Source organism: Dioscorea cayenensis, chromosome 9 (genome assembly GCF_009730915.1).
Source record: "Dioscorea cayenensis subsp. rotundata cultivar TDr96_F1 chromosome 9, TDr96_F1_v2_PseudoChromosome.rev07_lg8_w22 25.fasta, whole genome shotgun sequence".
Classification (NCBI taxonomy): domain Eukaryota; kingdom Viridiplantae; phylum Streptophyta; class Magnoliopsida; order Dioscoreales; family Dioscoreaceae; genus Dioscorea; species Dioscorea cayenensis.
In genome coordinates, this window is record NC_052479.1 from 4,785,201 (window position 1) to 4,851,037 (window position 65,837).

A 65,837-nucleotide genomic window follows, 5' to 3' on the forward strand; every position below is an offset into this window, starting at 1 on the left:
GCCCTTCAGTTTTAATTTAAATTCCCTTTTACCCCCTCCTGGTCACTTCAATTGGGTTAAGTTTATGAATTTCCAGTTTTGCCCTTGCAAATGGTGGGAAAAAAACCGCCCAATCACATCATCTTTTGCACTTTACGCAGTTTTTTTTCCTTCCTGTTTGTTTTTTTCCAGGCAAAGTTTAGAAGGCCGCGCACATCTTCTTCTTCTCATTTGGTTTGTTCGATTTGAGTTCTGCTGGTTTCACAATAAGGTGAGAATTTCTTCATTGCTCTCTCTCTTTGATCATTCTGCGGGAGGGAGAGAGTAACACAATTTATAAAAATGTGAGCGATGGGGTCTCGATGTTTCCCGTGTCAGGGTGAAGTTTATTACATTTGATGAATATAAAACGGTTTATCCAATAGAAAACGAGGTTGACTTCCAGCGGATGTGCCATTGTCGAATCCTACTAAAAACTAGTTCCTTTTGTTGAAAAGCTCTTCTCTTTTATGTTTATCTAGTTGTATAAGTTAATTATTGTTTAATTGTGCACGTCTTCGTTTAAATATATTACATTTCCATTTAAGTATTGTCTTCTCCATTTAATTTGTTTCGTCTCTGTTTAAATATTTGTCTTAACGTTTAAATATTTGACATAACGTTTAAATTTTTAATTTATCATTTAAACGCTTTATGTCTCTGCTTAAAATATTGATCTTTTTCGTTTAAACTAAAGTGTTGGCAGGAATTCGAATTCTGCGAGCACTCCGGTCCATCCCATGGCGACCCTGACGGTGTGGAATGCCTTCTTTCCTCGTCAGATCAATCCGAAGTGTTGTCGTTGGATTTCAGAAGATCAAGGACCGCCTCTTGTACAAGGCCACAGATGGCAAGTTAATGGTATCCCGTGTACAACAATTAATGACGCCATTAAATTTTCTAAAATTTAACATAAATATCGGAAGACCTCTTCCTCATTATCAGTCAAGCTCAATCCCCCATGTGTTTCCCTTTTTTTCTCGGATCTGAAGCGTCAACCGGCTTGTGGACTTCACACCATAAATGAGAAGGAAGACCCCTCCTCCTCCTCCTCCTCCTCCTCCTCCTCCTCTGCTTCTTCTCAGATAAGTTTCTTCTTCATGTGTCCAGGATATTCGCTTCAGTCAGACCACATTTTTGAGATCAACTCTATATTAAAGGATGTGTCATGATCATCCTCTTCTTGAGAATCAATCAGTCGCAATCACGCAACAAGTTAAAATATCTTGTCTTGTTCAAATCGGAAAGCCCGCGTAATTGCCTGAATGTGGAGGATTCTCCAGCGGACAATGACGGGCAAGCAATTAAGTGGTCATTTCGACTTGGTTAGGAAAAGAAAGTTTTCACTTATTGCTTGATTGCGGAGGATTCTCCAGAGGAGGATGACCATGACACATCCTTTAAAACAGAGCTGATATTTATCACTTTAGAATTGTTCTTATCCTTTAAAAACTGTTCTTTACTATGCAAACATCATTGTTTGTGTTTAACTGTCTGGCTCTTCATTTAATTTCTAATCTTACCGTTTAAATATAAATTTTTCTATTTAAGTGTTTGTGTTCTACATTGTACAGGTTCAAGTTGATGCACATGTTATGCAACCGCCGTGAGCAAGCAAACAAATGGGAGGCCTACTTATCCCCGGACATACATTCAAAGGTAGAGATACTTGTTGAGGAAAGCCAAAATTTTCATGTTGGTCATTGTTGGTCGTTGTGTTGATGATCTTAATAGACGAAAGAAGATCGAGTCGCAAGTGTCCGAGGTCCGACTAGGCATTGTAAATGAATAAATATTTTAAAAGAAACAAACTTATTTGAGTGTCAACTTTTGATATTTAAACAGAGACAAAAACGACATTGTAAATAAACAAAAAGTTAAACAAAAATGCTTAGTATTTAAACAGAGAAAATGGTATTTAAACCAAAAACAATGATATTTAAACAGTGAGACAATGTTGTTTAAACAGAGAAACTTAAAAATTAAACTACAAAAATGATATTTAAACAAAATCAGTTATATTTAAATGAGTTACAATGTTATTTACATGGTAATTCTATTTTACATAATTACACATTAATCTTTATTCACCCCGGTCGAGGAATCTCCTTTCTCAGTGATGTCGGCTGCACTCCATTCCTTAAGTATGCGGGTAACATATTTTAAGCGCCAGTAAGGGACGTCTGCTTGCGGTGGTCGTAGCTTTTCACCGTTGAGTAGTTGTTCGATAAACCGCATGACATAGACGGCGCAGTCGACACTTCCTCGTTTTTGCCTTGGGGTATCAGTGTCGTGAATAAAGGGGATGTTGCCGTCGGGAGCGGGGGTGTCATTAAGTGAACGGCGTCGAGGGTGCATTCAATTTAAACAATAACAAATAGTTTTAAAAAGTTAACTCAAATTTTAAATGGTTTACATATGTGTTTAAATGATATTTAAAATATTTAAACAGTGAACCTATAATTTAAATACTAAATCACATTTTTTAAACATAAAAGTTTGAAATTTAAACAGAAACTCATGATTTATTCCCTCCTTTCCTTTGAGGGATGACAATATGGCTTCTATCGTCGCTTGCTTTCTTCCCAGCGCATCTCGCTTGCACTCTAGCGGCCGCTTGTGAGACGTTCTCTATCAGCCACTTGTGCATCACTTGAGCCCATGCATATCGTCCCATGCTTATCGTTAAATCAGTTTGAAAATCTCTTTTTCTAACATAATCGTTTATAAAAAAAAATCATAAACACAACTTCTTCAGCGGTCCCACCTCGGCTCAATACCTCACACTGCAAGCGATGAAATCTGCCGAGATACTTGAGCCGGAATTCTTCTTGAGACAATGGTGGAAAGCGAAGAAGAACTTCGAGACGGGATGCCCAGGCGAAAAGAAAAGTCGAAAAAGGCGAAAAAGAGAAAAAGTATAACCGGCACCCGATAATGGTTGTCTCTAGGGATTACCAAAAATAACCCCACTTCCTCTCAAGCAGAAACATGATTGCACCTGTCAAACTTCCCAAAGCAAAGGGCAATTTTGTTCATAAAATTCAAAAATTAACTACGTTACTTGCCGGTTATAACCTTTAGGGAGTTTGAAAAATCATTGAGTTTAAAAAGAATGTGTTTTTAGGGATATTGCAAAGTTAGGGGTGTTTTTGTGCATATTGCAAAGTTAGGGGGTTTTTTGATAATTTTCACTATTTATAAACATATATTATTTGACATGCTTTTTACAAATTAGTATATAAAAATATTATATTTAAAAAAATATTTGTTAAAATTTATTGTTTTTGCCCTTCACTTTTTATTAGAGTTTCCTAAAATTTCCAAAATCAACTGGAATAGATTTATTTATTTATTTATTTATCTATTTATTAGATTTTGAATAAAATTTTATAGCGGTAACTTATTTGCTAATGAATATTGGAATAGGTTTTTTTTATAATTAATAAAAAGTTGAAATGAAATGAAAAAAATCTTTATTTATTGATGTTTGGTTTAAAAAAAGGAAAATACACTTTAGGTTAGGATTTATTTCACAAATTTTAAATTTTAATAACTGTTGTAATTTCTTTATTTTTTCTTTTTAAGTTATAGGTTTTAATTATTAAAAGCTAGAGATAATTTGATTAAATAAATTAAAAAATCTTGGTATTTCAGTAAATTTCTATTTTTGGAAATTATTTTAGAGCAAATGATGGGCAAATGACATGTTGTATAAAATTTTTTTAAATATGTCTTAAGTTTTTTTTATAGGCAATCGTGTTTTAATCACAATTTAAAATTTTTTTAAATTTCAATTTAGTTTTCATTTGATATTTTTATGTTTTTGGCGTTTTGTAAATGGTTCATATTTTCGTTTATTTTCTTATAATTGTTAGAAGGCCCTAATGTGGTTTGCTCAATCAATATATTCCAACTTAAATTGAATAATATATATTTTTTGGAATAAAGTAGATAAATCACAAATTTATTAAAAAGATGCGATGTAGACAAAAGTACACCAACAAAAAGCACAAGAAAAGCGAAATAAAAGCATACAAACAAGAGGCTAGACCCACTCACTAGGGAGTGAAGCATGCCTCAACAATAAACAACTAACAAACACTTAAAAACATAAACACAATAAAGGCAATTTGAAAGATTAAGTCCACCCTCACGGTATCGAGACCTCCTCGAGCTAACGGAGGAGTCGATCACTCTGGCGGTGTGTGGGGTCGAAGACTTGGTCTAGTTATCCGATCATCGCTCACGGAAAAACAAGGGAGGCGGACGAGGCTTACGTAATGGAATCACCCTGAGGAAGCAGACTAGGGGTCTCTGAGTGTGGAAATCCAAACAAGTAGCATATAAATAATTTTAGCAATACATGAATGAGGGCGAGAGCAGAGTGAATTGAGAATACTATTGTTTCTTTCAAACCCATAAATTCAGGAAAAATTGCTCTAGAGAGGAGGTTCCACAATAGTCGGTGTTGTTCATGTAAGGATGGGATCTAAAAGGTCCATACATCAAAAATGGATTGTGGTTGGGAATAGAGGCCTAAAATTTGTATGAAAAGTGCCAAATCATCGAGCAAAGTCACACTTGAGCAAGAGGTGATCCATGCAGTTATGAATTTCGTGACACGAGAACACAAGTATCCATTACCGATGAATATTACAACCTATCTTGGCTAGGTTGGTTGGGGTTAGAATTTTTGGGTTATCCCATGCAAGTTAGCAAAAGAGTTATTTTATTAGGACAACCCACTTTTCCAAAATTGAGGATAAAGGGATGAATAAATTCCTTCATCCACTATGAACCGATAAAATCTTTATCTTGAAAAAGGCGATGTTACTTTCTAGAGTCCAAATTCTCAAATTCTCTTGTTCACTAATTTAATTCGAATTACGCCAAAAAGGGGCATAATTAAATCAAGGGAAGCCGAGCAGAAAAGAGACTCTAGAGAATGAAGTTCGACTCTAGAGAATGAAGTTCAGATGAGAAGTTTCTTATAGATGTCCTGAGGATGATGTAGTCATTGTAAAGGTCAGGCCAGAGATCTTTAGAGGCTCTGCCATCTAGCCAGTTATCATGCCAAAGTAAGGTGTCTACATCATTCTTCATAATCTTAGAAGTCTGAAATTTGAATAGACGGAAGAAGTGGTGTAATACACGCTCGAGAAAAAGAATTTATTTCTAGGCGGTGTGTGGAACAAAGGTCCTAGAGTGCCTTCGAGTAAGTAATTGAAGTTGATGATTTTAAACCAACAACTATTAAATTCTAAGATAATTTTCGACCACCACTTGCCTAGAAGGCCTTATTAAATTCTTGGATGTTAAGGATACCCCATCCTCGAATATTGCGAGGTCTACAAATTCTTTTCTAGGCAATTAGGCGAATACCTTTGGCCCCTAATTCTGGTCTTTTCGAGGAGAAAAATCCCTATGAATCTTATCTATCTCGATTAGCAACCCAAAGCTGGAAGCTTGAACTCTATCATCCCATAAGTAGGAATTGAGGGATATAGCGAGTTTATAAGAGTGAGGACGGGAGGGCTGGTGAAAGGTAATTAGCTTTCAAGGAGGTAAGCTTAGAGCTGACCTTCAAAAAGATTCAACTCGGTCTTGTCATCTCGGTCGTCTCCACGAGAATGGGACCCCCGGTATGTAAGAGAGAAACAATCCACAGTGCGATTAAGGATAAGCAGATTGAATTTGTGTTAGGGCGAAAAACCATAATTGGTAGAATACAAACAACTTTTGGACTAGTTGATTGTAAGGCCAAAAAAACACATTCAAATAGTTACGGTGGAGGTGCAAGCGGGTCAACCTGGCCGGGCACATCAGCATGTGACGAGGCGGTCGAGCACTGCCCGGATCCCTAGGCTATGCTAGGCCAGGTATGCATGCTTTATTAGATTTTTAGAATTTTTTTAGAATTTTTTGAATGTGGCTCTACTAGATTTGATATAAATATTTTGTATATTTTTTTTATAATGAATAAACTTATATTTATAGTTATTTAGATTTTTTAGATTTTTTTCCTCAACTTTTAGTATTTTAAAGTATTTTTTGAATAATTAAATTTGAAATTTAAATTAAAAAAGAAAATGGGTCAGCCAACTTGGCACGACCCCAACCCAACTGCGTGAGCTATGCCCTGGGTTGGGGAGGCCCAATTTGCATCTCTAGGTACAGGGTCAACTTAATCACTTGAAAATCCTCGTCCTCTCACAGAAAAGATAATCAAATCATTTGCATATTGAGGATGACTAATGGTCCCTAATTAACCAAGTGGATACCCTAATAACACTCTAGAGCAAAAGTGCATGTGTGAACATCGCACTTAAGGTATCTACAGCTAGAGCAAAACCTAGGGGTAACATGGGGTCTCCTTGTTGTAGTCCGTGTTTCCAATGAATAAAACCATGTAAGACCTGTTAATTAACACACAGGCTTTGGCAGAGCTAAGAAGAGTTTAAACCCAAAATATACAATGGGAACCAAATCCCTAGCAGCTAAAATCTCCAGGAGAAAATTCTACTCAACAGAGTCAAAAGTTTTTGCGAAATTAACTAGGTAGTCAGAACCGGACCGGACCCGGGCACTAAGTCGGTCAGGTTCAGCTCAGAAAATCGGGCAATGGAAAACCGGCCATGAACCGGGCCGGTTCTCCCGGTTTTAAAACTTAATTAAAAAAATTAAAAAAACTTAAATAAACCAGCCTAATATGATATTAGTAATATGAATATCTTATATTTATATCTAATTATCTATAGTATTATGAATTAATGATAATCTAATTAATGATTATCTTATGATTTAATGATTATTGATTAATGATTCTTATCAACTTATTGATTATTAATCAAGCCTTCAAGCCTTCAAGCCTTGATGAGATTAATATTATTTAGTGTTTCATATCAATTTAGTTTAACTAAATGTTGTTAAATGTTGTGTTTTGAATATGGAATCAATACTTGTTTGTTTCATAGGTTGTGTATTTGATTTTAAAATTAATATAGGATGTGTATTTGATTTAAAAATTAATACAATATTTAATGTATTTTATTTTATATTTTTATTTATTAAATCCGGTTCGTCCCGGTTCAACCCCGGTTGGACCTCTTGACCCTTGAACCTTGGCCTCCTCCGGTTCGAAGGTCCGGGTCCGGGTTCGACTACCTAGAAATTAACCTTAAGACTAGACACGGTAGTTTGTGCTTTTTCAAGATTGAAGATGGCGCTTGTGGAGCAATTAAATTATCTACTATGCATCTTCCTTTAATGAAACAGATTGAAAATCATCTACTAAATCATTGATGACTCTACTCAATCTATTAGCCAACAATTTTAAAAAATGATTTTTGCAAGTAGAGTTAATGAGGGACTGATTGATTCGAAGTCTAAGACATTTTCTATGGCATCCTGCTTGGCAATTAAGACTATACTAACCCAGTTCAAGCGTTTAAGATTTTCTCTTCGTTCAAAGAAATCCAATCAAAGGTTGGTGAGATCATCTTGCACCAAGGACCAATGTTTCTAAAAGAAGAAGAATAGGAATCCATCTAGTCCTAGAGCCTTGTCTTCTCCTAAAGCAAATATTGCTTGTTTTATTTCTTCTAAGGTAAAAGTGTCTCGAGAGAGAGAGGTCCAATCTCTCTTTATGTGTGAACAAAGCTTGCCAATCAAGAAGGAAGTGATAAGGTCTAGGGGAACCAAGCGGAAAGGCGGAAATGGTCTATGAATATCTTTTCCCGACATTATGGTCCTCTTCAATCCATGACCCATTATGGCTAATATGAGATATGAAATTCTTGTTGCACCTACCATTAGCCACTAGGGTGAAAGAATTTAGTATTAGAATCTCCTTCTTTGAGCCACGTGATTCCGGAGGATTGTTTCCAATGTATTTCCTCTTGTTGTCGAGAGAAGACAACTCCAACCATAATTAGGAAAGAATTTGTAGCTCGGAAGTGGAGAGTGATCAACTCTCGCTAGTGGTATCTAGAGAGTATATTTCCAATAGTAAGGAGCTCTTCATTAGGGTTAAAGGAATGAAAAAAATTTTTAGAGGCCCACTTGAGTAGCCTTTTTAAGGTTGATGATTTTTAGAAGATGAAATCATCTCTTCCAATAGGTGTAATTTCCAACCACCAATCATGGATTAAGGTATCCACTTGAGAGTTCAAGTACCAAGATTTTGTAAAACGAAAAATCTTGGATCATGTGTGACGAGTGCCAAAATCTAGGCAAATAGGGTTGTGATCAGATCCAAGTCGCAGGCGAGAGAATTGCGCGCCCTAGGGAAAATAGAGTTCTAAGTATGGGAAAGAAGAAGAGCGATCTAAGTGTACCCACATCGGATCCAATTCACTATTGGTCCAAGTGAACCCTCTACCATGTAAAAGGCGTGTTTATAAGCTCAAGATCTTGGAGAAAAATTCTATGAAAGGAGGGCATCTCATAAGATAGGAATATCCTTATTTTTTTGTCTTCTGAAGAAAATACTGCATTAAAATCTCTACATAAAACCCAGGTAGAGGTGCACAAGACTCTTAAAAGGCGTAATTTAGACCAAAATTATTTTTTAAGTGGTCGTGCATTGGGCCCATAAACTGTAGTGCAATTCCAAACAGAGTTCTTAAATCGGTTAGAGAATTTCACCGATAGGGAGAAGGATCCCATATGTAAAAGGTAACCACTAACTTGAGTACTGTCTAAAGCCATAATTATACCTCCAACGGAACCCAAGGAGGGTATACAATTGAAAGAATCTAAAGAGAGATTGCCAATTGAACTCCAAAAAGATTGGTGTACATGTTGGAGTTTGGTCTCTTGCAAATAGACTATTACTACTCTAGTAGATTTTAGAAATTCTTTTACAAGGAAGCATTAGAAAGGTCTTTCTAGTCCTCTAATGTTCTAGGCTAGATTTTCATGGATCAAGATTAGGGGTCTAAGATGCAGAACTTAAGGAGGTTTCAGCTGGAACTGTGTATCAAGAAGCTCTACTAGCTTCTAGATTATGCATGGTTTAATTTTATGATTAGGGGATCCCAAGAATTTCACACCACAAGACATGCTATAATAAGGAATTTGAGCAACTGACCATGAATTAAAAATCGAAGGGTTTAAAGAAGTAATTTACTCGGCTCTTTTCGGAATTTTTTTCTTGGGTCGATCTTGGTGGCGAGTGGTATGAAGCTTGCATCTTTGTTCCAGCAGAGATGGAAGGTTTTTGGCTCTGTCACTTCTTCGAACTTTCGGGAGGTCGACCGCTTGTGGCATAGCTTGTGTCATGACCGAAGTCCGCTCCTCATAACCCCGATTCGACTTCAATAGGGATAGATTGTAAGTCTATAAAGAGTGGAGTGAGTTTGTCTGAACGACAAAGATCTTCCAGGACCTCTAAAGGTCTTTGAGGATAGTTATATCTTTTGCGAAATCTTCTATCATGAAGTCTTGGTCATGATCATCTCCCCAGTCTACTAACTCCTCATCAGAGGGGTCCTCAGGTATGGGATTGGGTAGAGTTAGTTCTAAAAGGTTGAATTTCTCTGAATTCACTTATGGGATAAGTGTCCCTCCCCCATGTAGAACTACCCATTTATAACCTTCAAGGATCTCCATAGGTGGAGGAAGATATTTCAGGTGATTAGGAAGTGGGTTCAAACTTTCAGAAGGTAATAGTATTCTCGGTGTTACTTTCACTTTGGGAATAAGGGTGATCACTGGACAAGAGTGATCATCTAATTGTGCTAATCTTGAGATAAAACAAGAATTTGATGAGAATTTGGGATTTCAGCATCAATTGAAACCATTTCACGAGATGAATAGGGAAAGTGTCATCAAAAGAATTAACCTGATCCCGAGGCATTTGAATTGGAATTCTATCCACAACTGTATCCTTATCTAGAGGCGATTTCAGAGAGCAATCAACAAAAGACTCCTTATCTCAAGACCCTTTATCTGAGCTAACATTGAACTGGCAGTGTTGATATCAAGGTAAGGAGACAGTTATTAAAGTGGATCCAGTTAATTCTCGTGCTGTGGTCGGATCTCTAGGACGATCAACAGCTGAAAAACTGTTCATTGAGACAACATTGTCTCTTGAGATCACATCTTGAGGTTGATCAATGGTCATTGAGTGGATCAAAGGGACAGTTTTATCTCGTGAAATCCAATCTCGAGATTGATCAATGGCCATTGTACTGAGGGGGCTCGTGATCACCGTGAATGTCACCCTCCTCGACATTTAACTAGTCAGCAGGTTACTCCAATCCTCCAGGTTACCAAAGCTTAAGCCCTTCACGATGATTGTTGATGGAGCAGTCGTCTCCAACCCGACCAAAGGTGTTGGAGCAACATTGATCTCTGCGATAGGCCAAAGTCGGAGTGGCGCTCACGGCCTTGCCGTAAATCTCGGCAGCAGGTGAGTGCGAGTCATTAGGGTCTTTTTCCTTCATCTCTCTGGGGATTTGATGAGCACCATGGGAGGTCGGGCCACCTAAAGGCACCTTCGAGGTACCGATATCACCAGAATAATCCTTCGAAGATGAGGCAGCGGGGGACTTAACCATCTGAGAGTGAAGCACCGGTATCCCAATCTTCAAGCAAGACAACGAAACTTCTCATTCTCACATCGACAACAATACTCATCAAAAAGTTGATAAGCTTTTTCATCCTCGCTAAAATCCTTGGGTATTTTAGTGAAGTAGCTTCATGTTTCTGTACATAGACCAGGACGGTGACTATTGAGTCCTAGTTCCAACAGTGGAGGGGCATATTGGACATCAAAATCCATGGTAATTTCCTATTGCCAGATCATACCATCCTATCTCTGGCGTCCAGTGCGAAAGACTCACCGAGCACCGCCATAATGAAGAGTCAAAGGAGACTAGGCTCTTCTTGATGGCAGCAAATATGGTTATCACCAATGGTAGTGGAATCAGAAAGATGTCATCAAACGGCCACAAGTTTTCCACATTGAGTAACTCCAGGAGAATGGACGTCAGTGACCTCACATTTGCATTGCCAGAGAGAACCTTAGCCATAATCATCTTCTTAAGCTCTTCCTTAGATTTTATGATCTCCTCCAAAATAGGGAAGGAAACCTACAACAAGGAAGTCTCCGAAGCAGCTGGCAAGAATCTTGAAGCAAAGAAGGTATATGAAGGAGAGCTTAGCTTTAGAAGAGAATCTCTTCGATCCGGCTTTCTTCCTCTCATTCTTATTGACATTGTGAGGTGGTGTTCTTAATGGCATTTAATTGCTATATAACCAGACACGATATACCTATCTTGTGTCTAGTTCTCGAGCAATGCTTGCAATTGTCTCCGGACTCGATGAGCGACATCATTTCGTGGGATGTTTCAACAATTTTCTTCTTAGCATATAAAGAAGCTAAAAACGCATGATTTGCCCACGGTTTGCCATTACGATGGATCATTTGAGGAGGACAGAGATGGTTTTCGGGATCCGATAGAAAGTGTTACAACCTAAATGTAAGTTGTGCCTTCCCGAATCGGTGAGTCAAGCATCTTCACATAGGGGATCAATAGACCTGCTAGTATGATGAAGGTCTATGAAGATGATGGGAAGTGGAGGAGTCTTCCTTGCTCGCCGCCATAAGCTCCGTCATAGCTACCACTTGCACCACTCAGGAACCTCATATGTTACTATTCATTTTTGAGTACAACTAACTGATTCATCACAAACTTTTGCGATAATGATCTTAAATTAAAATATTTCATCCCAAACTTATCAATTTATATAAATAAATTGATTGGACAATGATCTTAAATTAAAATTATTTGCTCTCTTTGCTTGTTAAATTTTTTTGAAAATTTAAAAGTATTTATTTTAATAAGAATTCAAATGAAATTTTACTATTAAAAAGCTAAAGTTTAAATTATTTAGGATTAAATTAGCAATCTAAACATGAAACTTTTATCTCAATAAAAAATTGAAACATAACACAAAAAACTAATAATTCAAAGATGGAAAATAAAATTTTGAATGTGTTCTTATTAATTGACATGTGGTGCATTCTTAGCAAAAGGTGTGGTGTCCTGCATGATCATTCTAAGGTTTTATTTCTCCGACTTTGTCTCCAATCTCCAAACCCTCATCTTCATATCTCTCTCAATAATTCCATAGTGAAGACTATACCGCTGTTGCCTTCCTCAAATACCTATCTCCAATCCAATCCCTGAATGGTGCCCTGATCACAATCTGCAAGTGGCAGCGCAAAACCAGTAACAACAAACCCTAACCCAAGCCCTCCCGATCCATCTTCATCCTCTAAGGAGGATGGCTGGAGCAAGGGCTGACCTCGACTCTCATCGATGCACGGGAGGCTGTTTTCTCAACCTTTCCCGCGGCAACCTTAAGCAAAAACACTGGCAAGACATCGCCGATGCCATGAGTTCCCACGATTACTATACCAAGACAGTGAGAACCAATGTTCAATGCAGAACCGGATCAATACTCTAAAAAGTACAAAATTTAGAAATCCAAGATCTCAAACTCACATGCATACCAATCTCCATGGCCCTTTTTCAATCACCTCGATCTACGCCTCCGTCTTACCCACAAGCTTATCATGCGAAAAGTCACCTCAGTAAAAAGACCCTCATCATCATCACCACTCGTAGCCCTCCACTAGTCTCCCAACAACTCGGGATCTCTATAATCTCTCGCTCTCCATCTTTGATCCAATGATTTTTGAAAAATATCGAGAAGGGGATTGACGGGAATGTAAAGCGGGGATCTAGTCATTGCTTGCCATGGCTTGCCCCTGCGATCATCGATCTTCTCCTTTATGTCGCCATGCTCGCCACCACGGCCTATGTCTATGGATTTTTTTTTATTGGTTGATTTGGTTTTTTTATTTAGGGTTTTTAAGAATTGATTGATTAGGTGGTGTAGATATGGCTTGTGAGTTTGTAAGAGAGAATGGGTTGGATGTGGTGGTGTGATCAACCCCTGCTGTGATGGGGCCGATCATCATTCACTTTGGAATCAATGCTAGCATGACTATGTTCCGTCGACTTCTTGAAGTTTTAAAGTTCGATTTATTTATTTATTTCCCCTTCTTGTGAATTTGGGTGTCATTGTGATGAGATGTTAATTCTTTTTAAGTTTATGGGCTTTTAAATCTCTTACATTCTTAAAAGTTTGTTCTGTTTTCTTCTTTTCTGAATTGAAGTGTGATGGTGATGAGATGATAATTATCTTTTTAACTACGGTAAATCTTTTTGTTCTTAATTTTTTTCCTTCTTCTGAATTTAAATGTGAACTTGATGGGATGCTATTTTTCCTTTTTTGAAGGTTTTAGCGTTGTCTCTTCTATTCTTACTTTTTCTTTCCTTACGAATTTAAGTGTAATGGTTATATGATGCTAATATTTTTTTAGGTCTACTCAGTTGTGCTTTTAAATCTTATCAAAAGAACTTGATTGGATAACCGGAAGGTATTTAGATTTTTCGTTATATTCATTTTGGTTTTGTTTGTTGGAAAATCTGAGATTCCAAATTTGAAATTTATTTGAATTGTTTGTTTTTTTATGGAACTGTATTTGAAGTTCAATTCATAGCCATTCTTTCATTGTATGAGTGTTGAATTCCTACTGGTTCAATGTACTGACGATTTGGGGAAAAATAGCGACCTTTTTGTATAATTTATTATTTAGGTTTTTAAGGGCGATGTATCTCCCGGATGGTTCATCCAAATATAATTGATTTGATTAATTCACATATTTCAAAGGTGTAAGACTAAGGAGAAAATACTACAAAGAAGAGTATTATTTTACTTCTTTATGTTCTTTTAAATTTTGAGTCAAAGTTCAAAAAATATCCACTTCAAAACAATTTTGGTATATATATATATATATATATATATATATATATATATATATATATATATATATATATATATATATATATATATATATATATATATATATACATATATAATCTTTAACAAATCCTTTACCCGGATTGACAACTAACACTACCATTGGCTGCTTGAAATTTAAAATATTATATTCTTATATAAAACAATTTACATAATTAGATTAAACTGATAACGTAAATTATAATAATTAGAAAAATTAATTTGAATTTTGAAATGTTAACAATGCCCCGATAAGAAAATGAAACTAAAATAAATGTATATATATACATATATTATAACCTAGATATATTAATAGTTTTAGTTTTTGTTAATTTTATTTTTCATACAATATTTATAAATATAGAGAATAATCAATAAAACTTCCAAAATACATGATAATAAAAAGCAGATTATGTGTACCGCCTTTCACATCCTTTTTAAAATACAACTAAAGTATTGTAATAATAAAACTAAAATAATAAATAGTTGTAATTAGATTAAAATTAATAACATAAATTATAATAATTGGTTAAATTAATTTCTGAATGTTGAAATGTTAAAAATGTCCAGTGGGAAAAAAAAACTAAATAAATAAATATATATATATATATATATATATATATATATATATATATATAATAAAAATATCATATATAAATGAAACACATAGAGCATGTTCATTATGATACAAATAATTATTTCTATATTGATAATTTAGTTTTTTAAATCATTACATAATTCATGGTTATTAATCTTATTATATTAGTATTTGATTGTCTATTAATAAAGATAGAAGCTATGTTTGATACATTTGTCTTCAAAAGGCATGATATGAAATGTCCATGAGCCCAATGTGACCTTTGCATAGACTAGTTTTAATTTTTTTTTTTTTAAGGTTGGTTGTAGAGAATGATATTTTCATTAAAAGTGCAATGAAGGTGGCACACAATTTTTAAAAATTAGAGTTAATTCATGTTAATGTATATTTGTTTTATTCACATGCTCTGATAGCCTTTTATTCCTTTATTTATTACTCTTTTCCATGTGCTCTGCTCTTTCTCAATGCAAGTAAGGACTTTCAGCTCAAATCAATGCTTTAGACTAGCTTTCGGCCATGCATTGTCACAATCTTGATTCACATGCAAATACTTTGAACAAAATATTGCAAAAATTTCAATGTCAATGCATTATACATCGATAAAGTTAATAAATGTGTTAGGGTGTCTTTAATATAGGTTTAGAAAGTCAAACCTATTTGAATCATTTTAACATAAACTTAAAACTGTGATAAAAGGCTTATTTTTTTTTTATTTAAAAATCTTTACTATTAAATCTTTTCTATACACATGCAACAACTTTAACATTAATAGAAAGGCGTATGTATAGATTCTTCGTTAGTTTTAAATGTTGCATTTATAATATCTATGTTATCTTTATTTTTAAATAAACACCAAACATGAACAACAAACTATTTATATGTATGTATATATATACAATTTTTAGTTAGTTTTATTTTAAAATAAAATCTAAGTTTATATTTGGATATTTTATCTGAGTTTATATTTGGAATTTTTTTTAGTAATAATTTGTTAATTTTTTAAAGCAAGTACTTTAAGTAAACATATTATCCTTTTTAATATGTAAAACCTAAAAAAAAAATCGCTTTATTATTCTTAGTTTTCATTTATATTTGTTTATAATATTATGATAATTGAATTTATTTGTAGGTAAAATTTTTAACAAATGAAAATCAAAACCCATTGTTGTTACCGCACAATTTAAAGTAATGATGGTTTTATTAATATAGGTATATGCATATCCATGGATGCATTTATGATAAAGTAATGATATATGCTGATTAATATGGATTAGGATGGCTTTATTAAGATAGGTATATGTAATGAAATTAACTAAAATTGGATGGTTTTATTAATGTATATAAGTAATGGAGTCAACAACTATTAAAATAGGATTCTGACTTTATCCGTGTAGATATGTAATAGAGACAATATCTATAAAAATAGGAATACTTTATTAATATAGGATGTCTTTATTATCATGCAAAGCATGGTACACATACATCAACATCAACATTATTATGACTATTTTAAATAATTTAATATAAAAGTATATATGTGACTTAACAGTGATGTTATTTTAAAAACAACAATCAAAAGTCTTTGAATCCATCTATATATATATATATATATAATTGTCATTCATCACTTTGCAAAATAATTGAAAATCAATATTAAAGGGTATGAATTTATTCTTATTTAGTTTAAAATTTACATTAATGCTTATCCTTATCAATAGTCTAATTTCTTTTGAAAAACTATTCCATTATATATCTTTATAAAACTCATAATTTGCATTGTGGTTCTTGCCTTACAGACATTAATAAGGAATGAATTGAATATTACCTTTTTATTTTCTAAAAATAATTATAAAAATTTATAATTATATATATATATATTATAAAGCGATACTAACTTTTAAACATTATATAGATTGATGAGAGTTAGTGTAATTATGAGTTAGGGTGCTATCTACTACTAGGTTACAAAGTCATGCACTTTCTTCTGAATAATTACAATATAAATTTACATGTGATTAATATTTGACTATTTGTATGGTCGACTTAGAGGAGATGTGTGACCATGGTTTATAATACTAACAAATTTTATTGAGCCATATTTACGTTGTTTGGCTGCCAAGACGATATGTTCCGGCTATGTTTGAGATTCTGCTTGTCTGATGAAGGATTTAAACCTAACCCTATTTATGCTATCCTATTAATCACTACCGTATATTTGCAAAGCAAATAAATGCATACTTTCACTCTACCTACATATTAAGATTACCTCTTATGCTTTTTATGATTTGGAGTGTTGGTACTCCACGCCTACCAGTAGCCAAAGCAATCTCAAGACGGAGAAGAACCCACCTCTTGATGGTCGAGGCGAATGAGAGGCTAGACCTACCGCATGAGCAGCAATTAGAGCTGACTTACATATCGCCGGGGGTGATTTGGAGTCTTTTGTCAATGCATTTTCTAGATGATGAAAATACAAAGGCCTGGCACCAATTGGCGTGGTGTCAAGCCGGACCACAGCATCGCGGGTTGGTGGACTCCTGCTGATCTGGGCCTCAGAGGCGCATAAAGGTTTGGAGACATGCCAAGAGAGAGAGAGACTATGAGCAGCCGGCGTGTGGAGGACTAAGACAGCGATACGCATCTGCCTACAAACATGATTATGCGGTCATCGCCGATGATGGATGACATTCGAATGGAGTCTTTCAGGTCGATGAGTAGAGGTCGATTCAAATTGCTGCCCTTACACGGTTGCTTACTAGCAAAAATAGAGTATGTTATAATTTGTTCATATATGAATAAATCCATAATGAAGCCGCCTATCTGGATTTTTATTATTCAAAATTACTTTTGTATTTGTCATAAACAATATGGAATTTTTAAAACCAAATGGAGAGAATATTTATTGCTATTTAAAAACGTTACCATACCAAAAGTGTTTAAGTGGAAAAGTACGAGGTGATGGATAAATGAAATGATATATATAGGTAGATACAGATATGCGTATGTGTATGTGTAGCGACATATATATACATAGATATACATATAAACTTCATCATCCTCTCATAGGTCTAACATGGTATATAATTCCTCAAATATTTAGCAAGGATTTTAATGCACCCAAACGGAATCGTTTTTGCTAGTTCTTTGCTAGGTGCAGTATTGTTGATTTTTCAGAAACAGTTTTTGCAATATGCGCCCTCATTTTCTTTGCAATTTTAAATAGTGTCACTTTCTCTTTATTATGTTTATTTCTCCCATTTAGTTTATGATATATATTAAACTTCAATTTGCAACTAATGCTTGATGACTTCAATAAGCCAGATGTGACATCTAATCATTAAATTATTTTAAATATAATAAATGACGAGTACCAATGCTTGATGCCTAATAAACCAACTATCTTTCGATAATCCACAAGAATCAATATTTAGAGAATAAAAATATTAATTTTTAGATTATACAATAATTTTAGTTTTCGATTCGCTGACCTAGTCATCCTCTAAATATAATGGATGGTGGACGAATTTTTATCAAAATAAAAAGGCGAAAAGAACAAAGTTAAACATATATGATACTATCACTGGCCAATTAAGATGCGGTGTCGATGAAACATATAAATAATTGTTTTATATATACATTAGAGGAACTAAAGATGGACAGGTCTATAATAATAATAGAGGAATCACATTGATTTTAGTTTTAAAATAAACCCACACAAATTTTTACAAATGTTTCTCTCCTAAGATCAATATAAGAGAGTTTATGATGGAAAATTATCAAAGGGCATCCCATAGATAAATAGATGGATCCAAATATTTTCATCTAGCTATGCCACATCTTTAGATGATCTTGCCTCTTCAATTCTTGAGATGCCTTTGGCGTGTGGTTCTCTTGAGGCGTCGTGTTCTCCCTACAGATCATATTCTATAACTTCCTAGATGTACACAGCGTGTACATCATACATGACCTCTTCTTCAATTATAACTTTGTTTGTGCAGGTCATATACATGAGGACGTAGGTCATAGTCCGTGTATTTCTCTAGATGCTCGACTTATTGATGCTCACAGAAGATGCACGAGTGGGTACATAGCGTGCACACCTTGCCTGTGGTTCTCATGTTTGATATTTTTAACCCCGTTTTGCTTCTGATTTCATTCCTTCAGCTCTAGTTGTGCTTATCATTACATGTGAGTATAAATGGAATAAACTAAAGCGCATATTATTCTCATAAAAACATTCATGAGAGACCACTTAGAGGTGCAAGATAATCCACCGAAAATAATATGTGTAATAAAGCACTCCATCATGGAGCTCGAGGAAGGAGATATGGAGTTCATGGGGATATGACAATGACATGTATGATGGTGCCAAGGCGACCTTGGCACACAATGCACGTGGAACATCGCCAACTATGAAGGTGTGGGAAACCAAAGACGAAGTTTTTGGGAGTTTGTATTTTAGTGTGCAAAGTGTGCATTTTGGGTGCCCATATTTATTCAGGAACAACATTATTGATAAATTACTAATTTTATTTGTAACGATAATAAACACATAGTACCGATCTCTAAACAAAATTAGTGGCCGAAGTCTCTGTCGGCCATAATAAAAATAATACTTTTGACAGATTGTTACTATTTTAAAATAATTTTAGTGATCCAGCGAGTGTTAATCACAATAAAATGAACTATTGTAACCACTTTATTAGGTCACTATTGTGTGTATTTTTGTGTCAACAAAATTATCACAAATAGTAAAAGTATTTGATGATAATATGAATTTCTATCCTATGATACCCAATAGTTTTAAGTGACTACAATGGTCAGACCACAAAATTATGAGTAATTAATTGTGCCCACATAGTTTCTCACAAACATTGAAGTAGTGATTAATAATTTGGTCACAAAATTTGCAATGTAATTATGAGGGTCAAAATTTCTTAAATAGTCACTATTCAGCTTATTTGCTATGGAAGTAATATTTGTAACAAAGGTGGCGACCTAAAAATTCAGCCACTAATAATAATAGTGACAAAAATTTCTATGTTTAATAAACGACTTTGATTATCACTAAAATATAATTTATTGTAATGCCTTCGGCTTTGAGCTCATTCTTTTAATATAGCTACGCCAAAAACCACAGAGGAGGTTAGTTTGGCCTTGGCTACTCCTACCCCTTGTCCCCGGAATACTCCATTTTGTACAGAATTTTTAGTAATTTACCAGGTGAAGTAAGTATTATTAAATGGATTATGATAAAATTTGTTTTCGCATTGTTTACATAATCCACTTGCTCAGCTGGGACCAACACTTAATTCGAGTGGTGGACACATTGTACTTGCCGCCCATCTCCTATAAGTTTCATAACTCATAACTGGAAGCTTGTTATTGTAGGTAATGTGCATTCTATCCAAGTGATTTGTTAATCACTTCCGTCTTGCATGGCTAAAGTCTCCAGGGCATCAACTTCATAGGTATGGCTGCCTGAGTTTTGCTTGTTTTCTCTTGGAAACTCCAATTGATAGCCATTTGCAAACATTTCTCTCAATCAAAACTTGGGAGCGTTAGGAATGTCGCTTTAAGCAAAGAACCTCGTGCCTCTACATCCGATAGTTTGCTTAGTTTTACGACATTGCGTCCACGGTTGAAAATGTGCACTCGTCCAATCAACAATGTCATGTTATGCGTATTTCCACAGCTCCTTTGTATCTTTCCCACGTACAAAGGTCTTGATGTCCTAGTAAAAGAAGAGAGGTTGCAAAACAATTTAGCGATCTTTGCTAGCGCTCAAAAAGTACTCCATCAAGAACTTCCCTAGGGCTAGTTGGAGTACCTCCAATTCATGATGGACAACGCGCAAATGAGTTTAGCCCACTGGTTTGGCCTCCTCGATTGCTCAAAAATGGGAAAAAGATGATGGCGGATTACATTTGCGAGGAAACTCCAGTAGCCTTGAGAAGTTAGCCTTGAAAGTATCCACCAAATCTCCAAGAAATTTGCTCAAACATGAGGTGCGTGAGCTCGTCACATCAAGCTGGCACATCTCCATCCAGACCATCGAGACAAAGTAGGCTTCAACTTAGTTAGCGCTCCTTTAATCAATCGTTAACACAATACGAGGTAGTGTGCCTCAATTATGTCTCTCTGCTTGCAGTAACTCAACGATAATGCTGGTGCAGCTGATTATCACCACGCACCTCTTCTAGTTGAGGTAAATATGCGGCTCACTCGTAGTGAAAACACATTTTAACTGAAAAACTAACACACCTAAAAGACTAAATCAGACTTACAGGGCACAATACCAATTTTACATAGTTACAGGGTTCAAATACACGTATACAATTTTCCACGTTACATCCAACATGTTGATACTGACCGCTCATACAATCATGACACTAGCAGGAAAGAAAATGGATCCACTATAACTCAACCCGCCTTGCCTCGTCTGCATATACTCGCACGCGAGCACTTTCGTAGGGTTCCTGTTCCCCGCCAAGCTGCGGCACATCTGGGCTTGGTCGAAGTAGTGGCTCGATAATTCCAAAGAATAATTAAATATAGCGCGTGACATAAGTACACCAAAGGTCAATTTTCCAAATAACTTTCTTAAACTTTCCAGCTAAAGACGTGGAAATTTGACAAAATACTCACTTTAGAGCTTTTGGAGCATAAATTTACTGCAATCAACGTCAAAGTCCAATTTCTCGGAAAACACACATTTTTGCGGAGAAACTGCCCTCCTAAGAGCTGCACAAGCTGAGCTTCGCTCATATCACAATCCGGAAATAGCAGCAAATTTTGCTGAGAAAGCTCCCTAAGAGCGTAAGCACCGGGCTCTAACTCATCACAATGCACACATTCCCAGATACAAACGGTGGGAGAGTGCCCTCAGAGCGGCGCTAGGCAGCGGCCTCCTATCAAACCAAAATGATGATATCACTGCCTTCGCACTAGCGCGAGTAAAATCCAATCTCGAGTCACTGGCCCGAAAACACTCTTTCGACTTAGCCACGCTTGCACTAGGTTGAGCGCGTCGACAGGTGGCCCATAACCTTGATGTTGTCCCACTCTGAGATCCGTGGTAGGTGACCCCGGGTTTCATCCATAAAAGAACTCTGCGGTGGCTCCGTGCGGCCTCTTCAACCGGGTAAACTTAGCTGATTATGCACGCTCGCCAGGGCCCGATCATCGGGACGCTGCAGTTGAGCGGACTTCACCAAAGTCTCATGTCACCATCAAAAATCCAGATGCCACGTATGCACCTCCTTTCTCGAATTCCAACTCGAGAATCATGGCGTACGATGTTTCGACATGCGGAAATGCCACATCAGACCATATTCCATTTGCATGCCAAATACATATACATACGTCAAGCATGCTTCTTCCAAGATAAATCAGTATGGGTATACTAAGAACTCATTTCTGCAAAATAACTCATTGCTCAAAATATCTATATATATATATATATATATATATATATATATATATCGATATTCTACCTAGAACTCGATCCGTCGTCAAATTTATAGTTTATAAAACACATAACTCTAATACTCTTTATTAAATCTATGCACTATAATAAATAAACCTCCTCTATAAAACGACGCTCCTCACACTTGAGGAGTCCCATACACGAGACATATCAATATCCAAAATATCCGCTATCATTTCAGGCCAATGACAGCCTTAACGTCCAAGCCGTAAATCAACATGACAACTTTCAAAATCAAGTAACGATCCGAAAATCCACCTCTCCACTTTGAACAATAATGCTTTTCAAGCATAGAAGCATACGTAAATAACCTCACTTTCGAAATCCAACAAAATCTTAAATGGCTGCGAATAAGAAACTAATAAAACTTTATATTAAGCAATATAGACAATCATAGAGCATTCTCTCTAGAAGGGTGTAAGCATAAATTTGAATTGTCAAAACCAAAATATACTCCTACTGATCACAAAAGCATATAGCCGAATCAGTAGCTGCAAATATAAGTAACCCTTTAACAATATAAATCATTAAATAATATAAAATGGAATAATTAAACAATTATCTCCAAATAGTAGCCATTAAATAATTCTTTTCCAAAAATAGTATCAATTAAATCCAATTCATCTAAAATATACACAGCCCACCTGCCTTCAACTCCAATAGTCTCCTCGCTTTCTAAGCCTAGGCTTCTGGAGACTTCACCTCCAAGCTCGAACAACACCCACTTGGGACAAATAAAAATAAATATGCAAATGCGACCATCGATGAGTCGACTCAGAAAATATAAAGAGTAACAACCGATTCTTTAATCGGGCCTACTTACTCCTAACCTTGATTGGGAAACGCGACTGCATAATCAAATCGGTCTCCACTACACTCAAAGCTCAACTCAATTTAGGCTCAAAACCATCCCGAACCAATCTCCAGATTCCAATGAACCAAGTTCCAATTGTATATGTAAAAGTCTCTTAAACGCTTTGGTTCAATTTCTGAATCCAATTCCTCCTTGAATCTCTGCGACCACAAAAGCATTAGCCCAAAAGTCTCAACAAAGTCCAAATCTAACCTCGAAACACTTAACATAGGCCAAAACAATTCAAAGCCCAACCATCAATTCATCTTGATTTGATCAAACCCTAGACCAAATCAATTCAATTAAACCAAATCACAACTAATTCTCATCCAATCCATCTTCAAATTCAACCAAATCCAATTAAACCATCCACTAATTTCCAACCAAGTTAGCTAGATTTGATCGAAACCAACTCAACCAAACCAATTTAACTCAACCAACAGCTTTTTCCAAAGCCATTATCATCACCATCTTAATAATTATCATCAACTTAATCACCCAAACAAAACCCTAATCTCGGTGCTACAATAATACTACAGTAAAAACCGAGAATTCATCCTCTATTCCATACAAAAATCCATCCCCAATACAAATATTTTTTCATAAAAATCATCTAATATCCATTCTTCATCCTCTCCACATCAACTTTTCTTCCAGAGCCCTCATCTTCTTCATCAACTAATGACACATACAAACATCTTCTTCTTCATCAATCATCTTCTCCTTCATCAGCCAACCAACAGCACTTACAAACATCTTCTTCTCTATCATACATCTTCTTCTCCATCAACCACATACAAACATACAAATCTACACCCACGCATCTCAAAACAAAATTATTTAAAATTCTTACCAATCAAACACCAAGTTCTTCTTCTCTCAAACCTCCAGAGCTCCTTCTTCTTTCTTCTTCCTTTTCTCTTTCTTTTTCATTCCTTCTTCTTCTTCTCCTCTCTCAGGATTCTGTGGCAACCATGAACAAAAGAAGAAAAAGCCACAAAAACTAGAAGATTCTAACATATCTCTTTATTTAAAAAGTCCTTGAAATTGAGTGCCATTCCTAAAAATAAAATTTCTTACAAAAAAGTCACTGAAAAGTCACCAATGGTTCCCGAATCATAGAAATAATATTTCAAAAAGGTCCTCACAAACTGTCTAACTGTCCCTAGATTATAACACAGTAATACAAAAATGTCCCTACTGCCTTCCCTTCTAGTCCTTGGTTTCTAAAAACATTTCATGTCAATCCTTTTTCATTACTCATGAATTCAAAATCTTCTAGAAATTTGTACACTTAGGCCCTTTATTCTTCTCATGGGGTTTTTCAACAAAATTGCTGCAGAAAATCTTACTGACTATGATAATACCCTGAATATAATTTCCTACAGGTATCCAAAGATTCATGATATTACAATGATCGTATGCCTGGGTGTGTGGCTTTCTGGCTCTTCATACAGTTGAAATCCCTTCTAAAAATCATACACTGGCTTGTACAAGTGCATATGATTACTCCTTGTGTCCCTTTTGCCATGTCAAAATGGCTCTTAAACTCCAGTGATGTACACATCCCATGTAGTTGTTACGACCCATTTTGTTTCCTCTGAGCTCCTAGAAGAACTTCAAAAATCCTTATACACCCCTATCTTTTGCTTCATTTCCTCTCAAATCACCTTCACATACCTTGATTGCACAAAAATACAAAATACATGATATAAGTGACAATGCTGAGTAAAAAAATCATGCTCAATACTACATAAAGTGATGTGCTAAAATATGTATAAACAATCATTTATTAGAGATATTCATATGTATTCAATGGAATATGCTATTTTTATAATTTGACTTTTCAATAAAAATGTGTGCATAATCTTGCACGTGTCTAGCATTTTTGGTGTCGAGATGTTGATTCTTTTTGTGGCAGGGATCATGTTGCATGAGACTGACTATTTTAATATTTCACATATATATATATATATATATATATATGTACTATATATATATATATATATATATATATATATATATATATATATATAATTAGTTCTTTCTCATGGATTAACTAAGGGATGTAATCTAGAGCGTAGCCAAGGCGAGCTTTGATATATTCAAACTTAGCTCAACACTATTTTTTAATCTAGCACAGGCCCAAGCCAGAGTTGAGCTTATTTCGGGCTACATTTTTCAAGCTTGAGATTGGCTTATTAAAAAAAATATAAATCTCGGGCTCGGCTTGCTAGCTACAATAACATGTTTACAGCAACATCGTTACAATAACTATAATGCACACATCTATAGTATAGATCATATATTTAAATTGCCACAAGATTGATGTGCTATAGTATTTAATTGTTCACAAGACTTAATGAACTGAGTTTAAAGGTGTTCAAACTCAACTCTTTTATCTTATAAACTTAGAAATTAAGCTCAAAATCATTTCTTTTAGCTTACTAAATGAGTCCACTCAAAACCCTTAATAAGCTAAAAGCTCTAGACTTTTAACGAACACATTGGTTCATTTATAGGCTTAGCATTATCTGAGAGAATAAAAATATATATGTAGTGTCTCTCTTTAGCTCTTTGACTTTTAATTCTCAACGTGCAAGTTAACTCAACAATAATAATACATTAATAAAAATTAAAAATGAAAAGACGTACATGGACCTTAATATGCATCCAATTAGCTTAACAAACATTGTAAGTTAAAGCCCTGTTAATCCATTATTTGTTATGTACAAGCTTGTATTATCTATATTATTTATAAAATAAAATAAAATTCATGTTTATTTAAGATTTCATAAAGAAATAAGAAACTTCATTAAAATAAGTTAAAAAACTTGATAATATCATCATCTTAAGAATTAGTAGTTCTGTTTATACAGAAAAACATTTGAAAAAAAATTAAGAATAAATAATCTAATTAAAAAGTTGCATCACAAAAGTACTTATTATAATAATTAGTTCCAGTGCAAAATAGATACCATAATCAACACCCTCTTCACCTGTTGATATCCAGGGTCCCTTTCTTAGTGGGTGACAGGGGATCGAATCCTTGTGTTCACAGGGTGAGGACACATGGAATATTTAAAAAACCTATGCACACCCTTGACAAATTCCACGTGGGATGTGATGTTCATTGTCCTATGGCCATGTGGAAAGATATAGCTTGTCACTTATATGTATATATATATATATATATATATCATATGCATACAAATCTTAACATAATTATGTTTATTAATTGAGGAACCGTTGGACTCATCACAAAGTGCGCAAGGGACAAGGATTCTAAACTTTGCTCCTATAATATTGTTTATCAGTATCATTCACGCATTGTACCCTAGGGCTTAGTACTATTTATCATTATTGTTTGGTAGTCTTGGTGTGGATTCCTTATGGGAGAAACAATGTTTTCTCCTATATGTGTTGTTTATCGATTATCTTTTTACTAAAATATCCTTATCTAATATGTGTCAAACATCAGCTGCTTTTCGGACCGGACCGGACTCGGGCGGGTCGGATCGGGTTGACCTGGACCCGACCTTAAAACCCGGTCCGGCTCATATATAAAAACCCGATTGATAAAACCGGTTGAACGGCAGCCAGGGCGATCGAGGCAGGATCTGCCGCGGGTCATCAACCCGTTGTACCAATTTTAATTTTATCTTTTATTTTTATAATATATTAATGTTTGGGGTTATAATGTAAAATTATAAAACTAAGGAAGGGAGAGACCAAGGGAATATTTTTATTTTTTTAATTTTTAATGAATTTTAGTTGTGTATTTCTTTGTGAATATTTTTTTATGCTTCTCAATTAATTTTTATATTAGTTTATTATTATGTTATTGGGTGTATTTTACATTTTTAATGTGGTGTACTTCAATATTTATTTATATAAAATACTCACTTAAATTTTTAAAATCATGTATATTTTTATTCTTCAATATTTAATTTTTTTAATTATATATAACTAAAAATTATATTATTTTTAATAAAAATTATTGACCCCGGTTCAACCCCGATTCAACCCGGTTGAACCCCTCAACCCCTGACCCCTACCCTTCTCCGGGTCGATGGTCGGTCCGGGTTTGAAAACCTTGGTCAAATATATCAAAATTTACAAACTTTAATGCAAAATATAAAATTTATTTAATAATAAATATTTTTTATTATTAAAAAAGTATATTTTTAATTTCAGGATATTCAATTTTTAGTAATATTAATTAAATAAACTTAATTATTTTGAATAAATATAATTTTTTTCCTCCAACTTTTGAAAAAAAATAATCTTAAGTGTTATTTTTTATTTACAACCATAATTTTCATAAATATATTTTTATATAAACGATATGTGTACAAAGAAAAAACATCAATTTTTTTTGTTTTTGAATTTTTTTAAGGTATAATATCTGAATTGGTCCCTCTATTTTTCTCTCTCTTCTCTCCGATCTCTCTCCGAACGCTCCCAAAGTAATCCACTCTACTTTGAAAAATGTGTTTACTTAGTCCCTTCTACCTAAAAATAAAGTCAATTATCGATCGTATTTTTCAAGAGTAGAGGATTAGATGGGAAGATTATGGGGTAGAGGGACTAAATCGAGTCATTTTAAAAAGTAGAGAGATTAGTCAGAATGCGTTTTGAGAAAACGAACCAAAAGAGAGAGAGAGAAAAGAGTAAATTCGAATAGTATTATACCTTTTTTTAAAGTTGATATTTACTTGATATTTTTTATTTGAAAAGTATAATAGGGGAAAAAATTCATATTCCTCCCGAAATATTACATTATTATCTAGTGAGTTAGTAATCACATTGCAAATATAGAAGTTCTCAAGTTATCAAATTCCAAAAATGTAATATTTCCCTTACAAACAACCAAACAAGGTAATCTTACATCATTTGATCCAAATTCCAATGGTAATATGCTATTACTCCCAACCAAACGTAGATTTGTCTTAATATTTATGCTTCAAATTTCATAATTGAGTAAATATCACAACATATCGACAAATCTCCAAACTAACTTAGTATTTAACATGTAAGAAAACTAAAATTATAGTGTATAGATAAGTTCTATTTTCAAGAAAGAACTTTGCAAGGGCATGTGGGCCTTGGGGCCAATATGACCAATATATAGAGGACAACCCAGGTGGAAAAGGCCCAAAAGATAAGCGGGTCGTCATGGACCTCAATTTCAACATTGGACCAAATAATTCATAACGTGTTTCTTTATTGCTAAATAAAAATACACTAAAAATATTAAATAAATTTAACCACTAAAAGTATGTTTTTATCTACTACAGACACTCATAGCACAATAAAAATTAACTCTCAATAACAGTTTTAAAAATTATCTCGAAGAAAAGTTAACCTTTAATAATTATCTAAGAAATAACTTAAAAACTACTCGAAAAGCCTAAACATAACCATTTAAAAAGAAATGATCATATTGAGAAATAACTCATTCTAAGCTCAAAAATTTTGTGTAAAAGAATTGGCCTTCCTCCTCAAGATGATGATCATTATCCTCTTTTTCTCTAGATGATCATTGGGATGTTAGGGGAATGTTGAAGATATCATTTGACAATATTGACTAACTTCTTAAGCTCGATCTTTTACATTCTTATTGACAACTAATCTAGAAACATATGATTGACTTAAATCTAAATATTAATATATAATATTGATGTAAATTCAATTAACATTAAAATGTGGTTATCATTAATTTTAACCCTCAAGTAAAACATGTAGGCCCTTTAACTAAACAAAATTTATTCATTTTAACACTTGAGTCAACATGACTATTAATTGATAATATGTTATACATTATATAGAGTTTGCATCAATTAATCAAAGAGACCATAATAAATATATCTAGTTCAAAAACTGAAATGAATATATTTTTATTTAAAAATTTCACATACCATAGGCAGGTTATAATCATCAAAATATATATCAGCAACTTAAACTCAATTTCAAATTAATTTTGAGCTAAACTCTACAAATATATAAATGTATTACTTTTAAAAATTTCACATACCATAGGCAGGTTATAATCATCAAAATATATATCAGCAACTTAAACTCAATTTCAAATTAATTTTGAGCTAAACTCTACAAATATATAAATATATTACTTTTATATATTTATAATAAATAATGTAATTATATAACATGTTATTATATTAAAAATATTATATCATTTTTATATTTTATCATTAATTACAAAAATCTAGCTTCAATTACAATTTTAGTTTTAATTTTAATGTTGAGCTTTCAAAGTATAAATTTAGTCAAACTTAGATTTTTTTTTTTTTTTTTTTAAATTTTGAGCAAGAAGTACTTAATTTCAAGTTTGGTTTGAGATTAGCTTTTTGGCTCAATTACAACCATAGAAAACAAATGGTTTTAAAACTGTGATTTAAGAATTTGTACGGTTGTAACTTTGCAAGGAATTTGGAATGGAAATTCCATCCTTATCAAGATGGGACCATGATCAATGAAGAATGGGGAGCATGACCAACCTCAAATATATTGATTAAGTCATTTGGTGAAGGAGTCCCAATCATGGTGGTGAGTTGGCTAGGGAATCAAAAATTAGAGGCCCATCCCTCCCAACTACCCCACCAAGGAATGACCAAACCTTTCTTCTTCTTCTTCTTCTTCTTCTTCCTACACTATTTTGGTTCATCAAGAAAGCAACATCTTTCACTTCATGGACCCCTCCTCCCCCTCTCTTGGCTTTGAAAAACCATGGCTTGGATCTCCCTTTTGGGTTGTCACTTTTTCCATTAATTAATTTGTACGACTTTTTCTCCATTTCAAGATCTAACTCTTCTGTCATATTTAGTTATTACTCTTGGAAATATATTTATATATATGATTGATTATTAATTTAATTTTTATAATTTGAAATTATCATGAGAAGCCAAAAGCTTTAGTTCTAAATCCTGTCCAATTGAACAACGTATTATTCTAACAAAAATAATCTACTAGCTTTATTTTATGCTTTTTGAAATTAGAAGTACTCACAATTGTATCTTTGACATTCAAGGTCTTATTAGTATCTGGATTGGCATAATATGGGAAAATCACTTTCATACCCCTCAGTGACATCAATTGTCTACTATGTAGAATACGTCAACTACGGACACTCGTAAAACATCCACAGTTGAACACAGTAACAATTATGTAGCTACAGTGAGTGCTAATTTGGGTTTAGTAGGGTTCATTAGTTTTAGTTTTTAGTTTTTTAAAATTTATGTAAGTCTAATAGAAATAGGGTTTAACTATTGAAAGTTATTCAGATATTGTGCTCAAATTGATTGAACAGGTCATGTCAAAATTTTTACATCTCATTTTTCATTGTACTTCTATTTATAAATATAGTGATATTGTTTGTTGCACAATATACAACCACTAAATTGAAATCCGACAGTTGATACAAATATCAATGGATAATGGATGCTCATATAAGTTAATATATTTTCAAATTAAATCAATTGCATTTGAGAGTTTTTAGATTTGTTTAAAAATTTCGAATTATAATTTTTAAAATAAAATATACTCATATTATTATTCTGTTATGAGTTGGTGGGTAAATGAAAAGTTATAACAGTAGTTTTTTTGAAGGAATTTTTTTTACGTCCATATAAAATAAATAACTATATAAATATTTATAAAAGTATATATATATATATATAATTAAATAGAGTCATCTCTACAACAAAAAGAGTGATAATTCAATTTCTTCCCAAACACAAAGTTGAAAGTTAAACTCTTTCTCACAATAATAGTTTAAGGTTGTGGTTTGTCCACATTTAGCAAATAAATAAATTAAAATAAAATAAATAAAATGTTAATATGAATTATGACAAATAGGTGACATCATGATTGAGGTTTTGTTTTACATCTAAAAGCCAGAGGGCAATATTAAGTTTTATTTTATTTTTGTAATAAGAAAAATAGTTCAATAAGTTGGGTGGTGGGTGAACCAAACCAAAAGGGACAGCATTCCTATCAACATTATTATGTGGTTCATCTTGTCACAAATAAGATTCTCTCAATTGACTTACATCTTCAACCCTTGACTCTTTTTTTTTATCTTGGTTGGAAGTTGCATTTTAATAGGGTTTGCTATCCTTGGAAAGTGTTGTTGTTATTATTATTATTATTATTATTATTATTATTATATCATTAAGCCCATCTGTAAGAATTTTTTTTCCAAATGTAGAAAATTGTATTAAAATATTTTTATGAAAATGATTCTAATTTATCCACGTCATTATGTCGGATTATCAGTCAAGAAATTAGCTTTTAAGAGCATTTATTTTATAATAAAATAAGTTGACTTTTCAAAATAATAATAATAATTTAAAAAAAGTTATGCAAATGATATTACTGGGCTGTATTTGTGATGCAGAATTGATATAAAACTCTAATATATTGTGTCCATATATATATATATATATATATATATATAAATCTATATATAAAGATGTCTACTACATACTATTTTCAAATTAATAACCTATAAATTAAATCATAATTTAGATTACAGGTGATACATTTTATACAGTTAACTAATGTCAACAGCCCTCTCTATAAACTATTTTTGTTTATAATTTTTGTCTATTTGAAAATATATGTTTTGTTTAGAATATTCATAAAATGTTTTAATGTGATTATTTTTAAGCTCAAATAGTTTTTGACAAAATGGACTACATGCTTACAACACTATGAATATCTAGCCTACAAAGAACTTGCCAAGGACTTGTGCAAGTTTTTTTAGATATTTTATACGCCTTCACCTTACATCGCAGGAACTCAATCCTCGATCAGTTACAAGTCAATAAACTAAAGTTGTCAATTTACACCGGACGGACGGAAAACCTGATTTCCCATCCCGAAAGGGACAAGGCTGGGCTTAAGCTAAATTTTGGGAATAGGGTCGAGGGTAAGGCGGGGATATAAATCCCCGTTAGGGATGAGGACAGGGAGGGGTAGGAAGGGATTCCATGGCTCCATCTCCGTTTCGGAATATATAATTTAAATATTATATATATATATAATGTTAGAAAATTATTTATGTTAAATAAATATATATATTATTAATAAATATTATATATTTGATGTATTCCATAGATGACCAAAAAAAACTGGGAATGGGGATGAATTTGGTAAGTCATGGTCGGGGCATGGTGAATACTTTCCCCCCTGAATCCCCATCCATTAAAATTCCTACAAAGAACCCTTGCTACTAATAGACTATGAAGTCATTGTTCGCCTGATTAATTAAAAATTTTTTTTGTGTCAATGATTTTTATAAACTAAATTTTCAATATTTTATAAAATCGAAACATCCATTATGTTTTGTGGAAAAAAAGGAAATTAAGGTTTTATAACATGGAGTTTGTGTTTCTCTTATAAACATTAGCATTTAACAAAAATAAACAAAAAAGGTCTAAACCCATTACTTAGATTCCATCAATGTATTATTCTGTCATGTTGTTTTTTGAAAATTTACTCTATTATTTATTCATCTCATTTTGTTAAAAGAAAAAAGTTTTTATTATTTTCTCTCAACCCAAATGATGTTAATTAAATCTATAAGAATTTGGGTGAGTTAAAATTAATATCTCAACATCAATCAAGCATATGATCCATGAATGGACCAAATTATTCAAAACTTGAACTATATAAAATTAAAGATTATTTTAAGGCAAACATTATGTTGTCTAACAAGTCAAAGTCAAGCTGAAATGTGCCGCCAAGTTTACTCGGTCCAAACAAAAACAATATTTGTAGTACTTATCCACTGGACCACAAGTTGTAGTGCGCTCAACAACTCCATATCCAAATTGTGATTGTATGCAATCAACTTGTTCAAATATATATTTCCCTTTCAATTAAAATATCGTTTATTTAAATAAATATTGTTTATTAAAAAAAAATCAACAATCATCCTAGTAGAAACATTTGGGTGCCTATATTTTTGGTTAAGACTTCTCCATTATCATTATTAATATATTTTCAATTTTTATGTTCGAGTCCAATTTAATTGATAATATTTAAGTTATTACTATAAAAACCAGTTCATTTCACTGAAAATTTGATGTAATAATCTTCTAATGGCCTTTTGGTTTTATTGGCGTATAGTCCCTTGTGTAAGGTATTAGTGTCTATAATGATGAGACAAGCTCAAACCTTAGTTTCACATAAAGTGATGACACAAACTCATTGAGATATTATTCCCACATCTGTGCACAGCTTTAATATTATTTGTTCATTTTATTAAAAAAAAATACGCCAAAGAGTAGTTAAAGTGACTTGATGTCACCTTTCTTGATTTGTTTGTTCATTCAAACTTGAACGAAAAAAATACTAGTTGCTCATTTTCTTCACTTTATTTAAAAATCACTTCAGTAATTTTATTAAAAAATATGGGTGATATAAGTAAGCTAGTATTTGCCTACTTTCTCTGACTATCCTAAGAATCCTATCTCTACTGGAAACCTAGTGGAACTTCCGATCACTTCAAGAGTGCAAGTTTTTTGAGTAATGCTATATCAAGCGAACCAGTCACACGAACTAGACCCTAGCACAACTGATGTAGGTGGTGACGTGTGCGTTCTCTCTCATTATAAATTTAAAAAAAGAATGAGAACGACTTTTAGTTATCTCTATCACGTGGCTCTCTCTTTCTCTCTCCTGTCTTGTTCTCTCTCCTCATTATTGATGGTTCACACTCAACCGTTTCCATTTCCCTCCTTTGTCTTCTTCCTGCGTTCTGTCTTGGGTTTCAATTTCCCTCTATGCTTTTCAATCCTTCATTTTCTCAAGTAGTGGTATGTTGGTTTGATAGTAAGATGAACAAGAGTTTCCTTTGATTATCTGGTCACTAAGCATGTACATAACGACTCACTGATGGTTTTAAGCTAAGGCATTGATCGAATCTATTGATTGATGGCAAGGCTTATAAATTGGTATTTTGTTTAATTTTATTGCATATCTGGAACTGTGACACTGTCTTAACGCTCAAAGTTTACAGGCAGACAAAAGATACACCTAGCGACAAACTCCTATGTTCCTTTCATTACGGTATTTCCGAACAAGTTCCTGGATGACAAGCCTAAAGGTTATCTAGAACTTCAGCACATCAAATATCGTTAGTCTGAATGCCATGAAATCATCTGAAATTTCTCCTTATACACCCAATCTTGTATTTTCTTGTAATAATATCTGAGCAGTAGCAGCAACATCACATCTTGGAGAAGTTGGGCTTGCGTTTTTTGAGCTTGGAGAGCACAGCTTCCTCCAGTTCCCGCGACCTCAACATCCCGGCATTCCACGTGGCCACGTAGTCCAACCCATTCTCAACCGCCATGTCTTTGCTCTTCATTATCACCGCCTTCGTCTCCATCAACGTCAGCGCCGGCTTCGCAGCTAGCTCTGAACACCACCACCCACAAATCTCTTTCATCTTCTCTATTTTTTTTCTATTAAAAATTGAAAATTTAAGAATTCAAATCACGATGCACGTAAATGACAAGATTACCCTTGGCGGAGCGAAGATGCCCTCGTCCCATCTTTGTCGGGCTCGGCGAAAACCCCGAAATGAGCCCCATCGCCTTTTGCCTCGCCCGGCCGGACACCTTTTGCCCGTGAGCGCGAGATCCATGGCGTTCTGCCGGGCCGACGATCTTGGGAAGCCGCTGCAGTGTTCCGAGATCCGCGACCAGTCCCACATCCACCTCTTTGACCGCAAAGTGAGCTGGTGATGTGGTAGCTAGGAACCGAGAGAAGGGAGAACGAGGCGAGAGAGAGAGGCGGGAACCGAGGAGGGGTGCCCTCTTTGATCGGGGGCGCAGCGAGAAGGAAGCGGGCGACGCGGTCGGGGATCGGTGGTGTAGGATAGTCGTCGGTGGAGCTGGTGATGTGGTAGCTGGGAACCGAGAGGGGAGAACGAGGCAGGAGGGAGAAAGAGAGAGCCACGTGATAGAGATAACTCAAAAGTCGTTTCTCATTCTTTTTAAATTAAAAATAATAATAATGAGGAGAGAGAACCAGCCACGTCACCACCAGCCACACTCGGTTAGTGTGGGCTGGTTTCGTAGACTGGTTCGCTTGATATAGCATTATTCTTTTTTTTTACTTTTACTTTTATTTTTATTGTATTTTTTTTTTTACCATTTTTAATCATTTTAGATATGTGTGTGTCTAAAATAATGTTAGCCCATCATCATCTACGGAAGTTATTTTGTATCTCAAAGTAGGGACAATAAGTACTAAATAAACAAGCAACTTCATGAGGTCACCCCAATGGTCCACCCTTCACCACTTGTTATAATCTCTTTTAGTTGTTATTTTCATGTATTTATGTGGGTGCATAGTCATATCTGATTTTATTCCTTCACTCTATGTAATAAAACCATTTATATATTTATAGTAATTATTGAAATTCTAGAAATATAGGATTTTTTGTTCTCGGTTCACAACATCTTGGGAATATTATTTGTTTGGAAAAATTGGTTATAAACAGCTCAAAAATCTTATAATTGCATATTTAGCCTAAAAACATAATTATATATATATATCCCTGAAAAATGTACGTAATTACAGATATGCCCATACTATTAAATTCCGTTAACAGAAGTTAATCAAACTTTATTAATTATGGTTATAACTTAGATTAAGATATACAAAAGGTCCAAAATGATTTTTGTACAACTTCATTTACAATAAAAAAAACTTTTCAAGGGAATATATACAAAAGGTATAATGATCATTTTATATATCTATTGTTCATTAATGGATAATTTTCAACTAATTTAAACCCAAGGGGTATTACATAATTATATGTATTATTCAAGGATATGTATGCAATAATTTTTATTCAGGAGTAAAGATGTAATTTCAAATTATTCAGGGGGTACACCTGCAAAACTAGCTACAAGTCAATGACCAAGTGGAATGAGAATTAAAAAGGAATGAGAATTGGTTACATTTTGAAAAAAATAAATAAATAAAGTAATTATCATCTACACCTCTAATTCTCTGTTTGTGGAAGTGCAAGAGTACAATTTTATGGTTATCATTATACATCCGAATTAATCCTAAACCCTTAACCCTAACCCTAACCCTAACCCTAACCCTAACCCATCCAATTCCCTGCTTGTGCATGTGCAAGTGTACAATTGTATGGTTATTATACATCCTAATCATATCCCTAACCCAATTTCTAACCTATCATATTTTAGGTGAAACAAAATTCATTTTCAAGGCAATCAACTTGTATTTGAAATTAAAATAAATTGTTTTCCTCCGTAATAATAATTTTGTAATAGTACCCTAATGAAGTTGATCTAACAAGTTTTTAATGGAAAAAATAGCGAAAAAGTGGATGACATTATAAATGAACTCCATCTAATCACTTGCCATAACAACTCTATGCATGTCTTGACATGTATTTGTCCTCTCATTTATGTTTGAAATTTTCAACTCCATTGCACTTGTACAACCAATACAATATTTTTAAGGGAAAATTACTGTTTACCCCTCGATAATTTCAAAACTTCCCAAACAGCCCCTGTGAGTTTTGCATACCTCAGACAACCCTTCTTTTATTGTTTCACTTCCTTTTTACCCCCTGCATTATGAAATTCCATCATTGCCCTTAAACCTTTTTGCATACATTTTTTTCATTCTTTTTTGCATTCCTTTTTGCATGTACTCATTTCTTAAACAGAGAGCTCATTTTTTTAAACAGAGAACTCATTTCTTAAAAAGAGAGTTCATTTCTTAAACAGAGAGTTCATTTCTTAAACAGAAACCTCATTTTTTAAACAAAAAACTCATTTCTTAAACAGAAAACTCATTTCTTAAACAGAAACCTTATTTTTTTAAACATAAAACTCATTTTTTTAAACAAAAAAACATTAATATTTAAACAGAAAAAACAAATATTTACGTGATAAATTAATCCCGGATATAAAAAACCAATTAATCTTGACCACTCGTACATATTTAAATAGAAACAACGATATTTAAGCACTTTTTTTAAACGTAAACGCAATATATTAAACGAAACATCGATAGTTAAACAAAGACAAACAAGCATATAAACAGAGAACTCATTTCTTAAGCAGAGCTTATTTTTTTAAACAAAGACCTCATTTTTTTAAACAGAAACTTCATTGAGTAGGGATATTGAGTATCTCATCGTCGCTGATCTCGCTCGAACGCTTGAGTGCTGAGCTCCAGATCTGGCGAGCGATCTCGAGGTGGCATGCTGCGTAGGGGTCTTAAAGGAGAAATCTTTATCAGGGCGCTGGCGATCCGGTTGGCGACGTTCCTCGGCGGTCGGAGTGGTGAGGTCTTCGGTGGCGACGTTGGATAAGACGGGTGAACCTGAACGGAACCATTCTCGATCGCGGAGACCGCAACATGGATAGCAATAGGGTTAGGGTTAGGGATCATTCCGGGGTTTCGATCCATGGGCGCCTAAGTCGGTGACGGAACGGAGGGAGGAAGCGGCGACCGATGAGGGTTCGATCTCGCCCGTCTTCGTCTTCGTCTTCATCGCCTTCCCCAGCCGTCGACCTCATCTCTTTTCATCTTCTTCGTCGCCGACCTGGGAAGACCGCATGCTCCTCGTCGTCGAGCGAAGGCATCGAAAGGTTGCACTCAGTACATATTTAAATAGAAACAACGATATTTAAGCACTTTTTTTAAACGTAAAACGCTAATATATTAAGCGAAACATCGATAGTTAAACAAAGACAAACAAGCATATAAAGCAGAGAACTCATTTCTTAAACAGAGAACTCATTTCTTAAAGCGAGAGCTTATTTTTAAACAGAGACCTCATTGAGTAGGGACATTGAGTATCTCATCGTCACCGATCTCGCGAACACTTGAGTCGTCGAGCTCGGATCCGGCGAGCAATCTCAAGGTGGCCTCGCTCGTGTGGGGTCTTAAAGGAGAAATTTTTATCGGCGTTGGCGATCCGGTTGGCGACGTTCCTCGGCGGTCGGAGTGGTAAGGTCTTCGGTGGCGACGTCGGATAAGACGCAGGCTAAACTTGAACGGAACCATTCTCGATCGCGGAGACCGCAACATGGATAGCAATAGGGTTAGGGTTAGGGATCATTCCGGGGTTTGGATCCATGGTGCCTAAGTCGGTGACAGGAACGGAGGGAGGAAGCGGCGTCGATGAGGGTTCGATCTCGCCGTCTTCGTCTTCGTCTTCATCGTCTTCCCTGTCGTCGACCTCATCTCTTTCATCTTCTTCGTCGTCGACCTCGGGGAAGACCGCATGCTCCTCGTCGTCGAGCGAAGGCATCGAAAGGTTGCACCTTTTTCTCTGAACTTGAAATCCCATTTTTCATGCAACGTGACTGTGATTGTGAGCCGCATGCCTGTCTCATCGTGCCCAAATAGCTATGATAAAGAGATTTTTGGGGTGATAAATACACCACAAAAAACTCATTTTTTTAAACAGAGACCTCATTTTTTTAAACAAAAACCTATTTCTTAAACAGAAAACTCATTTCTTAAACAGAGACCTCATTTTTTTAAACAGAAACCTCATTTCTTAAACAGAAAACTCATTTCTTAAACAAAAAACTCATTTTTTTAAAACAAAAAAACTCATTTTTTTAATAGAAAACTCATTTTTTTAAACAGGAAACTAATTTTTTTAAACAGTAACCTCATACCCTCATATTTTTAAATAGAGCTTCATTTTTAAATAGAAACTCATCAGCACCCTAAGGCGATTATACTCAAACCCCGTCACACTTGCACAACTTCCCACGCAGGACAATTTTCAGTCCAAAAAAATTCCAAATTAACTCTATCAATCACTATTAGATGTTTGGGGGTTTAAAAAAATCATCAGATTCAAAGGGAAGGGGTTTTTGAGGAGTGCAAAACTAACGGGGTGTTTTTGGCAATATTGCAAACTTATAAGGTGTTTTTGGCAATTTCCACTATTTTTAATGCACTTTGTGAATAAATAATAATATAAACTTAATGACAATGCACCAAAGTATGGAAAAGCAGGAAAACTTCATAGTAACCCTCATAACATTTATTTTTAATTTAAATGGGAAAAAATTAGACATTATAAAATCAAAATTTTTTTTAAAAAAAATAAAAGCTAAATGTTTTTTATTGTAAATGATTTTTGTCTAAATTTTAGAAAATACAATAGCGGTACATAGTCACAAACCAAAAATTTATGATGATGGAAAAGTAAATAAAAAAAGGAGGTCTATTTTTAATTAGGCTTTCCTTGTCTCACCCAAGGTAGTTTAGAATCTTGACTTTAAGAAAAATGTTAAAGAATAAAAAAAAACTTTGATAATAAAAAATAATTTTAAATATCAAATTGTGAATTTTTAAATATCAAATTGTGAAATTTCACAATTTGATGCAGACAAACATATACGTGTATATATATAATATATTTCAAAATACACCGATTTGGAAACATTAATTTATAACAAAATCTGGTACCAAATTGACTTTCGTTGCCAAACAAAAAGGATAACAATTTGTTTGCAAGAAAAAAAACTGTAATAAAAACTATTTAAAAATAATATTTTCCAAATAATTAAAAAAAAGAGTTAATTTGAAATTACAAATTTTAAGAGTAAAAAGAAATAGAAAAAAGAAAAAAAAAAATAGTACAAACAACAAATTGGAGCAACATATACCTAATTTTTTTTAAAAAAAAATCAAACACTTATACCAAGAGAATAGTAAGCACTCCCTCTATCATTTTTATTTGTTGGAGGTTTTTTTAATCTATTTAGAAATTTATGAAATATTATTTATTTGATTTTTTTTTATATTTAATATATTTATAAAATTTTTAATAAATTATATTCAACTGTATATTTTTAAAGTTATATTTTAAATAAAAGTAATATTGAAAAGTTGATATGATTTTATAAATTTTATATTAATAACTAATTTTAATCTATTTTATTAATTTATGACATTTAATTAAAATAAATAAGTAAAAAGGACAGAAGAGGATAATTTTAAATCTGAATTATTATGTACATAAAAAAACATGATTAAAAAAAAATAATATATATATATACTGTTTTATATAACTCCAATTCTTCATCCGAATTGATATAAAACTCGTGCTTCTAGAAAACCAATGGATTTAAGATTAAAAAAAAACCAACCATTTCTAAATTATTGAGAATAACAGGGTTGTTTTCAAAAAGTAGATGAAGTTGTGATTCCCAAGAAACAAAGACAGGACAGGTGCCACGTCAGAAGTAAATCCTGGTCGTTGATTTCCCATCTTGATCATCAAGAGAAAATGAACGGTCATACTCTCCTACAAGTGGATGTAAACTTAAATTAAAATCACCCATCCCTTTCAGAGTCAAATTTTACATTTTAATATTTACAAAATTACTAATAGAAAACAGAAAAAAATTCCAAATTTATTAATTAAAATGTTTTTAAAAGAATATTATTAATTTATTCTTATTTAATTGTACAGGATAAACCTGGTTAAGGCCTTACGTGTGGACCCCTCTGACGACGCGTCTTGACCTTCACCGTCACCCTTTTATTTTCAATAATTTAATTAATAAATTTAAAGTTTTTTTTCCATGGACACCCCTGGATAACCAAATAATTCAATACCTTGATGCTTTTAAAGAACAGGGCTATTTTATGATAATTATTATAAAACTGAGATGTGGCTCGACCTCATCCGTTGGATTGCTTTGATTAATAACTTTTAAAACAAAAGGTATGAATTTTTTAAAATAATTATCAATTTATCTCTAAATTATATAATAAAAAATAATAAAATTTATAAACTAATAGTTAAAAATGAGTCACGTTTTAGTTTTATTGTAGTTACTATAGAACCGAGTCAACCAGATCAAGATTCATATTTTTTAAACTTCCAAATCATAAAAATTATGCTTTGTATAGTAACAAAAAATTCACTATAAATTATATTATCTGTACACAGTAAAAAAAAAATTTAAGCAGTCTGTGTGCAAAATTCTGAATTTTAGAATATATATATATATATATATATAAATTATTAGTAGGGTTACAAATGAGATTTAAAAAAAAAAAAAACTTTTTAATAAAACACGTGTACTCACAAAATAGATAATTCACAGGGGTATACACGCAAAAAAGCACCAAATTAAATAAGAAAAGCTTCTTATCGGATCTTAACCAGAACCATCCAACCCGACACAAAGCCGCGGGTTATCGGGTACGGACCAGACTTGCCACGTGGCCCGATAAACGCGCTTTCTCGGGCTTGCGTTTATCGGGCTCCCACTTCCCGTCTAATTAAATCCCTTCTTAATTTCCCTTTATAAATAAAACCCCTCAAAACTCTTCTTTCCCTCACCTCCCCCTTCACTTACACACCATATTCCTCGTAACTCCACTTCCTTGTTCCTTCCCTGAGGAACTCATCCACTTCCGGGAATCAGACTTACAAACTCCATCTGATGGCTGAGAATTGTTTGGGCCTCGAATCATGGGCCTGGATCCCCAACTCCTTCGCTTTCGAAACCGAAGTTGTGACTAAAGCCCTCCAAGTCTCCCTCTCCGACGACTCCTCCGGCTCAAGCCCACCACCTCCGCTTCACCTACTCCCCCGACCCGACCCGTTACTGCACGGATCTGGATCCGAAACCCCCCAGCGCACCCGAAACCCGCCAGGCCTTCAAACGGGTCGGATCACAAAGCGTAAGTCACGTGCTTCCCGTCGCCCCACAACCACGTTCATCACCGCTGACCCGGCTAATTTCCGGGCTATGGTTCAGCAGGTCACCGGAGCCCGGTTCGGACCGGATGATGGACCGGTTTTTTGTAAACCTGAACCGGTTCGTGCTGGATTGGACCGGGTTGGGTTTGGGTCTACTGCTGCGCAGTTGACTTGCTTGCCTACGCTTGATACTTCTTCGGCTTTTTTGTTGGACCGGGTTGGAGTTGTTGGACCGGATGGTTCGAATGGACCGGTTTGTGGGTTTGAGTATGAGCCGGTTTTGAGTTTCCCGACTTTGGACTCCTGGGCGGCCATGTGATATTATTTGGATGGAACTCTAGAAATGACTCTTTTAATTTGGACCGTTGGATGATGATCGGACGGTTGTGGTGTAAGCCAGGTGTTGCAGCGGGTGACATTTTCTCTTGTGCTTCGGTTGTAGATTTTTTTAATGAATTATGAATTTCTCTTTATTTTATTTTCTTTTTGTTTCAATGGTTGTAGTTTTAACTTTAGCAGCATTATATATTTTCTTTAAAAAAATTATGTATTTTTTTTTTTGGGAATTGTGAGTAAAATGAATGCAATGTTCTCTCAAGAGACAAAATGAACTATGATGAGTTGGGTTGTACAAAATTAAAATAATGCTCAAGTAAAGAAAATAAAAAATAAATGCACTATTATCTAGATTGAATCTTGGGAGGACCCATGCCATGCAAATTTCTTTTTCTTTTTCTTTTTTAAATACAAAAAGATAAGAAAAGAGTCAACATTGTCAACTAGTGTACGTATATATATATATAATTTATTTATTTATTTAAATGTTTTAAGTGAAGATCTTGTTAAGTGGGGAGTACTTGCTCAATGCTCACTTAAATATTTTTTTATTTAAAAAAATAATAATTTGGCGACCAGAGATTTTGAAACAAATCCAATATCTTCCTCTTTAACAAATTTAATATATATATTTTTAATTTTAAAACAACTTTACAACAGTTTTTGACCAACTTTATTGATCATGCATGGGGGAGAGTATGGCTGATGTATCAAGGCAAATGATATCTTTTTTTTTTTTAATATATATTTAGAAAATATATCTTTTATTCTGTTCATGCAATCTAGATGGATGTTTTTAGCATAAATATAAGCATGAAACTTCCATATTTTATCTTCCCAATATTTTTGTTTTTAGATGAGCTACATTGACCCCCATCAAGGAATAGATAATATTCAATTATTTATTTTGATAGTTAAATTAAAAATTGTTTTATCATTTAAACTGAATTCAAACATTGTTCCTCCATGTGATGTCATTGGTGATGCATGAGCACCTTCATTTATTATTTATTTATTTATTTATTTATTTATTATTATTATTATTATTATTGACTAAATTGACGTGGATGTTTTTAATTTATGAGTTCATGTGGTGGGGAGATATTATTTGACATTGGGTTAAAGAAAAGCATTAATATTCGTTTAAATTTTTATACTTGCACGAAAGTGATTCAATTTGCATTATGAGGTCATTCATTATAAGACAAAAATATTTACTATTGTAAGTCATGGGATGATGATGATTATTTTTGCAATATTTTAGAGATTAAAATATTTTTTTAAATCATAACCAAACTATATTAGAAAATAAATTAATTATAACGATTTATAGTGAATTTTTTTGGTGTAATAAATAATGCATGCATTCAATTCATTAAAAAAAAAAATCACATAGTGGTGTTTATAAGTGGCCTTTTCACTCTCATCTGCATCAAAATTATTATTTTTAAACTCAATATATATCATGATAAGATAAAAGAAATGTATAATTATTAATAAAAACAATTGTTTTTATTGTCTCTTAGTTAATGTGTTCATTGTGATGATCATTACTTTCTTAACATTTAACCAAGATTTGTTTATATTATTCACTCTAGTAAAAATAACCTTCTTCGGAAAATTAATTAATAAAATTTTTGAAATTGTTAGAATATTTTGATCATATTTATATATTATTAAAATTATAAAAAACAGCTAGACTCATTATATTAGGTGTTTTTTTTACACATATAAAAATTCAAACTCAAAATCAATTACTTAAACATCTTAAATTTGTGTCACTTTGATCAATTAGTGATAAAAAAATTATTCTATTAATTCTAAGGATTTTTTTTATACATATAAGAATAGACAAATCAAGGTTCAATTAATCCTGTATTTTTGAGGTTTTTCTTTTGTTATTTTCTTTAGGATAGTATCTTATATAATAATAATAATAATAATAATTTACTAAAGATAAATATTAATAAAATAAATGTTAAATCATACTTAAAAAAAAAAGTCTTGTTGGTTGGCAATGCAGCTGGTAGCACATGGTCCCATGAATATGACCCACATAAAGATGTATTTAATTATTGATAGTGAAACAAGTTTATGATAAGGATTATAAATGTGTTGTGATGTGTTGTGCAATGGTTTTGTCATCCTCTTCAAAGTCAAACAAAGAGGGCACACAAAAATATATATTATATAATATATAACACATATAACACTCTCCTTTCCTACCTTTTATTATTTATTATTTATTATTTTTGAAGATGCTTTTTTATTAACTATTTTATTATTTGTATCTTTCTCATAGGACAGCGGTGGTTGACTTGGAGTCTTTTATGCTGACGTGTCCGTTGACTCATAATAGCAACTAAGTTTTTCTTAATGGGTTTTTATCCTGCCTACCAAAATAAATGATTAATTTTCCCTGTAGACTTTTTCAGAGGAAGTTTTTTTAATGTAAATTTTTCTATAAATTGAGAGAAAAATAAACATTTAAATAGCCTGATTTGTATTCTTTTTCATATAAAAATCCCTATCCAATATAACTTGTTATAGAATTTAATATTTTTTTAAATATTAAAATAATAAAAATAAATAGATATAGACTTGAGAAAAAAAAACACTTATTTTTAAAATTTTTAAAAATATACAAAAAAAAATATTATATTCGTTTTTGAGAACATATAAAATAAAAATTATTAAAAAAAAAAATTGATTCCACATCAGTTTAAACTGATAAATTTCAAATTTGTATTTATATTCCTTTTTTTTTATTAAGGTGTTTTTATGTGGAATAATGGGTGATGTAGTATTGACGTAATGCTTACGTCATGAGTTTTACTAATTGGCTGTGCTTCTAGAATTATGATCCGCTGGTTTTGGCTTTTTGGATTGTAATTAATTTTTGGTAAATTGGGATTGTTTGGTTTTGGAATGATAAGTGTTTTGTTTCAATGGAATCTTTTGGGTTCTTTCATTTATTTATTTATTTTTTTTAAATTTTGATTTGGGAAAAAAATTGAAATATTATACTTTTTAATTGATTAATTAATTTATTTATTATTAATATTTTTGGTCATTACAATGGAATGTATAGGTTTAAACTAAATTTGAGGAGGTATTAAAGATATTTTCCGGCATACATTCTAAGTATTTTGGATTAAGATAATTAAAATGTTACTATTTTAATATTTGTTTAAAAAATATATATATAATTGAGAAAGTCAAACTATAATGGAATCTTATATTTTGTGCCTCTAGAATGTTTTCAATTCTTCAACGAAATCTTTTCCGTTCTCAAAATTTGAATGTTCTAATTTTTTATTTTTGATTTGGGAGTAATTTAAAATATTTTGATGTTTGATTGATTGATTTATTTATTTATTATCATTATTATTATCTTTTTGGTCATTGTACCAACTTTTTAGGAGGCACAGTTTTAAACTTGAGAAAGGTAGTGAAAATTATTTTTCGGGTGAATTACTGGTATTTGATTTATATATATATATATATTATTTCAGACTAAGATAATTCTAAACGTGTGTATTTTAATATTTGTTTTACAAAAGTAAAATTGAGAAAGTCAAACTACATGATTTTTTTCCCACCATTTAGAATATATATATATATATATATATTATTTATTAGCAAATCGGTATGATTATATATTGATTATGTTTGATAAATAGCTAAACCTTTACCTAAAAAGTTTAATCTAAAATTATTTATGAATAACAAATAAAATTTCTCTTAATATGAAAATAAATATATAAATAATTTCTTGTATTCAAAGTATTTTGGATAAGTATGGATGACATTCAAAATAAGAAAAACGAAATTAGAAAATTCACTTATTTAATCAACTTTTAAATATTTATTTATTAAAATTTTCAATATATATATATATATATATGAGGGTACATCATTTAGTGATGTCTCTGGATTGAACACTACAGTAACTATTGAATTCGTATTTAACGATTATGATGATTCATATACAATAGTAAATATTGTATAACAGTTCATAACAGCGCAAACAATAAAAAAAAAAAATAAAAAAATAACACTAAGCACCATTGAATCATAATCCAATGGCTCTCAAATTTAAGTACTTAGATGATGTTTTCAATATATATATATTTATAAATTAACACACCAAAAATTGGCATTCCACTAAAGAGAACACAAATTTTCCTAAAAGAAGAGAAGGTCACTAAATTGGTTCAATTATGCTGAAACAAATCAACCATGATGAACAACAGAACCAGAGAAAGATACATATAGAAATGACAAGAACTCTAGATATGGAAAACAAATTGTAACACACACCCAAGTCACTTCACACACACACACACTAAAATGTCTGAACTGATATCAAATTCAAACTAAATCATCATCATCAAATAACAGTAAAACAACACAGTAGAGTCTTAAAATTTGTTTATGGCGCTTAGAGAGCATGTTATTCCACACTGATAACAGAGTTACTCACGTTTCCTCGCTTCGATGATTGCCAATTGAACTATTTAGCATTACAGACGATGGAAATGGCAAATATGGCTCAGCGCACTGGGAAGAACTGATGACCGACAAATTCGATCCTCTCAGCAAATTGAGGAAGACAACAGGCAAGTCCGTTTTTAATCCACCTATAGCGAAACAATCCTTGAGAATCAATGCCGCGTAAATGATCTCAAGGCAGCTCGGAAATTGGACATACACGAGGCATAATGTTCCATGTGCTCGAGTCGAGCTGTTGTACCTTAGGAAATTTGGATGATGGTCCAACGGGTGATTGCTTTTGTTCAGCTGATAAGTCTGCATTAAGAAGTGATTCAATAGTATTGCTGAACATGCTGTGATAGTTTGTATTTCCGACATGCCAACTGGAGTCGAGCAAGAAATCAGGTCTCCAGGAAGATGGATCAGGTGGTGCCAGTTGAGAAGACGACTCCACTGAAGCTGCTGCTCCTGCATAATCCATAGATTAAGTTTCCAAATGTCTTGCTGCAGAAAAACACACAAATAAAGTGAAATTCTTTAGCTATATGCTCACCGAATGGATTTTCACTAATGGGAGCAGTGTGCTGAGAAATTGGATCATGAAATAGTTCATAATCTGCCTCACAAATGTTAGCTGCCGCACTTTCCACAGCCTCACATGGTGTAAACACCGAAGAACTCGAGCTCTTTTCAGACAGATTATTCTTTTCATTCCCAAGCATCTGAGCTTCGTAAATTAATGCCTCAAGCAATCCAGATTTCCTTGGTGATTCAACATCAGATTGCAATGACATAGTACCAGAAGGAGATTGAACATAGGTATCAATTGGATCTGGTGGTGCATGGGATGCAGACCAGCTACCGAGATCAGTGTCTGGATATTGGAGTGAAGGGAGCTCCAACTCCACAGACCCAGTAATGGGTCTGGGAGCAGAGAAATTGCCATTCAAAAGGGTATGGGCATGGCTACCATTGACAGCACCTCCGTAAGGTGCCAGGTCTTTGTTACAAGGGTCAGAATCACAGGGAAATCCAAATGGCTGATGAACCTTCAGAGGAATCCGATCTGAGACTGAGAGAGGCTCAACTTGAGGAATCCTGCTAGCAATGCCGTCTTGAACATGAGGAAACAAAGTTTCAGACTCTTGTAACTGTTTCGTACAATTCATAGTCGGATTCAAGAAGTTGTAGTTTTGAGAACCAAATCCCTGACGACCAATTGCGTTGCCTGGGGAAAAGCCCATTAATGGTGATGCATAAGATATAAGACCCTGACTAACTTTCATGCCGTCAAACATATGACCTGGAAAATTGAAGCTATTTCCATGTAAGAGTTCATTTGAATGATTATCATCATAGTTGAAGTCATCACTGGCATTAAGCCCAGGCTGATTCTCGTTGTAAGGATGCAAACACATATCTGAAGGGTAGAGAGGTAAGCCAGCACGTAACCTCCTCTTAATACGAGTGTTCCAATAATTCTTTATCTCATTATCAGTCCGCCCTGGTAACTGAGAAACATAAAATTTATATTGTAGGTTAATGCAGCACCATATTGTTGAAAGCTAAAGAATATACAGGAAGATTGACAAAATTGAGAGTAGTTAGTGACATCATAACATTAGAAAAAAAAAATCTCAAACAAAGAGATAGGTCATTGATAACCAAAACAAATAGGGCGTCATCACCCTGAAACTCTAAGTAAGATCTGCATCACGAATTATTAACAGACCCCTAGATGTGTCAATGACAAATTTTTTGATTGACTATCCCATTAACCAAGATCCCAAAAATGAACATATAAATTTGCAACTTCAGCAATGACACCATATAAAAAGTAAGAAAATTGCTAAGGGTTCAACATATATAAAAAAAAGAGTCCACTTGAAATGCACACAGAATTGCAACCAAACATGCAAAAATAAAGGCAAAAAATTACAAAGATAAGCTGACTCTACATGTGAACAAGAATATTAAAGAGCAGATGATAAGCAAAGAAAAGGTAAGGAAAATTGTTTCATTTGTACTTGCTTAGATTAAGAAAATAAGATGCATAAGAAAATCAAGAAAAGGCCTTCCCCTCTCATTATTTTAAGGAGATATGTATAACATTGCCGCTAATCACTGTATAAAATTAGCACCAAAGCAGAGTTGCAATGCATGCATCAATGCTAAACGGAGTAGCATTTGGGCAGACTAAAGCTAATTGACAGTGTACAAACCAACATACTCTTTAGCACCAATTCTTTTTTCTTGGGTTAAATGACATTTCATTCATTGTTTAGCATATGGACCTGCTTCAAAAGAAGTGCATGGGGGAAGCCTTTAATAGACCATTTCCATCCTTCAAATAAAATAAAATAAAATTGTGGAGGGAAAGAAGGCATGCCATTTGCATTCAACATAGCCACAGCTGCATGCTGGCCCATGCTGACAAGATGATCCAGCTAGTGTCCCCCAGACCACTTTGGAAAATATTATTACTTGGGAAAGACATACAGGAAAGTAACCAAAATATTTATCATTCAACTAATGGTTTCAATCATTTTAGAGCGATGCAAGGCTTTTTGGCCAACAAGAGAAATTAAGGACAATGAAAAATTGTTTTAGTTTTCTAAGAAAGCCATGGATCCCAACTATAACACAGATCACCATTAAACTAATTTCAGGACAAAGAGACAAATAGAGAAGAATAACTCCAAAGTGGAGAAGGCATCTTTTACCATAAAAGTGAAGTAAATTTTAAAAACTAACATCCTAACAATATTGTCTGAATTTACTTACTCCAACAAAAAAAATTTCTTAACAAAAAAAAAAAACCCTAATATTGAACCAACTTAAAGGTTGCACAATCTAGTTCTGCTACTCATACCAAACCAGACAAAGATCAATTTTGCTATAACTCCCTGTGAGGTCAAAAACAAATATTGACAAACATTCCATAAAAGAGTATTAGAGAAACTTCTTTGTGTCATCCATAATAAAATTTAATGCAGAAAAGTTTCATGTGATACAACCATCAAATCTTCAAAATAAAATAAAATAACATAAAAATAAAAAATGATAAAAGACACTCAATGACTCATGTCAATATTGGGCTTGGCTCTTTGAACAAGTGGCACTTTACTTGTTTTGTCTTACTCAATCACCAATGGATCTACATCTTCGGTTAAGATTGGTGAAAAATAACTAAACTCCAGAAGGAACTGATCAAGGTCGTGTGGAGACAAAAATCATCAAATAGCAAGAACAGTCTAACCATCTACTATTACTTTATATACTAAAAGTCTAAGCTCAAAACGACAAAATTCCTTGATTTGATGTTTACTAAAAGAATAATGAAGCCAAATAGCAAGAGAATAATTATTGGTTGGATATTTGGACTGGTTATATAGAACAAAGTAACCTCATTAGGAAACAGCAGAAAGTAAAGAAAGAGAAGACAAAAGTATGGGAATCAATCATCCCAACGAAGGAACCACTAATTGCATTACATCTGAGTTCAAGGTGGAAATTCCCAATTCTACTATTTTAGCAAATATTGAAGCAAATACTTATTGGGCTATTTAATTAAACAAGAGTCAGATTGTGACACCAGTCAATGAGATGGGGCAAGTTTAACAAAATAAGCTTTGGACTCTATTAAAGCAATCAATAAATTTCATATATGCCACCTGAGGAAAGCAAAGATAATGATAAAAGCTAGTGCACAAATTTAGATTTAACTAAATAACAACACAAATACGACCAACAGAGGGAGGGAAAAGCACTATCAGCCATGTGTTGAGATTGGAAGAAAGTAGTCTTACGTGTGCAGCCATCCGAGCCCATTTGTTACCCATTTGAGAATGAAGTTCAATGATCTTCTGCTCCTCCTCTGGTGTGAAAGCACCTTTCTTAAGATTTGGTCTCAGATGGTTAGCCCACCTCAGACGACAGCTCTTTCCACAACGAGAAAGCCCAGAGTATTTTTGAACGGCGTTCCAATTCCCCTCTCCATGCTTTTGAACATAATCCACCAAAAGAGAATCTTCAGCAGAAGTCCAAGGCCCCTTCTTTAAAGGGGTTCCTCCTCCCATGGATCCTCCAGAGACACATTCATCAATAGAGGGTGAGCTGATCTTATCCTTTGGTCCCATCCTGCCGTGTCTCTCATCTGTTTTATAAATCATACCCGAAAAAATGACTAAAAAGAAGAGAAATGGAACAGAAATTCTCTACTGCATGTATAAAAGTTCTGCTAAAAGAACCTGAAAATAGATTAAAGAACATGTGAAAATCAAATGAAACAGCGGTGATCGAACTTGTGTCTAAGCATTTGACTTAATTAAACTTGCAAAATAATAAGCCACAAGCACAATTCGAATGAATAAATACAATAAAAAAAAAGGTGAAAATACTCCCCTAATTCTCAAAAGTGATGCAAAATGATGGTTCGAAATGGATGGCAATACTAAGAATTATAACATTTAAACCATAATGAGCAACAGAACCTAAAAGTAATTAATTAAATTTTCGAAATCACGATAAACCCAGCATCATTTATACTACCACACATCATTTTTACAAAACTAAAACCGAAAGATAATCCAAAGAAAACATCATCAAAGGCACACCAATAAATACAGACTAATTAGGCACAACATAAAATATACTTGGGAAATCAAAACAAACTAAACGAAATCCAATTAATAAAAACGGAAGCAAAAGAAGCAATCGACTAAAGCAAATTCAAACAAATCAAACGCAAGCAGCTCAAGACTGCCAAGAAACAAAAACCAAAAATGAAAACACGACTTTACCACCAAATCACTCAGCTCCAAGCCCCAAGCTTTCGATTACAAACAAAAACAAGCTCTAACTCAAACCCTAGGTCAAAATCCTCCAACAGCTACAAACCCTTCCAAAATTAAAAAATTCAATCATTCAAAAATCAAGAAACATCCAAAGAAAACAACAACCAAATAAAAACAAACAGAGACAACAATTAAATGATGCGAAATTGGACCTAGTAAGCTCAATCCGGCGCTGAATTCAGCGAAGAAACCAGGCAACAAGTAGCAGAAATGACAGCAATATAACAGCAGAGAAATCAAAGAGATGAGGCAAATCAAATCCCTCGAACCCCAATTGGATGTTCGATCCGCAAGAAACGCAAAGAGATAGAAAGAGGCAGTAGAGATATTACCGGAGCTCCAGCTGGGGATTTGGAGAGAAGAGAGAGACAGAGAGATGAAGATCACCTTTTTCCCCCTTTTTCTCCTCCAAATATATATATATATATATATATATTTATATTATAAATATAAATTATAATTTTCCATTTATAAAATATATATATATATTTATATATTTAATAATAATTTTAATTCCTGCCATATCCTCGGGTTGTCAGGCAGACCAAATCAACGCTGAGAGAAAACTATAATTATATATATATATATATATACATTAAATTATATTATATTTTGTGTTTCTCTTATTTATTTATTTTTTTAATTTTAATTCAAGATTTATAATTTTATGATAAGAAAATCTGTGCGTGAAGTAAAAGTAGTTGTGTTACTAATAATTATTTTTTTATAAATTAATCCATAGAAGAAAAAAATGAAGCTGAAATTAGTAGCAAGTGTAGTATTACTTGCATTAAAAATTAATAATAATTATTATTATTTTAAAATTTAGTTAATTTAATATTATATAAACAATTGTATATATATTGAAAATGTGGCATTTTTCTTATAGAGTATCAGGATAATATATATAAAGATAAGTTCAAATAAAAATTATATATAATATTGATACTATAAGATAATTTTTTAAAAATAAAAATGAAATTCTAAATAAAAATAAAAATAAAAATAAAAGTAATATAAAGATGGATTTTTTTTCTTAGTAATTTTTTTTTAAAAATCTTCGATAAACCACTATTTTATTGAAAAAGAAATGTGAAAGAAAAAACTTTTTTTTTTATTATATAACTACACAATAAAATTAATGTTTATTTTAGTTCAAATAAAAATTATATATAATATTGATACTATAAGATAATTTTTTATAAATAAAAATGAGATTCTAAATAAAAATTAAAATTAAAATAAAAGTAATATAAAGAGTGAATCTTATTAAATGAAAATCTTCGATAAATCACTATTTTATTAAAAAAAATGTGAAAGAAAAAACTTTTTTTTATTAAATAACTACACAATAAAATTAATGTTTATTTTATTGATATAAAGACAACTTAAATGTGGTTGATTTAAATGCAATCAGTAAATTGAACAATAAATCTGACTCCAAACATTAACATTTGAAATTCCCGAAAAAAAGGCCTACATGAATTAATTTACACAAATGAATACAATAATAGAAAGAATTAATGATTCTAATAACTCTTAATTCAAAAAAGCACACACTAATAAACTAATTCCTGAATAATTAAAAAAACAAAAACAAATGTTAGGAAAAAAACGAATTTTTCAGAAGAAATAAGAAAAAGAAAACAATTTTGACTCATGAAATTCAAATAAACAAAGACTATGAAATAATATTTAAATAATGAAAAAATCAAATTGGGAAAGTCAGAATTATGATGATCTTATTACATGGATTTTTTTTTTTTGTGAAATTTTAAAAACTTCAATAGATTAAGAAATATTTTTTTGAACACTTTGATAATTTGATGTTTGAACCAAAACAAGTTAATTAATAATAAGAATAATAATAATAGTAATAATACATCATACCAATCTTGATCACGCGCGGATCACAAATCATGGATGTCAAGCCAACACTTGTTTGAGGGTAAGAGGGCTCAAGTGGCCTTATTCTATCACTTCAAGAAAAAAAAAAAGAGTAGATATCAATTAAAATGATTACATATTAAACAAAAGTATATACGACTTATGTGTGTGTATATATATATATATATTAATTGGACTAGAGAAAAAAAATATTCCCCTCATTCTGAAATACAAATCGTTTTAAGAAAAAAATTATTCTAAAATAGTTATTGTTTTATAATATCAAGATAATATTTATTCAAATTTTTTTTCAATTTTACCTATTTTTAATTTTCTAAGTTATATAAATAAAGAGAGTAATATTGAGTCCAAAAACAAAATATATGGTTCTAAAAAAGAAATAGTTTAGTAATTTGGCTGATTTTTATGTTAAATTTTAAAAATTTAATAATATTTTTATTTTTTATGTAACATTTTTAAATGACTTGTATTTTGGAATGGAGAGTCTATGTTAGTTGTGTATATATATATATATAGCATCGATCCTCTATGTACGTTCCAAGTCGTTGGATTTTCAATCTAGCAGTTCCCATACTATTCAAAGTGAAACGATAAGAATATAATGCTTATGAGCAATGTACGAGAAAAAAATGGGATGAACATTGTTTTTCAAAATTAGATTAATAAAAGCCGATTAACATTAGACTCCACCATGACATTATCTTAATCCTCACTGCTGCATGCCTGTGGACATGTCATCTACGTCCGCGTAAACTCTTTTCTCATATATATATATATATATATTAATTAGACCGGAGAAATAAACAGCATACAATAGAAAAACTAAGAGCGAAAATAAAAATAAATAAATAAAACCTCATCTCTTGCCTTGCATACCTTTCTCAAATAATATGAAGTATGAAGTCCAAGAAACATAAGAAACTGAGTGGAAATAAATAGAAGTTCACAGTGGAGTAAATGAGGTATAATTATTTTCGCATTGAACTCTGTTAATGAGTAATGATGAAGATATTAAATGGACGGTAACCGCAGCAACTTGTCAAACTCTGACAATGTGAACTTTTACTCCGCGAAGTAAAAATGAATAAACGTAAAATAAATAGTTATTTATTTTATGTTTATTAATTTTTACTATATTAATAGATATAAGATTGGAATTCTAAATTATAGTGTAATTTATAATGCCAAATAAGTGGAACTAATTATAAAGAAAGTTGTCTTTTTAATAGATGGTAGATCACTGTTATGGGCTTTTTGGTTTACAGAATTTTACATTATTATAAAAAATATAATTAATGGAAATATAAATATTACCATGTTTGGTTAATTGAGTATCTTATATTATCAATTAATTTTTTTACTAAAATAATCTTATTAATAGATGTTAAATATATAAAAATTCATAAGGTTTTGATATGAATACTGAAATTGTTTAATATGAGTTCTTATTAAAAAAAAGAGTAAATTTTAATTTTAAAATATTTATTTTTTTTTATTAATATCAATTAAGTCAAACTTAACTATTTCAAATAAATATAATTTTTCCGCAATTTAATATTTTTTTTTGGTTTCATGTTCTATTTCACTCCCCGATGGGGGTTCTTTTCACCTTTCCCTCACGGTACTACTTCACTATCTGTCACCCAGGAGTATTTAGCCTTGGATCGCGGTCTCACGCACTAATCCCTACAGGTGCCCATAGTACGCCGGCCGCCCTACCTAATTAATCTCAAATATTTTTCTTCATTGATAAATGCATTTTTATATAAAAGATGTATGGAAAGAAAAAACATGATGAAATTATCTTATTTATGAAATTTTCAACTATTAATGTTTTGGTGATTTGATTGGATTTAAAGGCTATGATAGGAAAAAATTTCACATTCTACTTGGAATGTTATATTACTATCAGTTGAATTGGTAATCACATTACTAGCTTGCTTAAGTGATTAAATTCTGGAATTATAATATTGTCATGTCCCGACCACTCTATCCTTGAGTTACCATAAGGTTAACAAATCCTCGGAATCAATGACACTGAACAACATGCACAATAAAAAAAAACTCAAAGATGTGCAGGAGAAGTGTCAACCACAACATTTGATAGAAGAGTGCAAGAAGTATACAATCTACGGATACATCAAGGGTTCCAAAAAATAAGCTAACAAATAACCATGTAGACAGAATACAAACACACTAGTGGATCCATGTTCTTAAACAAATACTTATGCTAAAAAACAAACGTACAAGATACATGAAGTGGGTGCGTAAAGAATGCAAGTGAATGCCCAGCACACCGCTTCGCTGCTAAGCTATTGGCAACTAAAGCTTGGAAAAAAGAAAGAGGGATGAGTAACCTAAGTCATTTAGTGAGTGGGTTAGCACAATTTAACAAGAATATCAAATTGAGTTGAATATACATCAACAATCAAGCTTTTTCATAAAAACGAAAACTTTGAAGGATACAACAATTTGTGTAACATGTATATATATAGGTGAAATCCATAATTTTAAAAAATGATACGTTTGTCTCAAATCAGGGTTTCAATTTCAAAACAACCATCTTCAAGGATAAAACGAGATTGTAAAACATCAAACTATGAAACCCATCGTAAAATTAATTCGTTCTTTCCAAGTGTATGAGGAATCGATGCAAAAGAGTTTGACATAAGGATCACAAAGTCTCAAATAATATATAATGCATCTCAATAAGTCGATGAATGGCCTAGAAAACCCTCTAAACTATAACCGTGGCCACGGCTAAGTTTAGAGCCTCAAAGGCCCTCATGTCCTTGACATTGACCCACCGGTTCTGTATGGTGACTTCGGAATCCCGATGTATCATCCAAATCAGGACTATATGTGCCATTTGAGATGGATAAGCAAAATTGGGTCCTCCACACCACCTCTATAGGCTGGCCAATAGGGACCCTAACTGCAGTAGGTAAGTTACAACCCCATCACCATCAAACTACCCGTAGGTGCAACAATTATATAAAAAAAAAATCTCAACAATGTAACAATTGGTCCATAACCAGGACGATGCCCACATGCCAGAAATGAGCATCATTTCACATAAATAAATATCACAAGCATTAAATGCATATAAGTGCCATACTTTATTTTAACTAGTAGAAAAGAGACATCTATATATATATATATATATATAAACTCCAAATATATTAAATTAATAGGTAGATACAAAAGTAGAAAGAAAATGAAAAGGAATCACTAAAGACAAGAACATGAAATACAATAAATAAAAGATAGATAAAATTGATACACTCTTTGCGTATAAAGCCGCAAGTGCATGGGTAGTAAAAAGTACTATAATGTACCCCGAAAGTTGGATAGCCGAATCCATAGGGACTAGCTTTACTAGTACTACTTCGCCCTCTATTATCTAACTTATGAAAAGATATTAATGTTGCTACTTCTAATTATGAAAATCTAAAACTATGGTGGAGAGAGATGATAGCTCAGATAAAATCAATGGATGGAGCATCCTTGCTCTTGCATATGTTCTCAAGCCTCTGTTTTATAGCTGCTTTCAATCTCTTGTCATATTGATCACTCTTACCTAGAGTCAAACCCTTTATTTAGTGACAATACAATCTTCTACTCCTTAAATTTCTCTACCTAGTTAACTTGTTGCTCTTCTCTAACTCAAGGGAAAACTTTCAACAGTTTGCTTGTTCTCTCCATTGATGAAGTAGATGTCATGCTGGCCTAGTCCCTAAAGAGGGTCATATCTTCCCAACTTTTGATGGAAAGATATCTTGGCAATATAGAAAACTTTATAATAGCCAAGCTTTTTTGTTTTGCATCATGGAAACCACACTCTAAGCTCCGTGAAAATTCTCATAGAAGCCAAGCTTTAAGTCTCTGAAAGTCCACATAAAAACCAAGGTTTAAATCTTCTCAAAGTTCTCATAGATACCAGATTTAAGTCATCTCAAAGTTCTCATGGAATGTAACCTTACAATGTTTGGTTTGTTGGGAATCTTTTATTACAATTTTTTTTTTACCAAAAAAACTATTATCAAATAAGTACTAAATATGTCAATGTTAATAATATTTTGAAGTAAATATAGAAATTATTTAAAAATAAATATTTGTTATTATTAAAAAACAAAATGTAATTTTAATATAGTTATTTTGTATTAATATTAATTAAGTCAAATTATCTATTTTAAATAAATTTAATTCTTACTTAATTTTGAATTTTTAGAAAGTTAATATTTATGAGATTTTATTGAATTTGAAGGGTATAACAGAAATAAATTCATATTCCACCAGCGATGTGAGATTACCACCTATTTAGTTGGCAATCACACTGGTAATATTGACTAAGTTATCACATTTTGAAAATATGATTAACCCACTCTATATAACCAAACCAGGTAATATAAAATTACTTGGCCTACGTTATGGGGATAAGGTGATATTACCTTCTAACCAAATGGCCCCTTAAATTCAAAATAACATGAACATGCATGGCATACAGATTATATTAAGCAAAAAAGCTCATGAATAGGTGGGATTCACCATGATGTACATGCATGGAGCAAGCATTGTTTAGAATTGGTTTTTATGCAAACCAAAGTAGGATACATGTTATAATTGCTAAAAAAATTTGAGTTTGATCATGATAACAACTTTGATATAAGCCTATATAAATAAAGAGTTTCTCACTTTTGCCTCTTGTAGCTCACAAGCAGGTCATTAAAAACTTTTCTTTTAAGATTTTGGCCTACAATAGAGTCTAACGCAAGATATATTCCTCTCTCTTGGGTAATGAAGTAAAACAAAGATGCTTTATAAGATGAAAGAAAACCTTTTGCGAAGCAAAGATGAAAAATAATGTCTTTTCAAACATTGATTAAGAAAGGTAGCCCATGCATTAGTCTACGAGTTGATAAAGAGAGATCCCACATGAAAACAAGGGTCTCTTATTAGTTAATGGACATGATATTTCAATTAAAGAAAAAAATCAAATATCTCAAAGAAACCAAGATAATAATTCGACAATGTGAGTGAGCCATAGCATAGTAATCTCAAATGAAACGACAAATATAACTCTATACTCCAAAGACACACAAATCAAAGACCCAAAAAGTTGGGCAAGCCAAAGTCTCAAAGGCTTTATAAGCTTAAAATGTTGAAGTCTTCAAACACCTAAAGTTAAAAGAGATCATGTTCATAATTACAACTTGAGATCCATTTCCAAAACCAAAGTAAGTCGAAGTAGTTAAGTTAGAGACTCGATTGTGTGAAAGGTATTAACCTAATGATGTAAGAGTCAAGGCTCAAAAGTATGGAAGAGTCAAGACATAAAAAAATTTCTCAAATGAATGATAAATGAACTCTAGAGTCTCAAGACATCAAAAAGTTAAAGAACCAAAGAGTTTCACAAGTCAAAGATTTAAAGATTTCACTAGTATGACATGCCGAAGTCTTCAAGAATTAAAATCGAAAGAAATCAAGTTTATCATTCACAAATATGGTGAGATCACAACTTAAGACCCAAATAATTCTCAGGATACAAACTCAAAGAAATACCCTCAAAGAAGATCAAAGTCAATAAATTCAAAGGACACATCCAAGATTGCTTTTCAATGAAAGAGTTGGAAGAAACTAAAATCGAATATACTCAAAACATATAAAGATGAAAAAAGTCTAGGAAAGTAGGGTTAGGAGAGTTAAAGTTCCTAGCCTTTGTGTTCCTGATCAAGTTCATGTATACTTGTACTCTTTTGAAATTAATAAAAATAATTTCTTTCATATGTCTATTTATTTTTCATTCACAATTTGCCTCTAATGAAAGTTATGAACTCTCAATCTCTTGAACTCCAAGACAAACTAAAATTTAATTTATGATTTATTATTTTTGAGCATCAAGCCCAAAAACCCCGGGTGGAAATTAAAAAACCACAGGTTCGGATGAGAACCGTACTGTGGTCATTTTTTATTTTTAGCATCGAATTTCAATTTGTATCATTTGGGTCATCTAGTTTTAATTTGTGTTCACTTGGAGAGTACGAAGGAGATTCTGAGGAGAATATCTCACATCATCAAATAGAGCACGTGCCCATTCTTATAGACCAGGTCGTGGGACATGTCATGTACGTACTGTGTCAATAAGAATGGCCATATGCCCATCTTTGATGGTATGACATGTCCAAGTATATAGATGGCGTAGTGAACTAAAGTTAACATGGTAAATTCGGTTTATATGTTATCAAATTCTCTCCTGAATCCTCTTAGTACTCTCCCGGTGAACACAAATTAAAGTTGAGTGATTAAAATGGTACAAATTGAAATTTAATGTTTAAAATAGAAAATGACAATAGTTTGATACTCACTCAAGATATTTACCCAAAATACCCCACACCAATTCTAAATCTTTTAAACTAAACATAGTTTTCCTTAATATATCATTGCCTCATATGTATTTCCATTCCCACACCCCGTTGCCTAATACCGATTCCCATTCATATCTAGTGAATCAACCACCATGTAAACATTTGAGTCATGGCATATGCATTTATATATTGACAACTATAGTGAATGGCTTTTTCCAATATAACCCTCTTTTTAAAATTGTCAAAATAACCTCATGTGAAATTTAATCACCAACAACTATATGATAAAGCCTTTTAAAAAATACTAAAATATTGGTTTTTTTTTCATGGATACCATTATCTTTAAAAAATCATATAAATAAAAATACTTTTTGTTTTTTAAACCAATTTTAAGTCATTATTTATTGGAAAAATTATTTATAAGTCTCTGGACGTTTCAAACTTCCTATTTAGTCCTTCTGACTTTTCCATATTCCATTAGGTTCCTCCTTTTTTTTTCAACCATATTCGTTTTAGTCATTGGTGTAAAGTCCATAAGTTAGGTGGATGGGAAATGTCAAAAATGCCACATGAGATACAAAGAAAAAGTTAGTGGAGTTTTCCCACCAAGTCATGTCACATTAAATGTTGTGTATGGTCAAATCCTCCAATGAAGCTTCTCTGTTAGAGACTTTTGCTTCTTTTTTTTCCCTCCTTCACCCCATTCTTCTTCAACATCTTTTTTTTCATCTTATTTGGGTTGCTGGTGGAAAATATAAACAAGTTTTTGTTCTTTTTGTTTCCTCTTCTTCTTTTTCTTCTTATTTTTCATGTTTTCGTGGCTGTGGAATCCTCCATCATAGGTATGGAAAGTCTTGTCCTAGGTTTTGCATGAGGTAACCTTATGAGCTTTTCAAAATTTCATGTACGTGTCATCATCAATGAAAACTTCCTATGTTGTGGTGCGATATAAAGGAGAATGACATGTGCTTCAATTCACCATCTTGAGCTCATAGGAGACAGTCATGGGAGACTTTTTGTGCTATGCCCTGGATGTTTCTCAAGTGAGAGTGAAGTTCGTGACGCCTGAATCATACAAAACCCTTTGCCCAACTAAGTCGGATGCGGACTTTTAACGCATGCCATATATACCATCCTTTCAATGACTTTGTTGTGGACATCATTGAGGAAGTGAGTGGGTTTGTGGATGGAAATTTAGGCTCCATGATCTCATTGTAATGCAACAATGACTACTAGTGCTGATTACTTTTCATTTATGTGTTCCTATATATGAGATGGCTTTCCAATGTATTACAATTATTCTCTGTGTATTATCAGCTTCTCTTGTGTATTATTAGCTTTTTCGGTATATTATAATTATTTTTTGTGTATTATTAGTTTTTCCCGGGTATTACTTAACCGTTCTTGTGTATTTTGTGTGTTTTTTTATTTCCACATAGGGAGTCCTTCTCAAACAGCATGGATGCCAATGTCAATTGTGAGCCCCACCCCTTAATCAAATCATAGCCATTGCTTTTATTTTTAATCCTACCCGTTGGTTTTACTTTCAATCATAGCCGTTGGTTTTTGTTTTTTAGTTTCAAAACCCTAGCCGTCTCTTTACCACATTTTTTTTTAGTTTTGAAACCCTAGCCGACTCTTCACCTTCTTCGGTTTTAGATCACTGTTAAAAAAAAAGGGGAGAGAGAGACTTGCCTCATCTCATCCTCTCCCTATTTGCGGGTGGTGTCGGTGGCAAGGATGGATTGAGGGTCATGTCATCATGGATTTCGTTTCACTGTTATTTTTGAGGTAAGGTTCTGAGTTATTTTTGTTTTTGCTCTTTCTTATGCTTGTTTGTGACGTGCTACTAGTTAGGGCTGGAGTTTGGTGAGAATTGATTTGATTTTAATTTGAGGATAAAATTATGAAATTTCCTGTTAGTAGAGATCCCTAATTTATTTGGAAGATTTGGAGACAGAATATGGAAGAGACCAGATAGAAAAATTATAGATCGAGGTCTTGTTTATCTTGCTGACAAATTTCAGAATGTTTGGAGTAGTATTCTGTAAATTATAAATTTTTAGACGCAGGTGGCACGGACAGGATCTCTGTTCAGACATTGACCCGGTTTTGATTAATTTCATAGTTTTTAGTTCTGATTTAGATTTATATTTATATAGGAAAGTTGTAAAGGAATATTTTATCTTTGACTCTGAAATTTTTCAGAATTTTTAGACATGTAAATTGTGAGATATGATCATATTTCTATAGGTGTGCTCAATAATATTTCTGCAGAAAACATAAGATTGCTTAGAAAGTTTGATGGTCTTTTACATGAAATTTGGAGAAGAGTAACATAACAAAGTTATAGAATTTGTTATTTTCTAGATACCTGTAAAAATTTAGATTCTTTGGATGAGTCATTTAAAAGTTATAGCATTATTAGTGTAGTTGTTCCCAATGATATTACTGTGCAGAATCTGTAGTTTGTTTGGTGTTTCCCATGGTCTTAGATGTTGTATCTGATATAGTATAAAATAATAAAGTGATGCATTACTGAGTTATCTGACTGCACGTAAAATATTATTGCTTTTGAAAATTTGTATTGAGAGATATTCATATTTGAAAAGGATACGTCTGAATTACAAGCCTGCAGAAATAGTTGGATATTCAATTGAATGTTATAAATTGTGTAGTACTCTAAGTTGTGTGAATTTCGGATATGTCATAGTGTTAGGTGTCTATTTTTCCCAGAATTTTAAAATTTGTGATTTGAAAAGTGTATGTGAAGTTATGAGGGTTTTAGTACTCATTGATCATGTTGGAATTATTGATATGTCTTTTAGAGTTGGTAATTGCTATTGTACCCTCGCAATAATAAATATTTGGGAGTGTAGAATAATAGTTGAACTTTTTGCATTTGTACCCTTCTAAAAATCTTTTTGTTTGATACTATTGCTTGTTAGCCTGGTTTTGTTATTTGAAAGCTAATAGGATATCTTCCCAAATATAGGACATGCTAAAGTGTAAGGTTTGGGAGTATTTTTGGGCGTTAATCAAGTAAACATCTCACATATAAATCCTATTATATGTATATACTTGAAAGTTCTAGGTTTGTGAACTTTTGGGATTTTTGAGAAAAAAAAAATACTGATTATTTTGATTTATATTTTGAATTATTTATTTATTATTATTTTCGGAATTACTTTAAATTATTTGCAATTTCGGGTTAGTGATATTTTATTTTGGATTAGAATTATCTGAAAGATTTGAATATCTATTTAAATTCGGATTATTTAAGTTCTAAAAGTTTAGACAACTTATCTAAATATGTATTACTTCGATTCGAATTTCGGATATCTTTTTAGTTAATTTCCCGATTAATTATTATTAATATTTTTAATTATTTCATGTTTGGATTAAAATAACTCGGTTTATTTTTGATATGATAAAAAAATGGGATCACGCTGATCGCAAATAACTTGCATTTTGCCCAATATGAATCTCGATAATTTATTGTTTTTGTGAACATGAAATATTTTGACATAGTACTGTAGTCCCCAAACTAACTTTTTGCAATAACCCCGCTCACATCGGGGGTTAAACACTGACCATGTCGACATATACTCTGATATAGAAACTATAGTTTCCAACCGCTTTCTGTCGGTGAAGAATAACGGCCTCTGATAAATCTGGCTCTGATCACAGAGTGTAAACTTATGAATTCTAATATTTTTGTTTGGCAATAGTTGTTTGGGGGACCTATATGCTTGGTTTTGACATTTATGTTTATTTGAAATAAATTTGATTTCTGATTTTGATTTTGATAATTTATGATTTTTGCAAATGATCCCTATAATTTTTTAGTGGGTGCTTATTGGGCTGTTATGCTCATAATTTATTGTTTAATATCTTTTCAGATCAAGAGTAGAGTTGAGTGGCGGATAGCTTAGCGGGGATCGTTAGGCAATCATTCAGTATTAGCATGTATTAAGTCCCGTTTTTTGTGGGGCTATGTTTTATTTGTATAAGTTTATATTATTTTTTGCAATTCACTGAGTTTGATTCTTTGTTTAGTTTTGGATCAGGTTTTGAGGCCTTGTATGCCTACATGGTTTCGGCCTTGTAGGTGTACGACCATTTGTCGGCGTCCCGAGTCCATAGAGCTGGGTTCGGTTCGTGACAAATTTAGTGGTATCAGAGCTTTAGTAAAATTTTGACGATATTAGTGTGTCCAATGGAAACTTTAAGTTTGTAGTTCAATCTAACTTGTAGCTTTGATTTGCATCCTTGAACTTCTATATTTGGTTGTTCTTTTGTTACTAACTTGGTGTTTTTAGCACCCTTCGAGGGAAGTCTACTAGCGACCCTCTTTATTCTTAGTAAAGAAAATCATGTTGTCATGGCTGCTGGTAATTAATTAGCATGTGTATTAGTTACCTCACTGCATTAATTTTCTTGGACTTCCATAATCTTGCGGATTGATAATTGTTTACTTTATGGGACTATAAAAGGATTGGTTGTAGTTGTATTCCTCTAGATGCCATTTTTTTTATTTAATTTGTTGTCAGAAGTTGCATGTTAGGATTTGAGTTTTTATTTTTGATATTTTGAATTGATGGAAATTCTTGCTTTAGTTAGAATTTGTGATTTGATCTTGTAGGTTTCATTATATCTAGAAATGTTTGACATGGCCATTTGATACAAAGAGAATAAAGGATTTAGAAATTTCAGCTATGATGATTTAATTGGAAAATGATTAGAGATGACCTTTTGTATGGTTATGCATAGAAGCAATGGAATTGTAACTTTCAGGATTTTGATTTGAGTTGACTGAGATTTTGCCCAAATTCAGAGACTTTAGAAATAGAATTTTGAGAAGTTTAAAGCTAGAGAATTGTGGCATTTCTCCATATTTATCTACTTGCAAAATTTTAAATGTATTAGATTTGTATCTTAAGAGATATGCTCCTATTAATAGGTCTATCTTGGTTGTTACTGTTGTGCATGACTTGAAGAGTGAATGGTACTTCTCATGACTTTGCAAGCCGAATTAGCCAAAGTGTTAAATATAAGAAATGTTTGTTATGGCCTTAGCTAATTGTCTATAAGATATCTTTATTATTGGATTTGTATTTTGGAAGATATTCCTGATTTTGTAAGACTTTTCTGAAAAATAAATGTGCTGAAATCACATGAGATTTAGATTGATGCTATAATTTGAGGAGGACTAAGAATATTTTGGAACTTGATCACATTGTAGCTTGGTGGGTCTAAATTTATTTGAAAGAGGAATGATGATATTTGGCAAGTTAAACATTGATATAATTAGGAAAAATCCCAAGAGGCTAATGTCTGCTTGTCCCTAGTCTATGCTTGGTTGTTGAGTATAATTAAGTGCTTTGCTGGCCAATTAATGCTTGAAATCTTTAAGGAGCAAACTTCTTATAATTTGATATCTTAGTGTGTTCAGTTGTATTGATTTTATTGAATTAGTGGATAATCTACAAAATATTTATGTACTTGAAAGGTGAAATAAGCCTCATTGTTGTATTGTAAAAAAAACTGCAAAGGATAATACCTTAGTATTTAGGAAGATTTGATCAATTTTGATGATTAGATTCCAAATATTTGATTGAGGATAATTCAAGCAAGTTTAAGCTTGTTAGATACTAGTGGTTCTTGGTTTTAATTTGTTTTTGTTTTTCAATCAATGAGAAAATTTTAGAGTGTTCAAATATTGGTGTGGACTTTAGTATATGTATAATTTTGATGTTATGATGCTTGATGGATGTAAAATTTGATCTTTGATACTCATGTCAGGTGGTTGTAAGCATGTGACATGGATTTTAGTTGACAAAAAAAAAAATATGGGATCTTAATTTTCAAAATCTGGTTGATTTAGTCACCATATCCATGGGATGCTATACGCATTGATGTTTCCAAATAAGGGATGCTAATGTATTGCAATGGTGGTTTTGTATCTACGGTTTAAATGTTATTTGAAGTTTGGATGACAATTAACATGACAACAGATCCTAGGAATGATGATTAATAGAGAACGTCCACGGATATTGGTTTCAAGGTTATGTTTGATATAAGTTAGTGCAAAGCCCTAACTTGGCTTGATGTTCATTGTTATGACCATTGTCCGTAGAGGTATCAACAGTCTAGTTTTGTTTAAATAACTTGGTCTTTGAAGCTTATGGCAGTCAAATGACACTCACCTCTGTTATACCCAGGTGTTTCTATCGAGATTACTATAGTCCATTTCTATAGATTTTC

At 32.7% G+C, this 65,837-nt stretch overlaps 2 protein-coding genes across 3 annotated transcripts; one reads left to right on the top strand and one right to left on the bottom strand.

The window, feature by feature from the left end:
* The first annotated feature begins 34,514 nt into the window (after window positions 1-34,514).
* LOC120268423 (calmodulin-binding protein 25-like) lies at window positions 34,515-42,029 on the top strand. Its single transcript, XM_039275842.1, has 3 exons — window positions 34,515-34,604; window positions 38,064-38,138; window positions 41,283-42,029. Exons 1-3 carry the CDS (start codon window positions 34,515-34,517, stop codon window positions 41,925-41,927), a joined length of 810 nt encoding a protein of 269 aa, XP_039131776.1. The 3' UTR covers window positions 41,928-42,029.
* A 4,278-nt stretch (window positions 42,030-46,307) lies between these two features.
* Window positions 46,308-51,698, bottom strand: LOC120269376 (transcription factor GAMYB-like). Of its 2 annotated transcripts, XM_039276715.1 has the most exons (5): window positions 51,630-51,698; window positions 50,251-50,597; window positions 46,995-47,952; window positions 46,701-46,909; window positions 46,308-46,587 (listed from the first exon to the last, which is right to left on the bottom strand). In XM_039276715.1, exons 2-5 carry the CDS (start codon window positions 50,578-50,580, stop codon window positions 46,579-46,581), a joined length of 1,506 nt encoding a protein of 501 aa, XP_039132649.1. In that variant the 5' UTR covers window positions 50,581-50,597; window positions 51,630-51,698; the 3' UTR covers window positions 46,308-46,578. The 2 variants fall into 2 exon arrangements, with proteins under 2 accessions (XP_039132649.1, XP_039132648.1); XM_039276714.1 differs by having other exon boundaries at window positions 46,308-46,909.
* Window positions 51,699-65,837: the final 14,139 nt, after the last annotated feature.

Coding starts and splice junctions, on each gene's coding strand:
- LOC120269376 (XM_039276714.1), bottom strand. CDS start 50,580: ATGGGACCAAAGGATAAGATCAGCTCACCCTCTATTGATGAATGTGTC. Junction 47,953..50,250: donor GGGCTCGGATGGCTGCACAC/GTAAGACTACTT, acceptor TATGTTTCTCAG/TTACCAGGGCGGACTGATAA. Junction 46,910..46,994: donor CATTAGTGAAAATCCATTCG/GTGAGCATATAG, acceptor TGGATTATGCAG/GAGCAGCAGCTTCAGTGGAG.
- LOC120268423 (XM_039275842.1), top strand. CDS start 34,515: ATGGCGTTCTGCCGGGCCGACGATCTTGGGAAGCCGCTGCAGTGTTCC. Junction 34,605..38,063: donor TCCACCTCTTTGACCGCAAA/GTGAGCTGGTGA, acceptor GAGGGTTCGATC/TCGCCGTCTTCGTCTTCGTC. Junction 38,139..41,282: donor CATCTTCTTCGTCGTCGACC/TCGGGGAAGACC, acceptor TCCTCGTAACTC/CACTTCCTTGTTCCTTCCCT.